At 38.7% G+C, this 72,089-nt stretch overlaps 2 protein-coding genes across 2 annotated transcripts; one reads left to right on the forward strand and one right to left on the reverse strand.

The window, feature by feature from the left end:
* Positions 1 to 6,121: 6,121 nt before the first annotated feature.
* Positions 6,122 to 57,149, reverse strand: LOC110885024 (auxin-induced protein PCNT115). The gene is given in 9 exon segments (XM_022132722.2): positions 6,122 to 6,437; positions 6,440 to 6,467; positions 6,581 to 6,683; positions 6,846 to 6,993; positions 54,117 to 54,444; positions 54,958 to 55,060; positions 55,188 to 55,360; positions 56,597 to 56,797; positions 56,887 to 57,149. Coding segments are annotated over 9 exon segments (1,605 nt in total). The 5' UTR covers positions 57,106 to 57,149; the 3' UTR covers positions 6,122 to 6,135.
* On the forward strand, positions 13,653 to 35,378 carry LOC110885026. Its single transcript, XM_022132723.1, has 2 exons — positions 13,653 to 14,004; positions 35,210 to 35,378. Exons 1-2 carry the CDS (start codon positions 13,659 to 13,661, stop codon positions 35,215 to 35,217), a joined length of 354 nt encoding a protein of 117 aa, XP_021988415.1. The 5' UTR covers positions 13,653 to 13,658; the 3' UTR covers positions 35,218 to 35,378.
* Positions 57,150 to 72,089: the final 14,940 nt, after the last annotated feature.

Here is a 72,089-nt window from a genome sequence, read left to right on the forward strand (position 1 = left end):
GCAAGACTCAACACTATAGGTGATGTGATTTATGTTTATATTGCCTACTTGCTAGATTACTTTTGCGTGATGTGCTATTCATGGTATGCTTAGTTAGGGTAGTAGCATGTTGCCTATTGGCCCTAATACGTTCTTTTTGACACCCAACTGATTTCTCGAAACTTGACGTGTGGTGATCAAATTATTTTCCTGTTTTCTCCTCACCCCAATACGACAACTGTTTTATGCATTATATTCATCCATACAACTGTCTCGACATGACGTCGTCGTTACAGCTAGCATTCAGATCTGACCCTCCCTACATTCGGTTTGCACGTCGACATTCGCGTAGACCGGAACCGGCCCAAACGAACTCGGGTTTTGGAGAACTATACCCACGCATCCATGTTGACGAACCTTATCACCTTCGCCTGTCATCGTCACAAGAAACGAAGCAACCACAGTTACACGCATTCGTTGTTTTGCAACTCGCTACCTTACCCACCAAACTCTGTTTTGGACAAATGATACACTCGCGCGACCGCGATGTGACGAACTTCCCTGTTGTGCCATGCCGCCATGCACCACTACTGGAAATTATGTCTAGACAATAGATTAGCTGGTCGAATCCTTCGGTTATTAATGGACCCCTGTTTTCGCTCGATTCTTCGTACGAACCTCATTAATTCCCTGTTTCTTTGATTGGCAACTGATATAACGAAACGCTAACAACCATACCATGATTTCCACCGATCCAAAGGATTAGCCCCCCCCCCCCCAAGCGTTGTAAGGTATCTATAGATCGAGTTCGTCGGAACTCACTTCAAGCTATTGTTTTAGAACAATTTTCGGGACGAAAATTCTTTCAAGTAGGGGATGATGTGACACCCCGCGAAAACGCTCAACAAAACTAGCTTCCTTAGTGACTACGTACTAAATTTCGGGACGAAATTTCTTTCAACTTGGGGATGATGTGACAACCCGTAACTTCAAGGTGCAAACCATCTGTTTCTATTTGTTTCGCTTTTATAAATCGAATCCGGTATTTCTTTTATTTGACGGATTAATTATATTTACCCATGTCGCATTAAATTGACTTGAGCTGTTATGCCCCGTTAGTCGACCCAACCTACTCGCGCAACCCGAAACCTTCGAGGGTCAAAACATGGCGTGGATACTATGCACGACATTGCTAATTCATTGCATATTTATAATTGTTGGATTAGTTGTTGATAATAATAAAATTAATAATAATAATAATAATAATAATGATGATAACACTAAAAATTTAAATAAATGAATATATTATAATGGTAATAGGTATTGTTGTACTGTGAATGCAAAGAAAAAAAAATGGATTTATATGGTTGTGGGAACTGTACGAAACCCAAACCCCCCAGCCCACCCAGCCTTATCTCGGCCCACACCTACGACTTCCTTCACCGACTCTTCTTTGCTCAGCGATTATTCTGCATGGTTTGCATATATATACACATAATGATCTCTACCCTCTCACAAGAACACAAACCCTACCTGTCGCTTCGCATAATCCGCTCCCTCTCACCCGAAACTCCACGAAAACCACTGCCACCTTCTTCTCCGGCGAGTTCAAAACCCCGGCGACACCGGTGCTTTCTGTTCTACCTCCGACAACTTGCAACTCGGAACTCCGTCTCTTTTACTCCGCGCAGACGATTCCGACACCGGACTCAGGTTAGCAAAGTATTATATTAAGTATGGTGATTCGTGAGTGCTACATGGTTTATGTTATACATGATAATGATCCATGTGGATGCTGTTATTTGTTAGTTATCTCTTTCAATGTACAATTTCATATGCTCAGATTACAACCTGGTTTTCATGTTATAAGTGCTTGATTTTAGACGTAACAGTGATGTGAAGATAGGTGTGTTATATGTATGTAAGGATAAATGCTACATGAAATCGAATGTAGATGTGATTATGTTAATGAAGCCGTGTGTGTGAGTGTATGACACCAGATTCTGTTCACGCGACCCAAACGTATGCATGAGTATTGAATGTGAATCGTACATGTTGAGTTGTATGTGAAAAGTTTATGTGTTAGATAGACCATCCGTGTATATATCGCGTAGATGAACCATAGGTGTGAATAAACGTGGGAAAACTGTTACGTACGAACCAGGTGGGATGTTATACGTAAATAGGGTACGATCGGCTTCGTCGAGACCGGGGGTATGTATGCGTAATCAGTGAACTTGTTTAAGTTTATGAAACTGTGCGTGATCATATGTCGTGATTAAACGGTTAACTGGAAAGACTTATATGCTTCTGTTCATGTTTGATTGATACTAAAACTATGAAATAATGGGAAGATGATGATTGTGAGTTGAATCATGTTAATGTTTTGATTGCTGAATTCTCTTTTGAGTGTATAACAATATGTGCCAAGTTTACAACCAGGTTATGCATATTTAAAAGGTTTAAAAATATATATATACATAGAGGGGATTCCTTGCTTGTGTTGGATGATATCGTGGATTTGGATGCAACTAGATGGTGAAGTGAACATGGATGATTATGCTAAAGGAAATTTAAAACATTAGTTGGGTTTGTGTATTAAAACCGTGGGCCTGTAACTCACACATATAACTGGGCCGGAGGGAACATCAAGGGGTACGAATGGGCTGGGTATATTAGAAGTGAAGTTGGATTGGGCCGCTACCTTAGGTAAATGCATTTTTGGGCCACAAATATAAGGACTAGACTACATTATTTCCTTTTATTTTTGCATCAGGCCTTATTTGTTAAGCGGGTTGCACAAGTCTTGGGTAGGTTATGAACCTAATTGTTGTGTGTAAACTTGTATTAACGAGCAAAGTGTTATGTGTAGCTTGTACATGATGAAACCATATTGTAAAATTAGTGTAAACAGAACTCATGCTAAGAGACTAATTATTGTTGTCGACATGCTAACTGTTACCACTTGAACTGTATGTGAGTCAATTATGCAACAAATTATGTAATATGTGATATGTATGCGACTCGAATATTCGTTATGTGACTACGTGTTAATTGGTGCAAATTGTTACCTGTGTGGTTTGATACGTGAGTTAATAGAATGTAATTCTAACTGTTAGTGGTAATCACAATAGGAACTAATTGACCAACTTGGAATACGTGCTTTAATCTTGCCGAGCAAACCAAGGTGAGTTCACACAGCCAAGGCATGGGGTTCCCAGGGTGGGAATGGGATTGGATTACTTTACTGTACATACTTAGATGATAGAACCTACTGCTAGACTAGTAACACTTATTGAACGATCTTCGCACACCTGCCAAGGGTTGGCCGCGATATTATGACTGACTTCGCACACCTGCCTTTGGAAGGCCGCGAACTGTACTATGCTAATCTTCGCACACCTGCCTGGTAGGCCGCGATACAAGCAAACCTAGTCTAGAATACTTGGGATGAACATCCCCTAATATCTTCGCATACCTGCCTGGGAGGCCGCGATGGAAGCTAATACGATACAGGACGTAACGAACGAACATATTACTACTCACACTATACTATTACTGAACTGTTAACTGTGAACTCGCTCAACTAGTTGTTGATCCTCTGTTACATGCCTTGCAGGACCTTAGGTACATATGGAGCTTGCATAGGGAGGAGCAGGTCGTTGTGGGACATGGATCGTGGATGCCATGTTAACATTTAAACCTTGAACTTATGATTTACATTGGATTTACATACTTATGCTTCCGCTACTCAAATTATGTTATGTTTGGTTTGAACATCAATTGTATTGAAATGGGTTTTAGAACTACTTTAATTATTATACACTATGTTCAATATGATTGATGGCTTGATCCTGGTCATGTCACGCCTCCAAGCGGTGGTACTCCGCGTGTGGATTTTTGGGGGTGTGACAACTATGTACTCGTTTATCAACTGTTCAAACACGTCCTAGAATTGTTACCGATAACGATCAGTTTTACACACACATGGGCCACATACTGTACATACAATTAATTCACATTTTCATTGTTCACATAAAGCACATTATTGATCAGATGACACACATATATAGTTTTATTCACAAACACTACAGGCTCAATATTTACACATGTTCGGTCCAACTTAAATAGACCCGATGACCTTGTGGGGCGGCCCGCTGTCATGCTGGCCCACTTACAGTAGGTTTCAACATCACTCGGCCCTATTCCAAAAGCCCATATGCTCAAACACTTAAATTCATATAGTCCACCTAAATTGTATTGGCTAGTCTAGTACGGCCCGAACAAGATATAGCCCAATTATGTAGACAGGCCCGAGTAAGACGAATCCCACCCCTTCTAAACCGGCCCAAAGCTGATTACGTAAATATATACATATTCCGGCCCAACTGTTGTATATAACCCGTCCCCCTTCCCTGAATGCAATCAATTGGACTCGTGGCCCAGATTTAATGAAGCGGCCCACTTTAAAGTCAATTGTGTGGGGCCCAATCCCAACCCCCTGTTAACCCTTACCGAATCATAATCACAAGTGTAACATCTACCCCTTTTGTTCGAGATTTATATTCCAACCAAGTCATATAACGTACCCTTCATCGATCCTAATTTATGTCACTATTACCATGTCGCGTTTATTAGTTACATCACACACTTTTCCTCTAAAACTTTCTCATCAAAACCATACTCGCAACAATTTAATCATCAAGATAGTTCCTATCGTCTAGTGATGATTCTATGAACTTCTAAAACCATGATCAAAACACGCACATAAGTTAACAATATTGCAACTTGAAAACAGGCTAATATATAACACTAATCAACAAGCATGTCTTCGGCCAGATGGGTCAAACAACAACTCAAAGTAACAGGTAATTAAAGTACACTAATTCGATTATTTTGTACAAGATCACAAGTAATCACAAACAAATATAGTTGCTAAGCAAACCGTTCACATATGCATGCAATTCCTATACACTAGACAATTAACCACCATATAATTATCATCACAAAATCTAGCATTAGTGACCATCATTCATTCTTGTCGAACAGTTAACAATTAGCACTAGACATTTCTAACAGTTAACAATTTTAAAACCGGGGCGTAAATTTTTTTTAAACCCAGCGTAAAAAAGTTTAAATCCGACCAGAGCGTAAAAGAAGTTTAAAACCGGGGCGTAAAAAAAGTTTTTAAATCGGGGCATAAAAAAAGTTTAAAACCGGAGCGTAAAAAAAGTTTAAAACCGGGGTGTAAAAGAAGTTTTCAAATCGGGGCGTAAAAAAAGTTTAAAACCAGGGCGTAAAAAAGGTTAAAAAATGGGGCATAAAAAGGTTTAAAACCGGGGCGTAAAAATCTGCTTTGTAAAAAAATCTATAAAAAAAATTGTTTTTTTGGTTAAAAAATCTGATTTGTAAAATATTAATAACCAAATAAGACAAAAATAGCAAATTTACTAAACTACCCTTATGACAATAAAATATTAAAAACATAATAAGACAAAAAGAATTAAATATATGTTTTCATTACTTTTAATCTCAACTATCAATCTCAAAAGATCAATGGTGAAAAAATGGTTCCTACGGCTTTCACAACTGGGGGTGGTTTTCATTTTAACCCATCTATATCTATATATATATATATATATATATATATATATATATATATATATATATATATATATATATATATATATATATAGGGGGGCTATATAGAAAACCCTATATATATAGAAAACCCTAGAAAACCCAACCTCCCGACATTTTTTTTTTAAAAAAATAACACATGTAATAACCTGCCTCTCTTTCTCTCTCTCTCTCTCTCTCTCTCTATATATATATATATATATATATATATATATATATATATATATATATATATTTCGAACGGCTTCTTAGGCTAGTTATATGAATGACTTAATTAAAGCTTAGCACTTGTTGCTAGCAAACCAAATGATTATTTCTAGTGTTGTATATAAATAGAAATTTTAGTTCTTCGGAACACTACCGAGAACACATTCACAAATATGATGTACTAAACATATTCCGAAACAATTTTATTACTAGAAACACACAAGATATACAACAACATGAATGTTTCATGACATTTATTCACTATTTGACTTCGGAATAAAGCGGAGTACATATATGCAAAAGAGTGAGTTATCTCCATGATGACAAAGGCATGGTCTCAACGTTTGAAAGAGCCAAGATTGTGGGATGTAATCTACTACCCTTAAAAGCATCAACTGAAGCTATAGATTCAAGCTCAACCATGTCATGCGACGAGAGTTTAATGGACAAAGCTCCAATGTTCTCGTTAAAGTTCTCCATTTTTGAGGTGCCTGGGATGGGACTCAGGTCATCCCCTTGGTGCAGGACCCATGCTAATGCCAATTGAGAAGAGATGCACTTCTTCTTTTGTGCAATTTCATGAATCTTATCAAACAAGATCTGGTTGTGTTTAAATTCTCCCCTTGTAATTTTGGAATGGTCTACAAAGATACATCAGAGAAAATCAGAATCCAAACTTAATATGAGTCACAAAGTACTTGCTAAATTATTAGTTAAAACTGTGTTAGTTTAATACATGTTGAATAGCACAAACCTTCCTAAAATCTTCATCTGGCATGCCCTCAACCAACTTGGGACCAGCAGCTAAAAACCCGCTTCCGAGAGGACCATACGGAACAATTCCAATGCCTAACTCACTGAAAATCGTACATCAATAAAAATGATTACATGTATTATCTCCTATAGATGGCTTCTTAGAAAAACACAAAGTTTCAACCAAAAAAAGATATACTAACACTCACAACCATTATCTTTCGAGACTTGGTTGTATACAATACCGGTCATGATTCATGATTTACCTGCAAGTTGGAATTACTTCCTCTTTATGAACTCTAGTGCAAAGTGACCACTCTAATTGCACAGTTGTAATGGGATGAATAGCATGGGCTCTTCTAATAGTGGAAGGTGAAGCCTCTGATAGACCTATATACTTGATTTTACCCTCTTCAACCAGTTTCTTGAGCTCTACCATCTGCCAAAAAAAATATATAACATTTTACTTCCTCCATGATACTTATTGGAACGACATGTCATCCCTAAACATTTAAAACAATTTATTTTTATTTTAAATCTTGGACGACAAGTCGTCCCTAAAAGTTGGTTTATTGGGACAACATCTATAAGGACGACCTAGGCCACCTGTAGGAACAAAAGTTGTGGATACCACATGTCGTCCCTAGAGGGTTAAAAGACCTATTGGAACGACGTGTCGTCCCTACAAGGTAAAAAAATTGGTTTCCACAGATGTTTTTTTTCTTGTAGTAGCTTCTAGTTTTGGAAGCCAATGGCTATTGATTTTCAAACAACTCATGTCTTGAATGTTTGTTGTTGCAAACTCTTTATGTTTTTTTACCACTCACATAGTCACATAGCATATATATATATATATATATATATATATTTGTAAGTATTATGTTCAATGAGATAGATTCATGGTGCTGTTTAATTAAATTAATGTATATACATTTTCCCTATTTTTTATTGTAGTTTAGCTTGCAAATTTTGTGATGATTTTATTGTCGAGTTCATCTGACTTTTCGGTTCGAATGTCAATGATCATCAGTTTCATTTTCATTGAAATTGATTTAATTTGTTTTTGTTGGTCTTCAACCACACTTGCAGCAGAGAAACATGGCATCGAAGATTCGATAGTCATGATGATCAAATGAATGAATATACAGAGATGATATTGAATAAGAAAACAGAAATGAAAGGAATGGACAATTCGAATAATGGCAAACTGTCTAGGTGCCGGAATACATTGCCGGACCATACATATATATAAGTGATGATTTTGGCGGTTTCATATTGGCGGGAATAACTATCTTTGGCAGTTTAAATACACCCGCTTATCATCATCACCATCACCTATCATAACTACCGAGTTCATAAGTTATAAGTCAATATATACATAACAAACATAATTAAGTTTAATTATCGGTTCTAATACTTTCCCCTAAACTTGATTGTGTTTTACTGCGTACATAAGCACACTCCGATTTGCTTCATCAACGGCCTTCATCGCCTGCTTGAAGTCAAATCTCCTTCGTTTCTTTTGCATCCTCCAAGCTCCTTCCCAATCATTCCCTGCATACAGGGTATAATGATCCATGGCAGCTTCATCTTTAACAGCATCAACACTCGAACTCCTTTCATTGCAGTCGGCCGATCAGGATTCCCCTTCCTTCATCATCTCTTTGTCAATCACCTTTTCTTGAACGCTTTTAAACCTGTAATAGTATACCAAGACATCGAGATACATAGCATAAATTATTCTCATGAACTCGCCATCATGGTATTCGTATCCCATATCTTTCGCAATCACCGACCACATATTGTTGTCAGTAACACTCCGGTATCCACCGTCTCTTTCCACTATCATGTACAGGCCCAACAGATCCATCTTCTTGTTATCAGCCGTATGTGGAGGAATTGGCCTTGTTGTGATTCCCAGTTTGACAGTAATGAAACACATCAACATCTCTTCAAATTTCCTTTCCAATTCGTGTTTGTATTTAAACACGAACTTGCTATCTTCCATCATCTCCAGTAATGATTTACAATCAGTGAAATCGTGAAACTTCATTGCCCTTATGATCATCACACTCTAGTCGGGCTCTTGAGAGGATAAGTTTAAATCCTCAAAATAGGAGTTTAAATAACTTTCTTTGTGTTCTTCATTCACATCGTTCAGATCCATTACCCTCTGTTTTTCTTTAAACCCAATTCCTCCTCTTTTGACAATCCATTTATTTCATTAACTGTGTTCACTACCGGCGCCGAGAACATCGGAAAGATCTTGCAAGTGTCTCCGGTTATATTAACCGTGTATCCTTGCATGGTTAATTGATTCATGCTCAAAACATTCCGATCCAGTTCCGACGTATAGAAAACGCTTTGAATCCTTAAACGTTCATTGTTTGATTTTATTTCAACTGCCCCTATGCCCCGAATGAACAGAAAATCACTTTCCCCAGACTTGGTTTCAACCCCAACTAAATGTTTTATACGTTTAATACATTTAAGTTTCCGGCATAATGATGAGAAAATGCAGAACTAACATACCATATATCGCCCCACTGGCCGCCCTCTGTGCCGATGACAATCATTTCGTCACGGCAAACTGCATCACTCCCTTGATTCTAAATTCCGACATTAAGCGCTTGATTTATCAGTTGAGTTGCTTCGTCATTTTCTTTTGATTTACATGAGTATATTTGATGTCCGGGCTGGTGGCAATAATAACATAGTCTCACTCGGTGAACCCTTCTTTCTTTATCGTTATGTTCGTCAATGTAGTGTTGACAGGGTAACGTTGTTGACGTGGATCTGATTTTTGCACTCTTTCCCGATGTGACTCTGATACCACATTGTTGGTCTTCAACCACACTTGCAACGGAGAAACATGGCATCGAAGATTCGATAGTCATGATGATCAAATGAATGAATATACAGAGATGATATTGAATAAGGTTGAATAAGAAAACTAAAATGAAAGGAATGGACAATTCGAATAATGGCAAACTGTCTTGGTGCCGGAATACATTGCCGGACCATACATATATATAGGTGATGATTTTGGCGGTTTCATATTGGCGGGAATAACTGTCTTTGGCAGTTTAAATACACCCGCTTATCATCATCACCATCACTTATCATAACTACCGAGTTCATAAGTTATAAGTCAATATATACATAACAAACATAATTAAGTTTAATTATCGGTTCTAATAGTTTTTCCATACCCGTGTTCTAATTCGAGTTTTTTTATCTTGCTATGCGAAGGATTGATATGTTTTTGTTATGTGGAAATCCTTTGCTGTAATTCAGTATTCATTGCTAATGGATTGAATATTTGATTGATATTTCCACTTTAGTTTTGAACAAAATAATAAGTATCTGAACAAAAATTTTCAAATGTCATGTAGTTTAAGTAATTACACTAGAAGTGGTGATGATGATGTGGATTAATATAAAAATACACTTTGGCTAGATTGTAATGGTGGATGATGGTAGTTGTGGTGGTGGAGGTGGATGGGGCGGTAGTTAGAGAGAGGAGCGGCTACGGTGGTGTTGTGGAGGTGATATGGTAATGAACAACGGTGGTGGTGATGATGATGATGGTGGTGGTGGCGGAGGTGGTGATGATGGTGGATGATGATGGTAGTGGTGGTGGTGGTGGTGGTGAATGATTGTAGGAATAATAAAATCAGAGGGCCGCATACCCTATTAGAAAAAGGGTATAATAGTCATTTACTTGCTTTTTGGATGGTCAAATAAACGGCTATCTGACAAAGGAAGGCAATATGTGATGAAATGTAGGCACGGTGAGTCAAAGAGCGAAAACAGGAAGATAGGGTGTTATTATGCAACCGTCCCCAAACCACAGGGAGTCAAATTGTAGTTTACTCTATAAGAAATAATCAAGTACAAGTTAGAATATGTAGTGCAATCTAAGAGAAACATCTTGAAATAGTAAAATACTAACCGTGATCTCGATTGGAACACGAGAGTCGACGCGATGGACATAATACAAATCAATGTAATCAACATCAAGGCGTTTTAAACTAGCTTCACAACAAGCTCTAACATACTCCGGGTCACCACGTACATGTACATCACAGCCTCCCTCAACCGATTTCATCCCAAATTTCATCGCCAATTGCACACTTCCTCTTTCCAATCCCTTCAACGCCTAAATCAACAAATAAAATGAGAAAAGAAATCAACAACAAATAATCAACAAATAAAATGAGAAAAGAAATCATCATATCAACCATGCCGATGAGGATTTCATTTGTATTAGGTCCGTAGAAGTCAGAGGTATCGAGATGAGTGACACCTGAGTTGACCGCATAGTGGATGAGTTTGATCGTCTCTGTTGGATTTATATGTACGGGTTCGATAAGTCAACGCTGCTGACCGAGCTATGACCCGTAAGAGTTACACCATGGGCAACGAATATTAAATCCACTTAACTTGGTTAACTGAGGACCACGAACAATTAACGGAACGAAATATATATAATTATCTAGAATAATTATATATCCACGAGAAACGGGATTTATTATTAATACATGTTATAAATAATTTAACGTTTAATTACTTATTTAATTAAACTTTGTTTTTAAGGCTTCGTATCGCGTCTGGGCTTGAACTTATTTTATTAGGCTTTAGGGCCTAAGAGATAATTAGGGATGTTAACCTAAATATATTACTATATATATTTATGTCTATTATCTCTTTATCTCTTTAGATGAGTCTGCCGCAAGAGATCACAAAAGAAAAAAAGTAATTCATTTTGTGAGACAATTGTAAAACTACAACCGTCAAAAAGGAAAAAACAAAGAAAGCCACCACTTTTGCAGTGCTGCCATTTTTTGTTGTCTTGATAATTTTGATCGGCAAGCAAAAGGCACCGCCGCTCGGTTCGTGTTTGTGTTCTAGCACTCGTTCGTTGTACCTCGGTGTCTCACACGGTTAATTATTAACCACAAGGGTATAATTTTTCTCATCGGTAGATTAATTATTTTATGTACCGTATATGCATGTTTGTAACCATGATCCTGTTCGGTTCACTTTTGGTGTCGATTTTTATTTTTGTTCCGCTGCGTATATTATTAATTATATATTTAGTTAGTAAAATATATCAAACCCGTTTTGATAAAAGTGAAATTGACACCACTGAATCCCAACAGTGGTATTAGAGCCACGCTTACAACATGCAAATCGAAACCGGTCCTTTTAACCGGTTATAGATCTCAAACTTTAACTTGTTTAAAGTTTTAGATCTAAATATTTCTTGGGCAAGAAGTTATTTGGTCAAAAGTTTTATTTATTTTTATTTGACCAAAAGATTGCCCACTTTAATATGATTGTGCTGAATATGTAAATCTGGCCGACCTTGTACTTGTATTTTGTTCTTGTTTTGTTTTTTTGGTTTATGGTTTTTTGGCCCACTTTGTGGCTCAAAGTTGTAATAGATTAGGGTTTCAATTTTATTATATTTTTATTATAATGTTGAAGACCCGAAGACAAAACTGAAGACTTTACAGGAATCAAGAAGGTGCTAAAGACAACTAGATGCACTAGGTCCATCCTTGTGGTTGTTTGTTACCCCGTGACCCAGTTTGGTCTTGCTATTTGGCTCTAGCAAGATCAAACAAAATGGCCTAAAGATTTACACATTTATTTTTGCTATTATGGTTGCTTTTATCATATAAGTTGTTATATTACAACCAACCTAATACCAAACTTTTAAAAGATGTTTTAAAATGTTCACAATCAATTATAACAAGTTCTAAATCGATTTTTACAACTTGTAAATATTTGTTATAAAACAAATAGCTTATTTTAAAATAAATAATAGCCATTAGAGTTTTTAAAATTTAACAAGTTTTAACTTTCTAAAACTCATAACTTAATAGTTTTAAAACTATTAACTTTTATATGGTTATACAAGTCGCGACAAACTTAGTTTTAATAGGTTATTTAAAATTAAGTGTCCTGAGAGATGACAGGGTTCATCAAGATGTCACGACTAAATATGTACTAAAATTGGCTCTTACGACCCTATTTGGTAAATATTAAATTAACCCATAATTAAAATCAATAGTCTATGCCATCCTATCACAAGCTACACTTGGAACGTAAAAGCGAACCATCAGTTTTTGGAGCCACAACACCACACTTGATGTCTAGCATATCCTTCCAAGGTGCAAGGGTTCGTTGACACATTCGGCCCTTCCACAAGTACCTCTTTTAGGACGACTATTACTTTTTCTTCTCTCACCACATGCTCCAGCTGTCTCGAAAGTAAAAAGTCGGCATAGATGAGGTTAAACGTATCAATGCATAGACAAGAGTTGCCTTAGCGGCCTCATACTCGAGAGTTGTGCAATTCTCACAATTGACACTCGTTGTCAGTCTGCCTAGTCACTTACTAAAGTGCATATACGCCACAGCTGCCTTTACTACTGACATAGCTAGATTCTCATTCCTTGTTCTAATTACTGTAATGGGTCATTAATTAAATAAGGAAGTATAGATCGAAAATACTAATTAAAATCTCTTTGCTTATGTAACAGATGTCTAATGAAAACAACTCCTTCGTTCTCAAGTCTATACTTGAAAAGGAAAAACTAAATAACACCAACTTTCTCGAATAGCACCGCAATCTGAGAATAGTTCTCAAGATGGCGAAAAAGCTATATATCTTAGATGGCCCAGTCCCTACCGAGCCTGAAAGTAACACTACTGCTGCTCGTAAGGCACTAGAAAAACATAACGAGGATGCCGTTGAGGTAGTCTGCCTTATGCAAGCCACCATGTCTCCTGAACTTCAGAAGAACATGGAAGATAAAGATAAAGATGCTTATGACATGATCCAGCAACTGAAAGGCATGTTTCAGAAACAAGCCCGACAGGAGCGATATGACACCATGAAGCAGCTCATAAGCTGTAAAATGAAAGAAGGATCATGTGTTAGTACTCATGTGCTTAAGATGAAAGGGTACATTGACCAGATGAACAAACTTGGTTATCCCCTGCAAGATGAAATGGCAGCGGACTTCATCTTGAACTCTCTCCCTAGCTCGTATGACCAGTTCAATATGAACTATAATATGAATGCTTGGGTGAAGACTGTGCCTGAGCTACATGGTATGCTCAAAACGGCCGAGATGAACATTCTACATAAAACCAACCAAGTTTTGATGGTCAAGTCTGGTGGTGTTAAGAAGCCCAACAACAAGAAAAGGGCTCATAACAGCAAAGGCAAGAAAATGGCTGTTGTTGCTGCCAAATCTACAACCAACAACAAGCAGGTTGCTAAACCACCCCCTCCCCAGGAGCGTCAGTGCTTTGAATGCAACCAAATGGGGCACTGGAAAAGGAACTGCCCACAGTATCTAGCCAAGCTGAAGGCGAACAAGGCCAATAACATTGGCACTTCTTCAGGTATTCTCATTTATGTTATTGAACTTTTTACTATCTCCAGCAACACATGGGTATTTGATGTAGGAACTAGGTTCACTTTTTATTAAAATATTAACAAAATAAATAATAACGAGACTCTCGTTATTTTTGGGAAATTCTTCAAGTACAATACTGGTTACAAAAACTAAATAAACGAATATAAATACAATATAATTGTACCAATCTTGATTCAAGCCAGCGTCTTTGGAAGAACTTCAACCGCACCATCTTGTACGAACCTTCGCTGCAAGAATGAACAAACTGTCGTTGACGGTTTTGGTTGAGGATCGTGTTAGACACGGGGCCCTTAAAACAGATTCCGCACCTCCTCTCAGACGGTCTGTTTCCAGGATACAACAACCGAAGCAGTAGTTGTACTGCCGGAGATGACACTCGCGCCCGAGATTACACCGGGTATAAATTGGTGTTCATAAAAATTGGAACAATGTGAAGTTGTGTAAAATTGAGAGTACTCCTCTCAATGAAACATTGAGACTAAAGAGAAAGTCAATTTCCTTATGTCTCTAGTATGAACCACCAAGTTCATATTTATAGACCCATAGTTTTAATCTAATTAAAACTAGTAATAAAATAGACATTAATCTTGTCATAATTATAACATTAATCTTGTAATAAACAAGATAATGAATATGACATTAATCTCTAATAAATGGACTTAAGTGGTTAGTCAAAAACGGTCATGTACATCATGACACGCATTAAACGGGGTGTAACAGCTAGCTTTGACCAGGTCCTGCCAGTTGCTCTGTTACCGTTGCAGACATGTACGCGCGCCTGAAGTGGCTCTTCAGTCTGTGCGCCACATTGTATGGAACCCGCGCATGCACATGGTGTGCAGACCAGTGCCCCTAGTTACTACTGTAACCTGCGCGCGTGCCATAACTGATCCGCAAACCCATGCAACACACTACATGGACCTTACGCCTGGCCATATGGACCCGCGCGCCACACATATGCCATTGTGCATACCAGGATGCCACCTGGTCATGCGCCATCTATACTTGCGCGCCACACGGATGCTACTACACATACCAAGACGCTACCTGGTCATGCGCCATCCAAACTCATGTGCCATTTGCAGTCTTCGCCATGGCATCCGCCTACGCCACCCAAGGGTGCGCCATAAGCGGACCCGCCATGTATCTGACCACGCGCTCATGGACAAAAATACAAAAGCAGTGTGCGAAGTTCAAAGCGCACTACATAGGGCTTATAGCCCACGGCACGCGCGCATATGTGCACGAGTAAAGGTGCTCCGCACCCTTTAGGGTCCCCACTGGTGTTTGTCTTCAAGGAGTGCTCCTCCTTATATACCACTTTAAGTTTTGTCATTCCACGTATGTGGGACAAGATGACAAATCTCAATCCATTTTTCTCATATTTGTTTTTCCAAACATACAACTTCAAGCTTCGATATCTCATTCATCTCAGCTCTATTTGGACATAGTTTGAACACAAACCATAAATAATTATTTATACAACACATATATAAATATTATTGATGTCCAAAATATTTAGTGAAAACTCATTTTCACTAAAATTTCCAACAAACCCCCACATGAATGGAGATCGATTAAAACACACAAAATTCCCCGATGAAAACTCGACAGTCGAGTATTGCAGGATAGGTAGGTGTAGCCTTTGAACCTTCCTTTGTGAAGCATACTTAGCCTACTAGGGTTTTGTAGACGTGATGTCCTTGAACAACCCCCCATTTGTGTAAATGACAATATACATTCACACAATACTTTCCCTAGCCGGGCCATCTCCTCATGTATGTCTCCAATAATGGTCATGGAGCACTTTCCTGGTTCTGCGGGAGCTCTAGGAATTATGCCCTAATTCCATTCGAACCGACCACACTTCTCTCCAACATAGGTGATTTCCCTTTAAATCATTAAAAGCATTATGGTTTACTATGATTTACACAATCATAAAACCACATATTATGCTTAACCTCACAACAATGTCACTGGATATTATAGGAATGGACTAGGTCGTATTTAAACACCCTTTTATAGTTTTAGAGGGATATATGTGTAACACCTCGAAAATTTGTGTTCAATAAATAAACGACACGTGTCACATACGACAAAAGCATTATAAACCCGGATTTAGTTAAAGATGTATGGCAGGATTTTTAAACACATCGACATGTTAATTTATACCTCTGAACGACTTTATTATAAAATCCCAAGACCCTAACATGATTAATAAACATCTAGTATACCTTTAATCCGGTGATTACTAATAATAAAGGATGTCCAAATTTGCAAGTATGGATCCTATGAAATAATGCTCAATAAAAACTTTTGTGTATAATTTCCATCATAATGCAAACCGATGATACATTGAGATAGGTAGACACAACTGATCAAGCATGGGTAAAAAGAGCCTCATACTGACATTTCCCTGGCTCAAAATAATGCTTTACAAGTTGCCTGTTCAATACATGAAAGGTTAATTTTTTTTGCTTCTGGCAAGGGCTTACGGACCGTAAAGGTCCTGCCTTACGGTCCGTAATACGTGAAAGGTTAATTTTTGCCTTCTGTCAAAAGCTTACAGACCCTAAAGGTCCTGCCTTACGGTCTATAAGGGGTGCCCAGCGACAGCAACTTGGCTGTTGGTTGTTATAAACGTTTAACCTACTTTGTAAGATATTTTCAGCTACATGGGCGACCCCTAACAGTTCCTAGGCACTAGGAAACACTTGTAAATGATCTAGGATCCATGATAGACCTAGTTGTCATGATCTCAATGGATTAAGAACACTATATAAAGCCACATTGTTGCAACATTGTGTTCATTCCTTCCTTCTGCATTTGTGGAGCTTTCTGGAGCACAAGTGTCTTCTCTAAGCCTTCCTAATCGTGCATAGGACTTCAGTAAGTATGCTTAACCTTTCTTAGTTAAGTTTTTGCTTAGTTTTAGCTTAAAAGTCAAACCATCGTAATTAGCGGTTGACTTAGCGATTAATCACTAATGGTCGGGTGATTAGTCGAATCAAAGGTAGTTATATGTTGGTAATTATATGGGCATTAAACCCTTAAAAGGGCACCCTCTGGTTCCCACTCTAACTAGTTCAAATGTCGGGTCAAAGTTACTTAGAAAAAGTCAACAGAATGCTAATTTTCAATTTAACGCATAATTAACAATGTAGAAGGCTTGTAACCTATTTTATCACTCATATAACTTGATAATAAGTATAAGAACTGGTCTAAGCTTGTTTGATCCGACCATTTTCTGTTTTGACCCGGTTCGGAACCGAAAGTCGCAAACTTTGACTTTTGCTTTGACTTCAGTTCTGACCCATTTAGTAGAATCTAGAAATGCCTTAGGACTCCCTTAGGACCATGTTACAAGATGGTATGACCCCCTGTGACTGGTTCGTTGTTTGACCGAGTCGTTTGCACATTTCCGTCATATGCTTAAAGGTTGACCATAATGCCCTTTTGACCTTAAAACGAGAATTTTGGATATGTAAAAGGACAATAACCTTAGTTATTTATTTCTAAACATGTCCCTAAAATTTCATGTCAATTAAAGGTCTAGAATAGGAGTTATGCTATATAGCACAATTAAGAAAACTTTTGTTAATTACACGGCGCACTTAGCATAAAGGCTATCTAAACCCAAATTTCGACACCAAACCTTTTACACACTGATGTAATATAATATTTTTTTGAGATTTTTAAAGATTTTTAATTATTTTTAACCTGCTCATAACCTAAGGTTATGACCTTGATTCGGTAAATACCGAATATACCCTTTTCGGACATAAAATGAGTTCTACATAGTATTTTGACGCCAATCCAATTGCTGCTGATTTTAAATAATAAATAAAGTATTTTGAACTTTGTAACTTTACCAGAAAACTCAGATTTCCTGTATAACCCGTAAATCGCTTAAAACGACTATATACGCGTATTAAACGCATAGTTTCGGTTTAAAACCATTTTTGTCATAAAGACTTATCACCTACTGATGCGACTTGTTAAAATAAGTGGTTTTACTGATTTCTTCAGACCCGAACATCAGAAGTATAAATAATCTCTTTTATAATCTTTAAAATGACCAAAATACCCCTACGGGGTGTATTATGTGATTAAACTCGTTATGGGCATAATGGAAGGTATCCTACTGATATCACAACATATTTAGAGCATATTGACTTAGGAAACCTGTATAGGACTGTTACGGTTACCCGTTACGCCATTTACGTGTTCGGTTCTGTTTATGTAACTAGTTTACATAAATTAGCCGAAACGGGTCAAACGTTGTCGTTTTTATCTCAAAATCCAGAATGTGGTTGGATTACCCATATTATACAAGCCTTCAAACTTGTCGGGTCTAAATCACATTCTATCTCGGTCTTCGCTTAATCGTGCGTTCGAACCGTATCTTTCGTTAAAACTAACCGGTCTAAGTTTAGGCTTATTTAAAGACCCGTTAGGATTCTAATAGGTTATTATAAACCTTCGTTCCAGAATAGGAGACCCGGTAAAAGCTACTTGCAATTGCTGTTTGTGAAATATACTGTGCAAAGGTAAATACTTTTAACTTATTTTCCCTTATACGGGCTTGGGGTACGGTATATAGAATACCGCTTGGTCCGGCATTGAATCTTTAATCGAATAGAGATTAAATCATTGATATGATTTGTTTTGAAATGTTTTGTTTGCTTAAAGCCTTTGGGGGGTTAATAACCATGTCCCGGATATCCTTGGCATCATCTTACGAGATGGCCACGACCTGAGCACGGGGTGTAGGCGTACACCCGTTAGTGCATAAATGAATAAATAATGTGGTGTGTCTATTGATCTTTAACCCGGTATACGGATCGCGCTACTGAACGCATAAGAAACATGTAATTCGTTTATAAGTATTATATTAAAATAATTATCCCAAGTTATAAAAGTTTGTGCCACACGCATTCAAATCAATATTATTAAACCTTTTCAAAAGTGTCGGTTGAATGTATTTACCAGTGTAAACTGACGTATTTTCCCAAAAAGGTTAAGTGCAGGTACTATGCGAACTAGGTTGGCTATCTCCTAGCATCCACAATAAGTCTCGCAAGCTTGGATGTCAACTGTTGAACAATATTTCCTATTTATTTTTGATCCCCCTGTGGATTGTTTTCAACTGTTTGTGATACATGATATTACAATAACATTCGGTTGAAATATATCTATCTTTTGCTTCCGCTGTGCATTTAAATATTGTGTTGTTTGACTGTAATGTTACCAACTACGTCAAGATAATCCCCCACCGGGCCCACCGGTGAAACGTGTGGAAAACGGGGTGTGACAGGTTGGTATCAGAGCCAACGTTGAGTGAATTAAACACTATCCTTATGTGTTTAATCTCAATGACACAATTGCACATACTCGAGTCTAGACAAGAACTTAGGACGAATTCGAATTGTTGCTCTAGTTTGTCCTTTATTGCCTGTTATTTTATTTCATTTGTGTAAGCAGGAAATATGCCACCGGCAATCAGAAGAGGAGGAAGAGGCAAAGGGCCAATCACTACCCACAACGATCACGAGGCCCCGGGCCTTCACACATGCGAGCTCCTGCCAGCACAATGAGTGCCGATCCTCAGAGAAACAGAAGGAACCTTTTTGAGCCCGCTAGACGGTCTATCTCGCACAGTTCAACACCTTCTTACCGTCACTCTTTTGGGCCGAACTCGGAAAACGAGCCCGATAACCCTCAACCTTCATTCATACCTCTCCAGAGTTACGTTTCGCACCGTTCTTTTGGCGACCCTACTCCTGTCTTTCAGGGCCGGTTCAACCCGGCAAACTTTATCCAAGAATCAGTGGGTTTTAACCCATTGGGACCAGAGGACCATTTCTCAGAAGACAATGCAATGGACATGGACGAGGACACGGATCCCGTCGAACCTGCAAGAGGCACCCCCAACCATCCAATCGAGATCTCTGATGGATCATCCTTCCATGGAACACCCTATCAGGGTCCAGACAATTATCAAGCGAGGTTCAACCAGTGTGAGTGGTACTTTACACCCTCTCACCATTTATCGCCTCATGAGCAACAACAACAGCAGCAGCAGGATCCCTCCGAGGATTCGCGTTTCGTGGCAGTCACGCCACCGCCTCCACCGCCGCCAGTTCATCAAGCACCTCCGGATCCTCCAAGACGTAGGAGAACAAGCACGCGGATATCCACACGAAGAGGGGATTTTCATTTTAGCACCCCTCGACACTCCAGTGGCAGTCATTATCCGCCATTGCATGAAGACCCACAAATGGGTGGACCTTCGAACCCACCTGCAGAGGTGAATTCTGCACCAGTTGCACCACCTCCGCCACCATTTGGTTATGATAACCCGATACCTACATACGACGGTTCCACAGCGTACAACCCGTTTGAGCAGCCAGCTCACACTCACTACAACTATATTGGTGTCGACCCATACATAGAAGCGGCGGTAAACTACCACGCCCTTCATCCTGAAGTACCTTATGAAACACCTTGGGGAATGGGATACTCAACTCATGGGTATCCAATACCTGCTAGACCTCCAGCTCAGCACTTATTGCAACAGCCACGTTTTTCCCCACCGGAAGAGGAAGAAATCCTCCACCGTCTAAACAGGGTGGAGCGAGATTTTGAGCAAGAACGTAAGAACAACCGTGGATTCCCCAAAGGCCTAGTAAATCTGTTAAAAGGAAAGAAGAAGCTAGATCATTAGTCTCTATATGTACTATTGTATTTCTTATTTCAATCAAGTCCCTGCGTGGACATTTATTTGTGTATTTAAGTCCCTGTGTGGACATTTATCTGTCTTTCAGTCCTTGGGTGGACTTGTCTTTCAGTCCCTGCGTGGACTTATCTTTCAGTCCCTGTGTGGACTTGCCTTTTCAGTCCATGCGAGGACACCTATCATAGTAATTGGTCCCTACGAGGACTTGTTTTTCTGTTTAACCTCTGCGTAGGTACTTTGTCTGTTTAAAAGTCCCGTTTAGGGCAGTGTGTAATCCTTTTATTATGTATTGGAATGCTAAGTTTATAAATTTCATTTTGTCATTATATGCATAAATATATGAAATAGATAAATCAAAATCATTCCTTTTAAAAAATAATCTGCCTATCATATAAAGAATCTTAACGGTATAACCTAGCCTTCGTGTCATTATAAGACCCGGCCAAGATGGTAAGACCTGATTAAAAGATTCAAATTCCTGTTAACCTCTGTAAACATGTTAACACTCCTGGCAGACGTGATTCGTTAAAATCACACGCGTCATTCTTATATAAGGACCCTTCAAGGGATTCCAAACCCTAACTTAATGATCTATAAATCATGGGTTTAAATCATCAAGTAAGATGATCACATAACAATCATCCATTAGTGATGTAGTGCCTACGGGCCATATTCATTGTCATATAAGGCAAAAGACAGTAGTAGTCTATGACTCCCTATCAGAAAAGGTAAGAGAACTATGTTCAAACCTCCATGCCTTTATTCTCTGAAATCATGGCTTATAATATAAAAAACGTCCCTGTGACTAGGATTTTGTGCCACTAACAATATTGTTCATAATTAGGATAAGTTATCTTAAAATCCTAAATAAATGTGAGTGACAAATTAACCAAATATGGCCTATGTTACCATGGTTAATGAATTGCCAAAAAGGGCAATTCCATAATAAACTCCCAAATAAATTTTTGCCATTTTCTTATGTAGCAGTTCAAGATAAAATGGCTGACTCGGATGAAGTAAATAGTCATCCAAAGGAGAATGAGAATAATGTTCGTATTAATATAGCGGGTGCTGAACTGTAAGCGTTGATTGACAATGTTGTTACAAAAGCCTTGGATAGGCAGTACAGTGAGTCGAGCGGGACTCGGAGTAGGACCCGATCCGCACCGCATTCGAAGCCCAAGACTCATTCCGAGGCACATAGCAAGCCTCCCTCCAAGAAGGAAGAACCAAAGAAAGATGATGACGATCGTCACTCTTCAAACCATCATAGTGTCCCGTCTCAAAAAGTTGTGCTGAATCAAGGACCCCGTGATAAGGGTTGCTCCTAGAAGTACTTCGTTTCATGCAAGCCCCGGGATTTTACGGGGGAGAAATGAGCAATAGACTGCATGACATGGTTGGATGAGATGGACGCGGTGGTTGATATCAGCGGGTGCGCTGAAAAGGATGTAGTGAAGTTTGTATCACAATCGTTCAAGGGTGAGGCCTTGGCCTGGTGGAGATCATTGATTCAGGCTACTGGGAAGGTTCCACTGTACAATATGTCATGGGAACAATTTGTTGCCCTCATTCGAGAGAACTACTGCCCTCATCATGAGGTTGAGAAGATTGAGTTGGATTTTCTGTCGTTAGTGATGAAGAATTTGGATTGCCAAGCTTACCTTACGAGCTTTAACACGATGTCAAGGTTGGTTCCTTATCTGGTGACCCCGGAACCCAAAAGAATAGTTCATTTCATAGGGGGCTTAGCTCTGGAGATTAAGGCAAGTGTAAGAGCCTCTCGGCCAGCTACATTCAGGTCAGTAGCTGATATATCCCTATCCCTCACACCGGACGCGGTCAGGCAGAGATCGCTGAGGAACAAGGATACCGAGAAAAGGAAGCATGATGATGATGAAAACTCGCGTCGGTCAAATTAGAAGCACCGAGGGAACAATGACCACAAGAAGGGATCTTGTTCAAGGAAAGATGGGCATCAGTCTGGAGATAAGCCCAAGTGTAAGACTTGTCAGAAATACCATTTTGGGAAATGCAGACTTGACACAAAATCCCAATCTCAGACAAGGCCTTGTGGGATTTGCAAATCCACGGAACATAAAAACCCTCGAGTGCAAGAAACTGAAAAACGCGACATGCTATAGTTGCAACGAGAAGGGGCACATTAAGACAAACTGCCCAAAGTATGCAAAGAAGGCTGATGAAGGGAAGAAGACCAATGCTAGAGTCTTCAGAATGGATGCAAAGGAAGCTGTGCAGGACGACAATGTGATCACAGGTACCTTCCTTATAAATGATGTCAATGCACGAGTACTATTTGATTCAGGAGCTGATAAATCGTTTGTAGACAATAAGTTTTGCAAATTGCTGAATATACCTATCAAAACTTTAAGTGTGAAGTATGAGGTGGAACTAGCTGATGGCACCTTAGAAACCGCCTCAACCATATTAGAGGGATGTATTATATTCATTAAGGACCACTCTTTTCCATTGTCCCTACTTCCTTTGAAGTTAGCCGGTTTCGACATAGTTTTAGGCATGGACTGATTGTCTTCAATAAGAAGCAAGTGGTGATCAAGACTCCGTCTGGTGAACCACTTACCATTCAGGGAGATACCCAGTATGGACTGCCTGAGCATGTGACTATGCTCAAGGCCTCAAAGTGTTTGAGAAAGGGTTGCGTCATCTACATGGCACAAGTGACTATTGATGAGCCGAAGCCCAAGATTGAAGATATCCCTGTCATTTCTGAATACCCTGAAGTTTTTCCCGAAGAACTACCTGGTTTACCCCCAGATAGGCAAGTGGAGTTCAGGATTGACATTATCCCTGGGGCAACACCTGTTGCTAGAGCACCCTACAGATTGGCACCAACAGAGATGAAGGAATTGAGAAAACAACTGGATGAATTGCTAGCAAAAGGTTTCATTAGACCTAGTTCGTCTCCTTGGGGAGCACCAATCTTATTTGTCAAGAAGAAGGATGGATCGATGCGTCTGTGCGTCGATTACCGTGAGCTTAACAAGGTCACTATCAAGAATAGGTATCCATTACCCAGGATCGACGATCTGTTCGATCAACTTCAAGGGGCAAGCTACTTCTCTAAGATCGATCTGAGGTCAGGTTATCACCAACTGAAGGTTAGAGATGAAGACGTACACAGGACTGCATTTAGGACTCGTTATGGTCATTACGAGTTCCTAGTGATGCCTTTTGGGCTCACTAATGCACCAGCGGCATCCATGGACCTCATGAACCGTGTCTGTAAACCATACTTGGACAAATTTGTTATCGTCTTCATTGACGACATTCTAATTTATTCAAAGAACCAAGCTGATCATGAGAAGCATCTCCGATGCATTCTTTCACTACTTCAATAGGAAAAGCTTTATGCCAAATTTTCGAAATGTGAATTCTGGCTTTGAGAAGTCCAATTCCTTGGACATATGGTTAGTGAGCGTGGTATCCAAGTGGATCCCGCTAAGGTGGAAGCTGTCATGAATTGGCAAGAGCCTAAAACGCCCACAGAAATTCGCAGCTTCTTGGGATTGGCAGGTTATTATAGGCGCTTTATTGAAAATTTTTCAAGGATTGCTGCACCCCTAACTTCTTTAACTAGAAAGAATGTTTAGTTTAACTGGGGTCCTAAGCAGCAGGAGTCCTTTGATATCCTTAAACAGAAGCTGAGCAATGCACCTGTGTTGACATTGCCTGATGGAATAGAGGAGTTTGTGGTATATTGCGATGCATCACACACCGGGATGGGATGTGTGCTTATGCAGAAAGGCAAGGTTATTGCCTATGCTTTAGTCAGTTAAAGGTACATGAAAAGAATTACACCACCCATGACTTGGAGTTGGGTGCCGTTGTATTCGCACTGAAGCTATGGAGGAACTATTTGTATGGCATCAAGTGTGTGATCTATTCTGATCACAGAGCCTCCAGCATCTATTTAACCAAAAGGATTTGAACATGAGGCAGCAGCGATGGATGGAGACTTTGAATGATTATGATTGCGAGATAAGATACCATCCTGGCAAGGCGAATGTAGTCGCCGATGCCTTGAGTCAGAAGGAAAGAGTAAAGCCTATTAGAATCAATGCCAAGAGCATTGAGATAAAGAATAGTTTAAATGAAAGGTTGTTAGCTGCACAGAAGGAAGTTGTGCTGGAAGCTAACTATCCTAATGAAAAGCTAGGAGTGACTGAAGAACAGTTATCCTATAGAATGGACGGAATTCTGAGGTTAATTGGACGAATATGGGTTCCAGTTTATGGGGGACTACGAGAGGTTATCCTCCAGGAAGCCCACAGTTCCAGATACTCCGTTCATCCTGGAGCTGACAAGATATACCAGGATTTGAAAGCAAACTTCTGGTGGATAGGCTTGAATAGCCACCTATGTTGCTAAATGTTTGACTTGTGCGCAAGTCAAAGCTGAACATCAAAAGCCGTCAGGTTTGCTACAACAACCTGAACTTCCCGAGTGGAAGTGGGAAATGGTGACGATGGATTTCATCACTAAGCTCCCAAAGACAAGGAAAGGAAACGATACGATATGGGTAATAGTTGATAGACTGACTAAGTCAGCACATTTCCTGCCCATTAAGGAGACTTATAGCTCCAACATGTTAGCCCAATTGTACGTAGATAAGATTGTACCTCTGCATGGCGTGCATGTGTCTATTATCTCTGACAGAGATACTAGGTACACATCTCATTTTTGGAAAAGTTTCCAACAATCTTTGGGCACGCGCTTAAACTTCAATACGGCTTACCATCCTCAGACGGACGGGCAGAGTGAGCGTACAATCCAAACTTTGGAAGACATGCTTCGTGCATGTGTGATTGATTTAGGTGGTAACTGGGATAACCACCTGCCATTAATCGAATTCTCGTACAACAATAGCTACCATACCAGCATTAAGGCTGCGCCTTTCGAGGCCTTGTACAGTAGGAAGTGCAGGACGCCTGGGTGTTGGGCGGAAGTTGGAGATGTCCAGTTGACAGGACCTGAAATAATCTTTGAAACGACGGACAAGATTGTCCAGATTCGTGACCGTCTGAAAGCTGCCCGAGATAGGAAGAAAAGCTACGCAGACTTGAAGCGTAAACCTTTTAACTTCGAGGTAGGTGACAAGGTATTGCTTAAAGTATCACCCTGGAAGGGAGTGATGCGATTTGGTAAGAAAGGCAAGTTAAGCCCGAGATACATAGGACCCTTCGAGATCATCGAACGTGTCGGATTAGTTTCCTATAAGTTAAACTTACCCAAAGAGCTCAGTGGTATTCACAATGTATTCCACATCTGTAATCTGAAGAAGTGTGTCGCTGATGATTCACTAGTTATACCACACTCAGATGTGCACATAGAAGAGAGCTTGAAGTTTGTTGAAAAACCTGTGTCGATCAAGGATCGACAGGTTAAGAAGCTTCGAAGGAAGCATGTACCGATTGTAAAGGTTAAATGGGATGCTCGTAGAGGTCCCGAGTACACGTGGGAGGTAGAGTCCACAATGAAAGAAAAATACCCTCATTTGTTTCAGTAAATCTCGAGGTCGAGATTTCTTTTAAGGGGGTGAGGATGTAACACCTCGAAAATTTGTGTTCAATAAATAAACGACACGTGTCACATACGACAAAAGCATTATAAACCCGGATTTAGTTAAAGATGTATGGCAGGATTTTTAAACACGTCAACATGTTAATTTATACCTCTGAACGACTTTATTATAAAATCCCAAGACCCTAACATGATTAATAAACATCTAGTATACCTTTAATCCGGTGATTACTAATAATAAAGGATGTCCAAATTTGCAAGTATGGATCCTATGAAATAATGCTCAATAAAAACTTTTGTGTATAATTTCCATCATAATGCAAACCAATGATACATTGAGATAGGTAGGCACAACTGATCAAGCATGGGTAAAAAGAGCCTCATACTGACATTTCCCTGGCTCAAAATAATGCTTTACAAGTTGCTTGTTCAATACATGAAAGGTTAATTTTTTTTGCTTCTGGCAAGGGCTTACGGACCGTAAAGGTCCTGCCTTACGGTCCGTAATACGTGAAAGGTTAATTTTTGCCTTCTGTCAAAAGCTTACGGACCGTAAAGGTCCTGCCTTACGGTCTGTAAGGAGTGCCCAGCGACAGCAGCTTGGCTGTTGGCTGTTATAAACGTTTAACCTACTTTGTAAGATATTTTCAGCAACATGGGCGACCCCTAACAGTTCCTAGGCACTAGGAAACACTTGTAAATGATCTGGGATCAATGATAGACCTAGGTGTCATGATCTCAATGGATTAAGAACACTATATAAAGCCACATTGTTGCAACATTGTGTTCATTCCTTCCTTCTGCATTTGTGGAGCTTTCTGGAGCACAAGTGTCTTCTCTAAGCCTTCCTAATCATGCATAGGACTTCAGTAAGTATGCTTAACCTTTCTTAGTTAAGTTTTTGCTTAGTTTTAGCTTAAAAGTCAAACCGTCGTAATTAGCGGTTGACTTAGTGATTAATCACTAAAGGTCCAGTGATTAGTCGAATCAAAGGTAGTTATATGTTGGTAATTATGTGGGCATTAAACCCTTAAAAGGGCGCCCTCTGGTTCCCACTCTAACTAGTTCAAATGTCGGGTCAAAGTTGCTTTGAAAAAGTCAACAGAATGCTAATTTTCGATTTAACGCATAATTAACAATGTAGAAGGCTTGTAACCTATTTTATCACTCATATAACTTGATAATAAGTATAAGAACTGGTCTAAGCTTGTTTGATCCGACCATTTTCTGTTTTGACCCGGTTCGGAACCGAAAGTCGCAAAATTTTGACTTTTGCTTTGACTTCAGTTCTGACCCGTTTTAGTAGAATCTAGAAATGCCTTGGGACTCCCTTAGGACAATGTTACAAGTTGGTATGACCCTCTGTGACTGGTTCGTTGTTTGACCGAGTCGTTTGCACATTTCCGTCATATGCTTAAAGGTTGACCATAATGCCCTTTTGACCTTAAAACGAGAATTTTGGATATGTAAAAGGACAATAACCTTAGTTATTGATTTCTAAACATGTCCCTAAAATTTCATGTCAATTCAAGGTCTAGAATAGGAGTTATGTTAAATAGCGCAATTAAGAAAACTTTTGTTAATTAAACGGCGCACTTAGCATAAAGCCTATCTAAACCCAAATTTCGACACCAAACCTTTTACACACTAATGTAATATAATATTTTTTTGGGATTTTTAAAGATTTTTAATTATTTTTAACCTGCTCATAGCCTAAGGTTATGACCTTGATTCGGTAAATACCGAATATACCCTTTTCGGACATAAAATGAGTTCTACATAGTATTTTGACGCCAATCCAATTGCTGCTGATTTTAGATAATAAATAAAGTATTTTGAACTTTATAACCTGATCAGAAAACTCAGATTTCCTGTATAACTCGGAAATCGCTTAAAACGGCTATATGCGCGTATTAAACGCATAGTTTGGGTTTAAAACCATTTTTGTTATAAAGACTTATCACCTACTAATGCGACTTGTTAAAATAAGTGGTTTTACTGATTTCTTCAGACCCGAACATCAGAAGTATAAATAATCTCTTTTATAATCTTTAAAATGACCAAAATGCCCCTACGGGGTGTATTATGTGATTAAACTCGTTATGGGCATAATGGAAGGTATCCTACTGATATCACAACATATTTAGAGCATATTGACTTAGGAAACCTGTATAGGACTGTTACGGTTACCCGTTACGCCATTTACGCGTTCGGTTCTGTTTATGTAACTAGTTTACATAAATTAGCCGAAACGGGTCAAACCTTGTCGTTTTTATCTCAAAATCCAGAATGTGGTTGGATTACCCATATTATACAAGCCTTCAAACTTGTCGGGTCTAAATTACATTCTATCCCGGTCTTCGCTTAATCGTGCGTTCGAACCGTATCTTTCGTTAAAACTAACCGGTCTAAGTTTAGGCTTAATTAAAGACCCGTTTGGATTCTAATAGGTTATTATAAACCTTCGTTCCAGAATAGGAGACCCGGTAAAAGCTACTTGAAATTGCTGTTTGTGAAATATACTGTGCAAAGGTAAATACTTTTAACTTATTTTCCCTTATACGGGCTTGGGGTACGGTATATAGAATACCGCTTGGTCCGACATTGAATCTTTAATCGAATAGAGATTAAATCATTGACATGCTTTGTTTTGAAATGTTTTGTTTGCTTAAAGCTTTTGGGGGGTTAATGACCATGTCCCGGATATCCTTGGCATCATCTTACGAGATGGCCACGACCTGAGCACGGGGTGTAGGCGTACACCCGTCAGTGCATAAATGAATAAATAATGTGGTGTGTCTATTGATCTTTAACCCGGTCTACGGATCGGGCTACTGAACGCATAAGAAACATGTAATTCGTTTACAAGTATTATATTAAAATAATTATCCCAAGTTATAAAAGTTTGTGCCACGCGCATTCAAATCAATTTTATTAAACCTTTTCAAAAGTGTCGGTTGAATGTATTTACCAGTGTAAACTGACGTATTTTCCCAAAAAGGTTAAGTGCAGGTACTATGCGAACTAGGCTGGCTTTCTCCTAGCATCCACAATAAGTCTCGCAAGCTTGGATGTCAACTATTGAACAATATTTCCTATTTATTTTTGATCCCCCTGTGGATTGTTTTCAACTGTTTGTGATACATGATATTACAATAACATTCGGTTGAAATCAGTGTTGTAAAAGTCGCTAGGCGGTCCCTAGTCGGCCGACTGGGGAGTTGGAAGTAATCGGAGTACTCGGAGAGTACTCGGGGAGTACGCGGACATGGTAAATATAAAGAAAATTAATTGTTATATATTATTTATATGTTAAAATAAGCATAATTCATGTCAACTGAGTATAATTTAAAATGAAACATGTTTAAAGTTCAAATATTCTGAATACAAGTCCGACTAGTCTGAGTACAAGGCCGAGTAGTCCGAGTACAAGGCCGAGTATGCCGATTTTGACCGAGTTTGACCGATTAAAAGTCAACAAACCATGTTGACCGCCTAGACCGACTAGGCCGACTACGTCTGACTAGGCGCCGACTAGGCCGACTAGGCACCGAGTACTCCCGAGTAATCCCGAGGCCGACTAATTGAGACCGCCTAGGAGGAAGTTGCCTCGGAGGGGGTCCGAGGACCGAGTACTTGCCGAGTACTCGGCCGATTAATCCGACTTTTACAACACTGGTTGAAATATATCTATCTTTTGCTATCGATGTGCATTTAAATATTGTGTTGCTTGACTGGAATGTTACCAACTACGTCACGATAATCCCCCACCGGGCCCACCGGTGAAACGTGTGGATTTTAACGGGGTGTGACAATATGAAACATATAAACTAGCTTATATATAAACATATATATTAGCTACACCCCCACAGTGACTACCCTTCGGTTCATGATTAAGTTGGCCTATTGAACCTAGATCTTGGGATCTCCAGTCAACTAGGTTAGGTTTCTCTCATGTCCCTTTTTTCATGGCTTTAGTCCCATTCCACAACCTGATCTCTTATCAACCCACTGGGTTGTTGGATCCAAAATTATCTTTGACTTTGCTAAGTCACCAATGACAATTTAAATTGAGATCAATTGTTCTAACGTGTTTCTTGACTCGCTAGTCACTTTTGCCTTTTAGTCGATTCATAAGACTTATAACTCGTGATCTCAAGCTGGATCCAGTTATGTACCTTGTCTTTAGAATGACATGAAACTCAATTCATGGCTAGACACGTTTTCACCATGCCTTTGGTGTGTCATGACTGACATCTTACTAACCAATTGGCATTCGAGTCCAATCTACTAGATTGACTCCATATAACCATTGTGTACTCCACTTGGCCATGCGTTTGCAATGTATGCAAGTCACCCCCCACATGGGGCGATGAAAGGTTCTCCCTTTCATTTCGAGTTTGAGAAAACTTCTCAACTACCATATTCACATTCAAATGCAAGTCACCCCCACATTTAAGTGTAATTGGATAACATCCAAATGGAGTGATGAAAGGTTCTCCCTTTCATTTCGAGTTTGAGAAAACTTCTCAACTACCATTTCCACATACCCTAAAGGGTTTATTTCTTAAATGGCCTCCTCCCCCCACATTGCTTGCATTTTAATGAAGTTATATTTATAGTTTTGTTTACCACAAAATTCGTTCTTGTGTCATCACATATTTTGAATGTTTAAAGTTAATTTAATCTCCGTCGAGCATATAAATTAACAAGTATTAGTCTAGCATGCTTTAGACCACAATACTCTGGGAGGTGAACAGAAGATGCATCATTCTGATTCTTCACAGCCTTAAGAGATAACGCACTATCTCTTCCGAACATTCGTTTCTTAATTTAGACACAAGAATGAAATTTTATTTCACCATTCCAAAACCATCGGTTTTAGGAAGGCCTCAAAACCATAGTTAACTTATCTATTAGGATCATAACTCGTTTGCCTTTTATCTCCAAGGCTTGATCATTGACTCCCTAAAGACTTAAACATAAGTCTTAATCCAAGTCACTTTGATGAAATTCTTTGTATAAAATCACTTAAGTCTTGAGATATAGCCAATTAGATTGACTCTCAACAACAAAGCATTCACGTATGCCTATAGTGATATATACATTTACATTGTTGTTTCATTAATACCATGTATTGGGATACTCTCCCAAATTGAGGACCAAGCCTGCACATAGTTTAAACAACATTGATGGTGGTAGAAGCATCTACAAGTCCATTACTATTGTAAATTTCCATTAATAAATTTTCTAAATTTATTAAAACATTTACAATAATAACATATATTTCTTTCATATGTTATCTTCTTTGAAAACTTACATGTGCATTTCCATGTTGATGCTCTCAACATTAGATGACATATCTCGTTTTCGTGTATTCCATCTCAAACCATACACTACGTTTCTCACGACGCCGTTATGCATTTGATGTTTGATTTGTGACTTATTACATAAGTCATGATCACAACTCGCTCGTTGTGTTTGTGTAAATTACTTTTTACACTTTGTATCAAAATGTGTATCCTTTTGACAACTTATTAGTAGTCCAAAATAACGGGTACACCAATGATATCTAAACATCAAAAGCCAAAGTGTTATTATCTTCAACACTTTTTACCGAAATAAACGCAATTATTTCGTTCGGTGTCATGTTTTGAGGTACTCCCTCATCTTGGAACTCTAAACTTGAATAATCACAAGTTGTCCAAAGTATAAAGTTGTTTACAATTGACTACTCGCAAGTAGTTAAGAAACTTATTATGTCTATAAAAACATCGAGTTATTTCTAACCGCTGTTAGATAATAACAATTATCAATCATTAAAATGAGTGGTTTGTATGAAAACCAATTCTAATATGCTAATTGGAATTTTAATGTTTATCAAACATTCAAAATATTCAGTTTTATAAAGTAAACTGCTTCTAACGCGCTCGTTAGAAATAAAACGAATACATTTATTCACTTTTGGTTTACTTAAATGAACGTTTTCTAACACGCTCGTTAGAAATGAACACATATCTTTTCTAACACGCTCGTTAGAAAATATATAAAACGATTACAAATCATCTTAAATAGTTTATCATAGTTAACCTGGTTCTAACCCGCTCGTTAGAAATTAACGATTGCAAATCGTTAAAATAGTTGGTTATAAGATAAACTAATTCTAATACGCCCATTAGAAAATTAGACGATTATTTATTTCCATAAGCCGTTTTTTGTTTATATAAAATAAACGTTTTCTAACCCGCTTGTTAGAAATAAACTATTGACAAAGTCGTTTCTAACATGCTCATTAGAAAATAAACAACTATCAAACTCTTTAAATCGTTTCTAACACGCTCGTTAGAAATAGTCGATTACAAAATTTGTTTCGAAGTTTATATAAAAAAAATATAAACTATTTCTAATACGCTCATTAGAAATAAACAAATAAAAATCGTTTAAACGTATGTGGAAAAAATCCGTTTCTAACTCGCTCGTTAGAAATTTAATAGTTTAGACGAAACCGTTACAAGGTTTATTATCCAAAATAATTGTCTCCAACACGCTCGTCGGTAATTATTTGAAATAATAATATTTTCTAACACGTTCGTTAGAAAATCTAAACGTATATTTTCTAGCACGATCGTTAGAAAATCTAATTGTCTTTTAACAAGTTAGTTTTACACAATCATCGTATCTAACACGCTCATTAGATATAAAAGATGATATTAAAAACTTATCATTCTATACAATTCTAACACACTCGTTAGAGATATAAAAAGTTTTAATGTCGTTATTATTTCAACAACGTTTCTAACACGCTCGTTAGAAAATATTAAAACTAGTTATTTTATAAAATAATTACTTTCTAAAATGCTCATTAGAAAATAAATATATTTCAAGACTTTTAAAACCAACATTAATATCAATTATGGTTACTAAAAGCTTATTAAAAATATATTAAACGTTACAAACACTTTTCTAAGGGGTTACAAAATAAAATTTTCTAATACGCTCATTAGAAAATTTAGTATTTCAAAACATATTGAAATACATTTTATTTTGTATATGGTTCGGTTTATCAAAACACGAACACAAGCCACGAAACTCCAAAACTTGAATCAAAAAGACGTTTTACAACCCGGTATTCGGATTAAAGATTGTACCCCAATCATAAAATTAATTCGACTCATTGTACTAAATAAATATTTCCCAAAAAATATTTTCAAGATTTTAACAAAAATCTCATTAAATATTTTAACTTTCGTGAACCTAAATCCTCGTAGAGAAGGGATTTAAGATTGTAGCAACAATCTTCACGAAAGTCTGTTTTAAGATTTTAGGAACTAGGTTCACTTTTTTTAAAATATTAATAAAATAGATAATAACGAGACTCTCGTTATTTGTGGGAAATTCTTCTAGTACCTTACTGGTAACAAAAACTAAATAAACGAATATAAATACAATATAATTGTACCAATCTTGATTCAAGCTAGCGTCTTTGGAAGAACTTCAACCGCACCATCTTGTACGAACCTCCGCTGCAAGAATGAACAAACTGCCGTTGACGGTTTTGGTTGAGGATCGTGTTAGACACGGGGCCCTTAAAACAGATTCTGCGCCTCCTCTCAGACGGTCTGTTTCCAGGATACTGCCGGAGATGACACTCGCGCCCGAGATTACACCGGGTATAAATTGGTGTTCATAAAAATTGGAACAATGTGAAGTTGTGTAAAATTGAGAGTACTCCTCTCAATGAAACATTGAGAGTAAAGAGAAAGTCTATTTCCTTGTGTCTCTAGTATGAACCACCAAGTTCATATTTATAGACCCATAGTTTTAATGTACTTAAAACTAGTAATAAAATAGACATTAATCTTGTCATAATTATAACATTAATCTTGTAATAAACAAGATAATGAATATGACATTAATCTCTAATAAATGGACTTAAGTGGTTAGTCAAAAACGGTCATATACATCATGACACGCATTAAACGGGTTGTAACAGCTAGCTTTGACTAGGTCCTGCCAGTTGCTCTGCTACCGTTGCAGACATGTACGCGCGCCTGAAGTGGCTCTTCAGTCTGTGCGCCACATTGTATGGAACCCGCGCATGCGCATGGTGTGCAGACCAGTGCTCCCAGTTACTACTGTAACCTGCGCGCGTGCCATAACTGATCCGTAAACCCATGCAACACACTACATGGACCTTACGCCTGGCCATATGGACCCGCGCGCCACACATATGCCATTGTGCATACCAGGACGCCACCTGGTCATGCGCCATCTATACTTGCGCGCCACACGGATGCTACTACACATACCAGGACGCCACCTGGTCATGCACCATCCAAACTCATGTGCCATTTGTAGTCTTCGCCATGGCATCCGCCTACGCCACCCAAGGGTACGCCATAAGCGGACCTGCCATGTATCTGACCACGCGCTCATGGACAAAAATACAAAGGCGGTGTGCGAAGTACAAAGTGCACTACATAGGGCTTATAGGCAACGGCACGCGCGCATATGTGCATGAGTAAGGGTGCTCCGCACCCATTAGGGTCCCCACTGGTGTTTGTCTTCAAGGAGTGCTCCTCCTTATATACCACTTTAAGTTTTGTCATTCCACCTATGTGGGACAAGATGACAAATCTCAATCCATTTTTCTCATCTTTGTTTTTCCAAACATACAACTTCAAGCTTCGATATCTCATTCATCTCAGCTCTATTTGGACATAGTTTGAACACAAACCATAAATAATTATTTATACAACACATATATAAATATTATTGATGTCCAAAATATTTAGTGAAAAACTTATTTGCACTAAAATTTCCGACATTTGATACCGGGTGTGGTTACCACATCACTAATGTTTTGCAGGAGCCTGAAAAGTGGAGGAAGCTGAAACAAGGCGACATGGAACTCATCGTTGGTGATGGGAAAAGAGTGCCCGTTCTTGCAACCGGCACATTTCATTTTTCATGTCCTTCTGGCCTTGTAGTTAATTTAAACAATTGTTTGTTTGCACCTGGTATAACCAGAAACATTATTTCGGCTTCCCTTTTGTTTGAACAAGGTTTCAAGTACGTTTTTTAATGGTATTTCTATTTCTGCCTACTTGAATGATATCTTTTATCTTGGGGCTAAACCTCGAAATGGTATTTATGAGATTGATGTTCAAACATGTAATAACATATATCATCTTTCTAAGCGTAACAAAGCTGATATGAATGAAACCTTTCTATGGCATTGTAGACTTGGCCACATAAAATGGCTCCAATCCGAGGGGATTCTTGAATCCACTAGACAGGACTCCTTTAATGATTGCGAATCTTGCTTAGCTGGAAAACTCACAAAGCGTCCCTTCACTGGCGTTGGTGAACGGGCCAATGGTCTGCTAGGACTCATTCACACTGATATATGTGGCCCTTTCAGAACCATGACAAGGAACCATGAAAGATACTTCGTTACATTCATCGACGATTATAGTCGATAAGCATGAAACTTTTGAAAAGTGGAGTTTCAAAACGAAGTAGAAAACCAACTTACTAGAAAGATAAAAATACTTTGATCAGAACGAGGTGGCGAATACCTCAGCTTAGAGTTCCTCAATCATCTCAAAGAGTGTGGAATAATTTCAGAACCCACTCCACCTGGCACACCCCAACTTAATGGCGTGAGCGAGAGGAGAAATCGAACTCTACTTAATATGGTTCGATCGATGATGTGTAGAACTAACTTGCCTCACTCCTTTTGGGGTCATGCTCTTATGACTGTCGCCCGCATTGTCAATCTGGCTCCGACTAAAAAGGTAAACAAAACCCCATATGAGATATGGCATGGGCGTAAACCCGATTTGGAATACCTAAAAGTATGGGGATGTGATGCATACATCACAAGTGATGCTGGTGATAAGCTCGATCCTCGAGGTGAAAAGGTTCTTTTCGTCGGATACTATAAAAGAAGCGGATATTATTTCTACCATCCTGATGCAAATGTTATTTCCATCAAAAGGAAGGGGCACTTTCTCGAGGAAGAATTTCTTAATCGAGGAACTGGAAATAATGTGGTTGATCTTGAAGAAATTCGAGAACCAACAACAACCGCTGATGAAGTCGGAACGTCTGAACAACAAGAAATTGTTGCTGATGAATTAGTCATGAACACAGGCGTTCGCAGAAGTAGCAGGACTCGTAAAGAACCTGACAGATACCTTGGCATCTCGAAGGTGCTGAAGTCTTGGTAGTAGATGAGTCTAATGACGAACCTACTAACTACAAATCTGCTATCTCAGATCCTGAATCTGCGAAATGGTTGGAAGCCATGAACGCTGAGATGTAATCTATGTGTGATAATCAAGTCTGGGACTTGGTTGAGCTACTCCCCGAATCTCGGGCAGTAGGGAGCAAATGGGTTTTCAAGAGAAAAACCGATATGAATGGAAATGTACACACCTATAAAGCACAGCTAGTTGCGAAGGGTTTCACTCAAACTCAGGGTATTGTCTATGATGAAACCTTCTCGCCCGTTGCTATGATCAAATCGATCAGGATATTGCTTGCCATAGCCGCGTACTATGACTACGAGATATGGCAAATGGATGTCAAAACCGCTTTTCTTAATGGGCATCTCTCTGAAGATGTCTATGGGGCTGTTTGGTAGCCTCTTAATGACCATTCAGATGCTACCTCTTAATGGTTTAAAACCTCTGAATGAATAAGAGGTAACCTCAAGTCTGAATGGTTAAGAGGTAACCTCTGAATGGTAAATCATCACATGTCACATTCTTCTACCTTCTCATTAGTAAAATTCTTAATGGTTCCATTAAGAGGTAGCCTCTTAATGACCATTTAGAGGCTACCAAACAGCCCCTATATGGTTCAGCCAGACGGTTTTGTTGATCCAAAATATCCTAATAGGGTGTGCAAGCTGAATAAGTCCATTTATGGACTCAAGCAGGCGTCTCGTAGCTGGAATCTTCGTTTTGACCAAAAGATCAAAGAGTTTGGTTTTGTCAAAAATGAAGATGAGCCTTGTGTTTACAGAAAGGCTAGTGGGAGCACTATATCATTCCTCATCCTGTATGTGGATGATGTACTGATTATTGGAAACAGCGTCCCTATGCTTAACGAAGTTAAACACTATTTGGGAACTTGTTTTGCAATGAAAGATCTTGGAGAAGCAGCTTATATTCTAGGAATCAAGATCTATAGGGATAGATCTAAGCGACTTCTTGGGCTAAGTCAAAGTACATACATAGACAAAATAATGACACACTTTAAGATGGAAAACTCCAAGAAAGGAGGTGTTCCTATGACTAAAGGGACTGTGTTGAACAAATCGCAATCTCCTTCAACGGACATTGAAATTAAGCGAATGGAAGCAGTTCAATATGCTTCAGCGATTGGTTCTATCATGTATGCTATGTTATGTACTAGACCTGACGTCTCGCATGCTTTAAGCATGACTAGTCGTTATCAGCAAACTCCTGGCATTGCCCATTGGACTGCGGTTAAGAACATTCTGAAGTATCTGAGAAGAACTAAAGATATGTTCTTAGTATTTGGAGGAGTAGAAGAAGAGCTCACTGTAAGATGCTACACTGATGCCAGTTTTCAAACTGACCGAGATGATTCTCGCTCACAATCAGGTTTTGTATTCACTCTAAATGGAGGAGCTATCTCATGGAAGAGCTCCAAGCAGAGTATGGTGGCGGATTCAACCACCGAATCTGAATATATAGCCGCATCAGATGCTGCAAAAGAGGCTGCTTGGATGAAGAAATTCATAACCGACCTCTATGTGGTTCCAAGCATTAAGAAACCCATCGAGATATTCTGTGATAACACAGGTGATATTGCTCAAGCCAAAAAGCCCAGGTCTCATCACAGGGCCAAGCACATTCTAAGAAAGTTCCACTACATATGGGAAATTGTGGAACGTGGAGACATCGTGATAAGCAAAGTGGACACAGATCAAAACCTAGCAGACCCGTTTACTAAGCCCATGACTCAGGACAAGCATGATCAGCACATGGGTGCTATCGGGCTTAGATTACCTAACAGTATGTTTTGATTTAGTATTTGGATGTACGAACTTTTTACATTTGTACTTTTGAATTCAATTTTGATTTACTAGTTAAATGCAATTTTGAATCTTATAACTGTGTTCGATTTTAATACGTTTAATCCATGAATCTTGCATTCTAAACTATCTGTAGTCGGTCAGACTCGTGGGAACGATTCTTAACTAAGACTATTCTGACTTTGGACTCAAGGAGTTGACTTCCAAATTCACAGACCTCATTGAGAATGACGTTGGATGTAACTCGCATCAAATCATCTTCATGGATCTTAGTCATAAGATGCTTTGATATTGGTATACTCATTTAGTATCCTTTGACCTGAGATACATATTAGAACTTCCGTTTACCAAGGACTATTCTCTGATTACTGTCAACCGCTGTCACGTAACTGCCAGTGATAAAGGCTTTAATTGGGAATAGTTCTGAAGTTCAGTGGGAGTTGTATGTAGTCGATATGGGATTCTATACTCTTACATGATAGGTAACAGTTAGACATTGTGGCGCCCTCGTTGATTCAAACTGGTAAAGTGTAAGGCCTTACCCAAACTTACTGTGTGTTTGTTCGGACCACTTTGACTCTTGATCGAGAACAATAATAATTGAACACCATATGAGAATGAATTTAATCCATGTCTCATTGATTCAATTTATGTCTTTTACAGAAAGGATGAATGACAACAATTACCATAAGTCTATTGTCTTGCAATAGTAAGTTGTTACTAATGGCAAGGTGTTTTGGTTAATGACTTTAAAGTGTCATACCTTGTTGGGGGCAGCCACGTGCAGCTAGAGCGCCGCTGACTGTCTGCGTTGAGGATTTTATCGAAGGCCGTCCAAGTGGGAGATCGTTGGATTTATATGTACGGGTTCGATAAGTCACCGCTGCTGACCGAGCTATGACCCGTAAGAGTTACACCTTGGGCAACGAATATTAAATCCACTTAACTTGGTTAACTGGTGACCACGAACAATTAACGGAACGAAATATATATAATTATCTAGAATAATTATATATCCACGAGAAACGGGATTTATTATTTATACACGTTATAAATAATTTAACGTTTAATTACTTATTTAATTAAACTTTGTTTTTCGGGCTTCGTATCGCGTCTGGGCTTGAACTTATTTTATTGGGCTTTGGGGCCTAAGAGATAATTAGGGATGTTAAACCTAAATATATTACTATATATATTTATGTCTATCATCTCTTTAGATGAGTCTGCCGCAAGAGATCACAAAAGAAAAAAAGTAATTCATTTTGTGAGACAATTGTAAAACTACAACCGTCAAAAAGGAAAAAACAAAGAAAGCCACCACTTTTGCAGTGCTGCCATTTTTTTGTTGTTTTGATAATTACGACCGGCAAGCAAAAGGCACCGTCGCTCGGTTCGTGTTTGTGTTCTAGCACTCGTTCGTTGTATCTCGGTGTCTCACACGGTTAAATATTAACCACAAGGGTATAATTTTTCTCATCGGTAGATTAATTATTTTATGTACCGTATTTGCATGTTTGTAACCATGATCCTATTCGGTTCACTTTTGGTGTCGATTTTTATTTTTGTTCCGCTACGTATTTTATTAATTATATATTTAGTTAGTAAAATATATCAACCCCGTTTGGTAAAAGTGAAATTGACACTACTGAATCCCAACAATCTCTTCCTCAGACTTGCCATGTCCATACATACTCTCGGTCATGGTCATGCATCCTAAACCGAGAGATGATACCTCCATACCTTGTGATCCAAGCTTAATCCTTCTCACCTCACCTGCCATATCAAGAGTACTAATTTTATATTTCAAAGTAGATTTTATAGAAGCAAGATAACCTTCATAGGAACTCATTCATATATAAGTAAGACTATCTCCAATGTTACGTATGTCTTTAGACGCTCTTAGCTGCCACGTCATGTGTCACGTCATATCCTTACAAATTCTTAAAACCCCTTATTTCATCTCCAACCCTACAAATATCCTTACCCTTCTTAATTTCCACCTCATTACTTACCCACTACACACAATATTAAAATAAAACATTTTGTTTTTTTACTTTGGGTCCACTCACTTACATAAACAAAGCCCTTGTGAAAGGGCTTAGATGTAAAGGGCATCTATGGATAAAATCTCACAATCCTAAGGGCTTGTAAGGGCCTTCAAGAGCATCCTTTCAATGGATACATTAAAGATAGTCTAACTGAACTCAGTCAATATCGTCCATATCTTGTTAATTTATCGCTTTGTTTTCTTATGTGTTTTGTTGAGATTGTAACTGTACGGGGCTACGGGCCAAGGATGGGGACTGGGCATTCCTTCAACAAAATCACGTGTATACAGTATATATCTAATGTTTCTACATCAGTACAATAAAATTATATAACAGTACAATAAGGACATCAATTTTTTTTTGTCTTTTTTTTATCTTTACCTTTTAATTTTCAGCATTGACACTTATAACTCCTCAATTTTGTAATCGAGTTCTACGTCCTTATTTTTATTATGTATCAGAATAAATTCAAGTTAGTTTACGTTTCGATGTAAGTTTTTTAGAAATCAGTCGGGTCAAATATAATACGTTTTCTTGCTTATTTTTTTATGTACGTTTTCGGTTTGTCTACATTTTGAAATAAATTTTGTTCGAAAACGAGTCATGTCAACTATGATACGTTTTCATTAGGCGGTATAAATTAAGGTTACTTTACGTTTCGACGCCGCCGTAACACGACATACGATTCTTTAACCATAAAAAAACATTATATTCTTGTGTACTTTTTTTTATGTATGTGTCGGTGTAAATTCAAGTTGGTTTACGTTTCTGCGTAAGTTTCTTTCGAAAATAAGTAGGGTCAAATATAATACGTTTTTGTACTTATTTTTACATACTTTTTCAGTTGGTCTACATTTTAACATAATTTTGTTCGAAAACAAGTCGGGTCAAATAATACGTTTTCATTAGACAATATAAATTCGAGTTACTTCACGTTTCGATGCCACGACAACACACCAAGAAATTTACCGGTTACAAAACATGCTCATGCATTCAGTGCCTGCCACCTAAATACTTTTAAAGAGTAAATTACAAAAATTCTCTATGTTTACAAACTCTTGCAAGTTATATTCTTTGACCCTAACTCGGTTATTCATAGTTAAGTCCCACCAAATGGACCCCGCTCGAAGGTATTTTGGTCATTCTACTCTAACTATTAAAATAAATAAATAATCATGAAAAATAATAAATACATTAATTATGGAGTTAAATGCCCGGATAGTCCCTGTGGTTTGCCTTTTCTTCACCTTTAGTCCCTAACTTTCTAAAATTACCTCTAAGTCCCCAACTTTTCAATTTTTGTTCCCAGATAGTCCTTGGCGCGGATGAGAGTTTGTTTTTGGTGTTAGGTTGGGACGAAATGACTAAAACACCCTTACTAATAAAAAAATATTATTAATTATCTAATTAGTTAATTATATAATATTAAAAGAAAGTGGGCCCACCCCACCCCCATCCCCTTTTTCTCTTCTTCTTCTTCTTCTTCTTCTTCTTCTTCTTCTTCTTCTTCTTCTTTGTAACTCCCCTTCCACCACCACCATTACACCTCCACAGCACCTAGCCACCACCACCATAACACCACCCTGTCATCTTCATCACCCCAACCCCCCACCCCAATGCTGGCCGCACACCGTCACCACCCCAAAAACTCCTGCCACCACCTCCTTCTGCCTCATCCAACCTCCACTGTCACCATCTCTGTTAATTTCGAGCAATAAAAAACAATACATAAAAAATTACATTTCAACTAATTCATTGAATTCAGCTTTAAATTCGGGTCTGAAACGGTTTCCGGCGAACCTGTAACTCACTCCAATGAACCTGACTATCTGGAAGGAGATCTGACAGGGTGAGTCTAACCTGGGTTCACTTCATTCAACAATCAACAATGGCGGAAATAGATCTGACGGTGGCAGACCTCACCGGTACCCTTGAATCACCATGACAAGCGCTGGATTCCTTGAATCAAGATTCTCCATTAACTATCTTTGAGATCAGCCAATATATTATTTATGCAAAGTCAGCTAGCGAAGATAAAATCTCAACTTGAAACAAGTTTTGATACGTTACTAAATAAACTAAATTACCCAAAATTAAGACTCAAGTAATAAAAATCTAGACTCTTTAACCTGACTAAACTACTCACCGGCAAGTGTACCGGTCGACTCTAGCACAGAAAAGTAAGTCCGGATGTCGAACCCACAAGGACTCTACGAATTACATTAACGACTCAACTTAGACTAGACACTGACACGACTAAACGAATATTGTGTTTGGGGGGGGGGGTTTACTAAAATCCTAAAATTACGATTAAATTGAAATTAACTAAAACACAAACGAAAACTAGGGTTTTGATTCAGATGAGATTAAGGGCTACCTAGACTTGAATCCATTTTGACTACGAATGGACTTCTAACGGTTTTATTGTTGTATGGAGCCGGGATCGTTAAATACTAAACCTTAAGGTATTTCAATGCTAAGACTTCCCGACCCTTCTCAGGAAGAAACCTAGGAAACCTTACAAGGCTGTTATGATTACCGACTGTTAGATTTCCTCTCAGTCCTCTAACGACTCTAAAAGTGCCCTAATATGACTATCTACCTCTCAGCGCGATAATCTAAGGCAATTCTAGGTTCTGACTTGGTTTACTAGACACAACTGCAATTAGGGAACTAACTTCGACTTCTCTCAAAATCTAAATTAGCTATATACTGCACCGCGACCTAATAACTAACTCGAGCCTCTCAGCGACAAGTTAAGCAGAATATTCACTTCTAATTATATTTTAATTACTGTTCCTAAGGCTATCGCCGATTTACCCAAAGATCACCCGAATCCGCAAGGATGCAAATAATCAACACAGACCTATTTTGTGATAAAGACCGTCACTAAGATCTATGTGAAACAGCAAATAATCCACAATCAGAAGTAAATACGCATGTGCACCAAATCAGAAAATCTAGAACACGTTACTTTCAAAATCAATCCATAGTCTAGCAATAAAAACCGTTAAAAGATCCAAAACGTAAATCAAACCATCATCTAGTCTAGGTAGTATCTAGGGTTTAGCCAAGAAACATAGTGTCTAACAAGAACAAATCAAATCCAAAACAAGAATTCATAATCAAAGTATCAAAAACGAGAAAATAATGAAAACCGGGAGATAAGACCCGAATAATCTTCTTTCCTACGCTCCGTGCTTCAACCTGATGATTCTTGCAAGCTAAATCGCCTCGAAAAACTCCAAAATCTGCTCTCAAATTCGCCTAGGGTTTCTTGGTTCGTGTGTTATGTTCTAATGATGATTAATTTCCTTTTTATACCAAACCCTAGCCGATCAGCAATCAGGCGCGTCATTCAAGCCAGTCGCGTAGCGCGACTGGTCTCATCTTCACGCTAGCGCTACGCTAGCGCCTCAAGGTCAGCAAAAATCAACTCCTTCTCAGTCGCGCTACGCGACTGATCCTCTTGTTACCCTAGCGCTACGCGAGTGGGTATTTTTCACAGAATGTTGACTCCTAAACTCAGCTCCAACTTCCAAAATCTTCCAAATTATTCTAACACTTTTGTATATTGGATCCGGAACTTGACATTTGACACTTTAGCTCGGTTTTGCTCCAATTTCCACATTTTATGTATCACGACCTGGAAAACGCAATGTAGATCAATAGCACGCAATTCCAAACTAAACTAAGCTAAAAATAACGATAAAACGTACAAACTATACACGATAAAAGTATGTATTTTGCAATACATCAAATATCCCCACACTTACTCTTTTTTCGTCCCCGAAAAAGAATTATGCAACGGAATCAGAAACAAACAATTACTCAGGTAAAAAATATAGGTATAATTAATTAAAACCAAAGCTTGCGTTAGCTGCGATTGCGAATATACTTTATCCACTCTAAACCCGAATCCAATCCCAAACCCTTATCATGTGAATTTAATTTAAGTGTGGTCAATCCACCTAGGGTCTCACACTAGAATCAACAGTCCACCTACTCCCAATTCAAGCTTATAGGACTAAAAGAACGATCATTTGACCAATTCCTAACCGTTTTATACCAAGATAAAGAGAGTTTGAAATCAAATCTATATATTTTTTTTTCATTTTTTTCTTTTTCAGCTTGCTTTTTTTTTATATTCGTGAGACTAGACGATGCTTTCCCTAACCCAGCGGTATTCCGACTGTAGAGTCGCTATCCCCAATCACAGATTACATAGGTTTCGGTACTTCTATTCGGCAAGTCGATTTCACACATCCCAGAGGCATTCCGGCTGTAGAGTTGCTAGCCCCAACCACAGATTACATAGGCCTGTGTTACTTTCATTTAGTTTCTAGCTCACTTTTATTCTATTTTTTTTTCCATTTTCAGCGAGATATGATAAAAAACTCTAACTATCTTAGCTTATAACGGCATCCCTTATACTATTTTTGCCAGTTTTAGTTTCCCATATTTGCCAGGCGAGAACCCACTAGCAGACCGACAATTAAGGTATATTAACTCAAAGGGACTTAGAACCAAAACCCGGGCCTACCCACATATCCCTAACTAGACGCAAGCTCGATTTATTATAAACTCATATTATTATTATTATTCAAACCCGAGCAAAAATTTGTTTTTTCTATCATTTTCCGTTCAAAACTGCAAACTTCTTTATTTCGAAAGACATTTTCTGATTTTTCAATTTTTTTTGTATTTTTTTAATTTTTTAATTTTTTTGGATTTTATAATTAAGACTCGATTATTTACATGTATTCCCATCCCCACACTTAGGGATTGCATTGTCCCTAATGCAAGAACGAAAACACGACTCGACACTACCTAACAACTACTAAAAACGAAAAAAAAATAAAATAAAATAAAATAAAACTACAGAGAGAGAGTTGGAAAAAAACTTAGCTGGTTAGGACAAAAGTCAGTGCCAGCTGAACGAGTCTTGAATCCAACTAACGATCGTATAGCATTTCCTTCGCGATCGTTGCCTAGTCTGCTTGGGTTTATCAATACGGCAGTTTCGAATTCACCCGAATGGAGATTGAGTACGGGTGGTACAATCCAAACCTGCACAAACACAGCAAAACAAAACCCAAAGCAATACCAATTCTAAAAACAAACTGACTCGAAAACTACTACTTCTAAGCAATAAAGTTACTCACAAGCGAGAAATTACAGAAATCATACCTTGGATACGGAATTGGCAAGAAAAAGGAAGCCTTGAACTTTCGGTGCACGAATTTGTCCAAAAACGCGAGAATAGAGCACGAATTCGGGACTTAAGGGTTGGAGATGTGAAAAGGTCCAAGTTAAAATGATTTAAAACGGTTCGGCATGGCGTCGCGTGACGCGTAGGGTCCAGGGGAGGGCCTCGCGTTGCGCGGCGGGGTCGTTTTTAATTAATTTTGAACCTTTAGCCCTCGCGTGACGCGAAGGGCCTAGGCGTCGCGCGAGGGGTCGTTTTTCACAGGAGGTTTCGTTAAAATTCTTGTCCCATGCCTTAGAAAAATTTTGAAACTTTTCCCAAACCATCCAAAACCCTCAAAAATTGTTCTAAGTGTCCAAGACACTTACCTGGGACCTCTTTTCTCATGCTTTCTCCGTTCCGTATCGGTGATGAAACCTGCAAAATTCTCAACGACACAACACAAACACCGAAAAACTACGAAAAAGACTCAAAATCTACAAACTCTACAAATGTGCTATCAACTTTTCTAACACTCACGGAGGATCATATAGACGCAGCTCACATCCATACCAAACCTCACGGGCTGTAGCACCATCATACCTACTATTATCCGAATCTATCTGAACACCCGCATGCCTATCACAATCTCTCAAACCATCATCGGGCGGTTTAAACTTATACATTTCAAACCTAATTTTGTCCCCACACTGAGCCTTGCTCAGTGCTTCTATCTTAGATTCTAAGCACTTTACCCTTTTTTCAAGATCATATACTCTCCTATCGGGTGGATCCCCACACTTGGGTCCTATCGCTTCCTCCAAACTAGGACCGCTTACCACCTCTTTCTCACTTCTCTCATATTCCTCCAACAACCTACCCTTCTCTCCCTCCTCTAACTTAGACGAAATAATGACGGGAAGATCAGAGCCCTCACCTATGAAAGCGTACTCTAAGTGGGATGGAAGAACTTTGAGTTCTAATGGGGCGGGTTTCTCTAATGGTGTACTCTCAACCTCACTTTTCACTTCACTCAACTCTAGCACTTCGGGGACCCACTCGTTCTCTTCTACTTCCTCACTCTCATTTACAACCTCCTTTACCTTATCAACTACCTCATCTGACTTACTCTTAACTAAATCGGCTCCACTAATAAAGTCAAAGCAATGGTCGACACATGATAAGAAAGACTCTATGAAATAGACCGAATGACAAGGACTACTAAGATCATCAGAACCACTAGGGTGGTCCATAGAGCGTGCTATCTCGAAACTAACTCTCTCCTCGCCGACTTGGAGTGTGATTTTCCCGTCAAAGACATCAATGATAGCCTTGGCGGTACACAAGAATGGGCGTCCTAGAATGATAGGAACCTTCTCGTCGGCTTCCATATCAAGAACAACAAAGTCTACGGGGAAGACGAACTTATCCACTTTGACTAGAAGGTTTTCAATTATACCACGTGGATACTTAACGGATCTATCGGCTAGCGACAAAGACATGCGTGTAGGTGACAACTCTCCTAGACCTAACCTCTCATACAAAGAATATGGCATTAAGTTTACACTCGCTCCTAGGTCGGCTAGGGCCCTACACTCGGTATCACTCCCAAACAAGCACGGGATGGTAAAAAGGCCCGGATCCGTCAATTTTTCCGGAACCTTGTTCAACACTACGGCTGAACATCCTCCACTAAGGGGGATGTTAGAAACCTCTCCTAACCTATCCTTGCGTTTTAGAAGGTCTTTTAGGAATTTTGCATATTTCGGCATTGATTGAAGAGCTTCTATAAAAGGAAGGTTGATCCTAAGCTGCTTAAAGATATCTAAAAATTTCCCGTACTCTTTGGAATAGGTTTGATTTTTAAGGCGGGAAGGAAATGGGGCACGGGAAATATCAACATTCGATGAAGGGACGACTTGGACGGGTTTCTTTCCTACACTCTTCTCACTCGAAGGACCCCCGGTGTGTGCGGTACTTTCTGGGATTAACCTAGGTTGCACTTTACCGGGCGCCTCCATTTCAATCTCCTCATCTACGGGGTCCTCATCTTCTATCTCAACACTCTCGGGTCTCACTACCTCTCCTAAGGTCCTACCACTACGGGTCGAAATTGCCTTCACACTACCAGATGGGTTTGGCTTTGTGTTGCCCGAAAATTGACCGGGAGGTCGTTCTTGCAACTGGCGTGCAATATCCCCAACTTGCCTTTGAAGGTCTAAGAAATTTGAATGATTATTCTTTAAAAGCGTAGCATGGTCCTCTAAGGTACGTTGGGTAGCCTGATCCCTAACCAATAATTGGGAAAGAAGGTCCTCTATCCTAGACAAACTACCATTTGACCCCTCATTCCTCGGTTGAACCTCTTGGTGTGACCCCTCACCTCTGAACTGCCCCCCTGAACCTGAACTAGTAAATTGACCTGTTTGACCCGACCCCCCACTAGAATAAAAACCTGGCCCCCTACTTTGGTATTGACCTGACGGAAAACCAGGGGGGTTACCTGAGGAGCGATAATTATTAGCACGCCAATTAGAGTTACTATTGTTGAACGGGTTAGTTGGACCCCTATTTTGACCTGCTAAATACTCGACCTGCTCTAGGGTGATGGTTGGGCAATCTATGGTGTCATGTCCCCCTCTACAAACCTCGCATCTATCTACCTTCTTCTTAATTTCTAGCAACTCTTTGGTGATATAGTCAAGCTGAGATATTACCTTTGAGTCTGAAACGACTTGATTCACTCCTCGGGAGGATGAGGAGGTAATCACAGGATTGGAATTCCTGCCGGTAGCACTATGATCTATATCAGCATGAGCGAAGCTCTCAAAGAGGTCATTGCAGTCAGCCACAGTTTTCTTTCCCATTAGGTGGCCTCCTGCGGATGTGTCGAATCGGGCCTTGCACTCAGGGGTAAGACCATTATATAATTTTTCTACTAAGGCCCAATCCGACAGTCCATGTTGGGAACAACGCGAGAGCAATGTTTGAAACCTCTCCCATGCTAAGTGATAAGGTTCGTCAGGCTCCATTCTGAAGGAATGGATCTGATCTCGAAGGCGGGAGGCCTTCGCAGGTGGGAAATACTTAGCAAGGAAGGCATCTCTAAGTCCAGCCTAAGTGGTGTAAGTACCTGCCGGCTGCGAATCAAGCCAGGTGGCTGCGCGGCCAGCAAGCGAAAAGGGGAAGACTTGGAGATAGCGGGCATCAAGATTCACACCTTCGATGCCGAAGGTGCTACACAGACGGGTGAGACGGTTGATATGTGCTGGCGCGTCTTCATCATCACGACCGTGAAACTGACAAGAGTTGTTAATGGCAGTCATGATGTATGAAGGAATTTGCCAAGACTTATCATTGGTGATTTCAGGGAGGGTGATGGGTGAGTTTGCGGTAAAACCCGCGGTGGAACGCTGGTGGACAGTTTGGTTTTCGGCCATTTGGTGAACTGGTGGTGGACTTGGGTGACGGGAGGGTGGTGGGGAATTGTGGGGTGATGACTTAGGGGTAAAGTCGAAGTTCGGTGGTTTAGATGGAAGTGTAGAGTCAGAAGGGGCTGAAGATGAAGTTGAAGATTTGTTTACCTGCAAACTGGGTGTGGAGAAGGAAGACTTGTCAATTGGTGGCTTTACTGGTCCTTGCGAACGCGTGTGGGGCATGAACTACAAAATCAAGAACAAACAAGTAAAACGACTCCAACAAAAGACTTGAAAAAAAAAACGAAAAAGACACTAAAATTATTTAGACTCCTACGACACACAAACACACAAAAGCACGTAACGATATCAGTTGAAATCCAAATTAAGCAGTTAACGCAATTGCCAAGAGTCCCCGGCAACGGCGCCAAAAACTTGATGTGGAAAAAGTAGTTCAACTAAATAAACTAAATTACCCTAAATTAAGACTCAAGTAATAAAAATCTAGACTCTTTAACCTGACTAAACTACTCACCGGCAAGTGTACCGGTTGACTCTAGCACAGAAAAGTAAGTCCGGATGTCGAACCCACAAGGACTCTACGAATTACGTTAACGACTCAACTTAGACTAGACACTGACACGACTAAACGAATATTGTGTTTGGGGGGGGGGGGGTTTACTAAAATCCTAAAATTACGATTAAATTGAAATTAACTAAAACACAAACGAAAACTAGGGTTTTGATTCAGATGAGATTAAGGGCTACCTAGACTTGAATCTATTTTGACTACGAATGGACTTCTAACGGTTTTATTGTTGTATGGAGCCGGGATCGTTAAATACTAAACCTTAAGGTATTTCAATGCTAAGACTTCCCGACCCTTCTCAGGAAGAAACCTAGGAAACCCTACAAGGCTGTTATGATTACCGACTGTTAGATTTCCTCTCAGTCCTCTAACAACTCTAAAAGTGCCCTAATATGACTATCTACCTCTCAGCGCGATAATCTAAGGCAATTCTAGGTTCTGACTTGGTTTACTAGACACAACTGCAATTAGGGAACTAACTTCGACTTCTCTCAAAATCTAAATTAGCTATATACTGCACCGCGACCTAATAACTAACTCGAGCCTCTCAGCGACAAGTTAAGCAGAATATTCACTTCTAATTATATTTTAATTACTGTTCCTAAGGCTATCGATCGATTTACCCAAAGATCACCCGAACCCGCAAGGATGCAAATAATCAACACAGACCTATTTTGTGATAAAGACCGTCACTAAGATCTATGTGAAACAACAAATAATCCACAATCAAAAGTAAATACGCATGTGCACTAAATCAGAAAATCTAGAACACGTTACTTTCAAAATCAATCCATAGTCTAGCAATAAAAACCGTTAAAAGATCCAAAACGTAAATCAAACCATCATCTAGTCTAGGTAGTATCTAGGGTTTAGCCAAGAAACATAGTGTCTAACAAGAACAAATCAAATCCAAAACAAGAATTCATAATCAAAGTATCAAAAACGAGAAAATAATGAAAACCGGGAGATAAGACCCGAATAATCTTCTTTCCTACGCTCCGTGCTTCAACCTGATGATTCTTGCAAGCTAAATCGCCTCGAAAAACTCCAAAATCTGCTCTCAAAGTCGCCTAGGGTTTCTTGGTTCGTGTGTTATGTTCTAATGATGATTAATTTCCTTTTTATACCAAACCCTAGCCGATCAGCAATCAGGCGCGTCATTCAAGCCAGTCGCGTAGCGCGACTGGTCTCATCTTCACGCTAGCGCTACGCTAGCGCCTCAAGGTCAGCAAAAATCAACTCCTTCTCAGTCGCGTAGCGCGACTGATCCTCTTGTTACCCTAGCGCTACGCGAGTGGGTATTTTTCACAGAATGTTGACTCCTAAACTCAGCTCCAACTTCCAGAATCTTCCAAATTATTCTAACACTTTTGTATATTGGATCCGGAACTTGACATTTGACACTTTAGCTCGGTTTTGCTCCAATTTCCACATTTTATGTATCACGACCTGGAAAACGCAATGTAGATCAATAGCACGCAATTCCAAACTAAACTAAGCTAAAAATAACGATAAAACGTACAAACTATACACGATAAAAGTATGTATTTTGCAATACATCAATGACACTGGACAACATTAAATAAGGATTCTAGTGATTTACCTTGTTCCATCTTGGAGAAAAAAATTCATTCACAGCAAGGCCTATTTCACCATATGACAGTGGGCAAAACCAGAATCCCCATTTTAACCAAGCTGGCATTGAATCAAGATCCGCCATTAAATATCTTCGAGATCAGCTTCCGTGGGTCCGATGTGAACCATTATATTCCGGTACAACTTCTATGTCTCTGATTTGAAAATTTTCAAACCAGAAAATTTTCTGCTACTAGCTACCAGCTTAAAGCCACCCGCCACCAGCTACTTTTGCCAAACATACCGAAAACTCCCTCCAAACAATAACAATTTGACACATCATACATATACAAATAAAATCAAAAGGGTATTTTGGTAATTTAATCTCCCTCTTACATCTATTCTCTCTCCTTTCCTTATAATTTAGATCCTTCTTTTAAAATTGTACGTAAGAATCAATTAAACCCTTTTAGAACTTGGTAAAGGGTACGTAGAGTTCCCAGGTGAACTCTGCGCCGCGTTTGCCTTCCCAGCGAACCTTCACAATGGGAATGCGTGAGCGCCTGAGCTTCTTGGTTTCTCGGTCCATGATCTCGACAAGCTTAAAGCTCCTTCAACCAAACAAGCCTTTTTATTGAGTAGGAGTTTTTTCTTAAAAGATTAAAGCTAGAAGCTCCTAAAAGCTCCATGCTAAACATACCCTTCAGGTTCTCTCTGGTTGTGGGTTTCTTTTGATCTGAATCATATATATATATATATATATATATATATATATATATATATATATATATATATATATATATATGGGTAGAATCAAATAAAAAGTTGATTTTACTTAACTTGAGGAAAAAGAAATCTTAAACTTTCATTTTTCAAATCAATGACTAAGATGGAAGTGTAAGAAAGAAAGGAGGTGCAAGGGGTATTTTTGGAATAAGCTATTTGTGGACTTTCTCTTTCCACATGCAAGACACATGCATATCCCCCATCATTTTAAACGCTAATAACTTTTTATACGAAATTTTTTTTTAAATTGCACCGTAAAATCGAGCAACTTTTTATATTTAATTTGAGTACCCTATTGCTATATAAAATATGATAACTTAAAAAACCTCAAAAATTGTGTTGTATTTCTATGTTGTATACTTCTAAAATTTTTTGTACTAAATTTTTGTGCTAAATTCTTTGTACTTGATTTTTTGTGTTTTGTTGTTTTGTGTTGTATTTTGAGAAAACAAAAGGGGTGTGAGCTTGTGTTTTAGGACCAAAATACTATTTCATCCTATTTAGAGTGAATTTCAATGATTATCCTTTATCTTTATACCCATTCTCAGGCGTTATCCTTTATGTTCAAAATTGATGAGTTTTGTACTTTATATTTTAAAATCCATCACGTTTTGTTCTTTCGGCATAACCCAGTTTGTTTTTTCAGTTAAATGTGACAATGTGCAGGTCACGTGAGGGTAGATATGTCATTTAATGTCTCTTTTATTACCCACCTACCATCATTTCCCCCTAATATAAAACTCTAAGATTCTAATTTGCCCCCATTTCCAATGTTTTCAGAACCGAACCGGACCGGACGTCGAACCGGTATGATTACTGGTACACTGGTCCGACCAGTTCAACTGGTCCGACCGGATGTAAGAACCGGCAGGTGTCTTAAAATTCTTAGGGTGAAATTTGAAAAAAAAAATGCCGAAACCCGGTTCAATTCCTTAATAACCCGGTTCAACCGGCCGGTTTTCCGGTCCGACCACCGGTTCACCGGTTCAACCCCGGTTCGATGTAAATCCGGTCCCATATATTGAACCGGACCGGTCAGACCTTCGGTTCCCGGTCCGACCGGATTCTTGTAATTTAATGTCAAAATCTCTAGTGCGGGTTTCGTGTAGCGTTTCATACTCTGTATGTTTTGCCCTTGCTTCATCTAGTTGTTCCTCAACTAACTTAAGCATGTTGATGACTTTCGCTTCTCTGATTCCAGAAGCTTCTAGATCACCATGATGGTTTCCACCTTCTGCTGAGAGACTTTCCGTTCGTTTCTTAATACTTCCAGAAGGTTTTCTGCTTCCACAAGTTGCTCTGATGATTTCTTAAAGACATCATCTAACTACTTTTTCTCAGTTGTTGCTAAATCTAAAGATTCAATTAATTCTTGCTCCTTTTTAACGGTGGTTTCCATTGCACCCTCGAGAACTGTTGCTTTTGATCTCAATGCTTCAATTTCTGCTTCGAGTTCAGATACTTTTTGTGAATAGCTTCTGAAACGATCCTCCTTTTGATCTCAATGGTTCAATTTCTGAGACGATCCTCCTTTTGTGCTAATTCACTTTTTGATTCTACCAAAATTAGGGGAAATTAGAAGTTTAGGGTTTTATAATAGGGGAAATGATTTGCATGTGGTAGGTGGGTAATAAAAGACATTAAATGACATATCTACCCTCACATGACCTGCACATGGTCACATTTAACTGAAAAAATAAACTGGGTTATGCCTAAAGGACAAAACGTGATGGATTTTAAAACATAAAGTAGAAAACTCATCAATTTTGAACATAAAGGACATCGCCTGAAAATAGGTATAAAAACAAAGGACAATCCTTGAAATTCGCTCTCCTATATGAATGATTTAATTAAAGCTTATCACTTGTTGCTAGGAAACCAAATGATTATTTCTAGTGTTGTGTATAAATAGAAATTTTAGTTCTTCAGAACAGTACCGAGAACGCATTCACAAATAAAATGTACTAAACATATTCCAAAACAATTTTATTACTAGAAACACACAAGATATACAACAACATGAATGTTTCATGACATTTATTCACTATTTGACTTAGGAATAAAGCGGAGTACATGTATGCAAAAGAGTTTGAGAGTTATCTCCATGATGACAAAGGCATGGTCTCAACGTTTGAAAGAGCCAAGATTGTGGGAGGTAATCTACTACCCTTAAAAGCATCAACTGAAGCTATAGATTCAAGCTCAACCATGTCATGCGACGAGAGTTTAACGGACAAAGCTCCAATGTTCTCGTTAAAGTTCTCCATTTTTGAGGTGCCTGGGATGGGACTCAGGTCATCCCCTTGGTGTAGGACCCACGCTAATGCCAATTGAGATAAGGTGCACTTTTTCTTCTGTGCAATTTCATGAATCTTATCAAACAAGATCTGGTTGTGTTTATAATTCTCCCCTTGTAATCTTGGAAAGGTCTACAAAGATACATCAGAAAAATTCAGAATCAAAACTGAATATCAGTCACAAACTACTTGTTAAATTACGTTATGGACTAATACCAATGCAAGGTATGGGACTTGTCCCACATCGGTTGTATGGGCAACTGATGTGGGGTTTATATACCAAATGGGTTCTCTCACCCACCAGACTAGTCTTTTAGGTTGTGTTCTCCTGTTTGGTATGTAACATTGGTATCAGAGCCAGAACTCGGAGTGGTGGCCCACGAAGTGGTGGCCTGGAGAGAGCCAGCCGTGACCAACGTGGCCGCGACCAACGAGGCTCGGAGTGGTGGCCTGGAAAGAGCCAGCCGTGACCAACGAGGACGTTGGCCCTTAAGGAGGGTCGATTGTTATGGACTAATACCATTGCAAGGTATGGGATTTCTCTCACCCACCAGACTAGCCTTTTGGGTTGTGTTCTCCTGTTTGGTATGTAATGAATTATTAGTTAAAACTGTGTTAGTTTAATACATGTTGAGTAACACAAACCTTCCTAAAATCTTCATCTGGCATGCCCTCAAACAACTTGGGACCAGCAGCTAAAAACCCGCTTCCGAGTGGACCATACGGAACAATTCCAATGCCTAACTCTCTGAAAATCGTACATCAATAGATGGCTTCTTAAAAAACCACAAAGTTTCAACCAAAAAAAGATATACTAAAACTCACAACCATTATCTTTCGAGACTTGGTTGTATACAATACCGGTCATGATTTACCTGCAAGTTGGAATTACTTCCTCTTCATGAACTCTAGTCCAAAGTGACCACTCTAATTGTACAGCTGTAATGGGATGAATAGCATGGGCTCTTCTTATACTGGAAGGTGAGGCCTCTGATAGACCTATATACTTGATTTTACCCTCTTCAACTAGTTTCTTGAGCTCTCCCATCTGCCAAAAAAAAAAAAAAAAAAAAAAAAAAAAAAAAAAAAAAAAAAAAAACATTTTACTTCCTCTATGGTGCTTATTGGAATAACATGTCGTCGCTAAATATTTAAAACATTTTTTTAATTTTAAATCTAGAACGACAAGTCGTCCCTAAAAGTTGGTTTATTGGGACAACATCTATAAGGACGACCTAGGCAACCTGTAGGAACAAAAGTTGTGGATACCACATGTCGTCCCAATAGGGTTAAAAAACCTATAGGAACGACGTGTCGTCCCCACAAGGTAAAAAAGTTTGGTTTCCACATAAGTTTTTTCTTGTAGTAGCTTCTAATTTTGGAAGCCAATGGCTGTTGATTTTCAAACAACTCATGTACTGAATATTTGTTGTTGCAAACTTTTTATGTTTTTTTACCACTCACACAGTCACATAGCATATGATGATTTTATCATCGAGTTCATCTGACTTTTCGGTTCGAATGTCAATGATCATCAGTTTCATTTTCATTTTCATTGATTTAATTTGTTTTTCCATACCCGTGTTCTAACTCGAGTTTTTTATCTTGCTATGCGAATGAATGATATGTTTCTGTTATGTGGAAATCCTTTGCTGTAATTCAGTATTGATTGCTAATGGATTGAACATTTGATTGATCATTCGACTTTAGTTTTGAACAAAATAATAAGCATCTGAACAAAAATTTTCAAATGTCATGTAGTTTGATTAACTACACTAGAAGTGGTGATGATGTTGTGGGTTAATACAAAAATATGCTTTGGGTATATTGTAGTGGTGGTGGTGGAGGTGGATGGGGCGGCAGTTAGAGAGAGGATTGGCTATGATGGTGTTGTGGGTGGTAGTTAAAGAGAGGAGGGGCTACGGTGGTGTTGTGGAGGTGATATGGTGATGATGGTGGTGGCGGAGGTGGTGAGTGGTGGTGGGGATGATGCTGGTGGTGGTGGATGATTGTAGTAATAATAAAACCGCAGGGCCGCATACCCTGATAGAAAAAGGGTATAATAGTCATTTACTTGCTTTTTGGATGGTCAAATAAACGGCCATCTGATGGAGGAAGGCACGGTAAGTCAAAGAGCAAAAACTGAAATATAGGGTGTTCTTATGCAACCGTCCCCAAACCACAGGGAGGAAAATTATAGTTTACTCTATAAAAAATAAGCAAGTACAAGTTATCATATGCAGTGCAATTTAAGAGAAACATCTTGAAATAGTAAAATACTAACCGTGATCTTGATTGGAACACGAGAGTCGACGCGATGGACATAATACAAATCAATGTAATCAACATCAAGTCGTTTTAAACTAGCTTCACAACAAGCCCTAACATACTCTGGATCACCACGTATATCGCAGTCTCCCTCCAACGACTTGATCCCAAATTTCGTTGCCAATTGCACATTTCCTCTTTCCAATCCCTTCAACGCCTAAATCACCAAAGAAAATGATAAAAGAAAACAACACGAAAACAACGTATATAAATACTAGTGATTGATCGAATGAACATAATATAAACCTTGCCAATCAAGATTTCGTTAGTTTGACGCCCGTAGTAGTCAGAGGTATCGAGATGAGTGATGCCTGAGTTGACCGCATGGTGGATGAGTTTGATCATGTCTTCCTCGGGCTTGGCCGGTCCATAGCTACTATTGGTCATACTCATGCATCCTAATCCGAGAGCTGATACCTCCATGCCTTGTGATCCAAGTTTAATCCTTCTCACACCACCTGCCATTTTATGTCTGATGGATTGAAACTTGAAAGCGTAATCAAGACTACTGATTGTTACTAAAAGTGATTCTATAGAAGGAATATATATGGCCTCCATAGCATTAACAATACATATAAGTCAAAAAAGGATTGGTAATAAATTAATAAACCCATGCATATCATTCATGTCTTATTTGTTGAAATGTGTTTGTTTTTGTGACAAGGGATTGGTAATAAATTAATAAACCCACGCATCATCATTCATGTCATATTTCTTATTTGTTGAAATGTGTATGTCTTATTTGTTGAAATGTGTATTTTTTCCCTGAAATTGTAATGATACATGTCACATATGGGGACTGGGTCCTATAAGAAAACCGGCCCTCCTGGTCATTTTCTTTCAATAAATATATACACTCGGCCGGTTTGCATATGAAGAAGTTTTATAGATTTGGTTATATCTTATTATACACTTGGCCGGTTTGCATATGGAGAATAAATGTATTAATTATTAGGAATATATTCTGTGATTTCTAATATTTATAATGGGGGTGGGGGTGGTCATCACTCATCACTCACAACACCCAATCAAGTTCTGCCATGTCATCTGTGACAACCCAAACTTTCGAGGTCAGTTCCTTTACTCGCGTGATCTTGTTCTCTAATCATTTCTCTTTACATCCCTTTCGATAATAAAAATTGTTAAAGTGTGTGACTGTTATAAGCTTGTTAAATGAAAGATCGCGTGTTTAGTGGGTTAGTTGAAGTGTCTAAGAGTTATGTTGGGCCAAAGTCTTTAATGAACTACTTTAACCCGGTTCCAAATAGTATTGGGCCACTAATGTATATAAGCAAGTTAGTAGCCCAATTCATCGCTGGTGATTCAACACTCAGCTCAACGTGTATTGCTCAGCCCAACATGTATTTATTTTGCTAAAAGCCCACAACCTCTATTATTTAGTGTAGGTAATATTATTATGTGGTGACTTACACACAAAAACTCAAACCAAAGAAACCCTACTTCTCCTCAATTTGTACGTGCGGCAGACCCCCCCCCCCCCCTCATCGTTCTTGGAGTCAACGACAGACCCCACTCTTTCTCGAAACCCTCTTCAGTTTCATTTTGACGGTTAGTGCATGAATGGTATTAATTAATTTAACACTTTATTGCAATGGGTGATATGTGCTCTATTGAATTGTGTGAAGGAATATTATTATCTGTTAGTGGTGGAATATGAATGCATGATTTATGAGTAAATGTTGCTGTGTATCCATAGGATCCTAGGAATTGTTGTAGTTTGTGAATTCTAGACATAATAATTGTGTCTACTGATTGTTTTTCTTTGAAGTTACCAAACAAATCGGTCCAGTAGTGATATTGAATGTGCAGCCACTATAAATAGTTGGTCCAATAATAGCATGAAAACAATGATAAGTGGCTGGCCATTAATTGCTAGTTTTGTTAATGCCTAATGGTATGCTAGCCTATTGGATAAGGACCCCCCCCCATGATTTGTCGGCCATTGTGTTATATTAGCATGTGATTGATATATGTTATAGTAATGAAACGGTCCACTATATAAATACTATATAAATCGGTCCAATAACATCTTGAAGTGCTAGCAATTGTCGGCCATGATTGATTATTTTGATAATACTAATGATGATGTGAGTAGTATAATAATTGGGACCCATAAGAGGTCTTGACTTTTGAGGGATAATTCATGTGAATATTAGTTTGATAGTGATGGTGTAGCATAAATAGATGAGTTTGTCTGCATGTTGTAATGATGATATTGATGAAAGGAACCTGTGAATAATGATTAGGGTTCTTGGAACCGAAACATAACTGTTGTTGTCGAAACATAGCTGTGTGTGTCGAAAGATCATCGGGTGTGTCGAAAGATAGCTGATATGTCGATTGATAACGGTGAACCGAAAGATAGTGTGCCGAAGGATAACAAATGTGTCGAATGTTAAGTGGGAACCGAAAGATAGTGAGGTGTTGTAAACATACTTCGAACAATGGAATTGTGCTTGACTAATTGGTATACCATGCTTAGTGGTGAATGTTAACATTTGTGCTCGTGTTCAATAGCTGTTGATTAAATGTAAAATGATACGTGTTGTGCTGGTATGCAAACTGACTGTTATGTGTAACTATTATAGGGCTTGGTAAATCACTGTTGTTAAACGAGTAATTAATTCTACCGAGCAAACCAAGGTGAGTTCACTACATTCGAGCATGCGTCCCAGTGGTTGGGGACAGTCAGTGGGTATTCCACGGGGGGAATGAGTCTTTGGGTAAAAACGAGTATATTGGTTAATGATCTCACCTATCATCATTTGTAAGTCCCTCATCGGGTATTAGTTAGTAGCGCTACTTAGGTTTGGCACCCTCACCCCGTGCCTGTAGAGGACGGAGGTGAACTAATGACCCAGTCTGGCCCAGTACTAGATAGGAGTACGTGGGAAGGGCAGTCATGTATTTCAGGAGCCGTCCGTGTTTGGAAATGAGATATTAACAATATTACTTGCAGTGGTTATTGAACGGTTTTACATACAACGGGTAACAAACATTTTCTAAAACTGTGAACTCGCCAGCTTTGTCTGATACACGTGTTACATGCTCGCAGGTCGTTAGGTATCTTGGAACTGGGAAGCTTGCTATCTGGGAGTGCTGGAGTGGTCATGGATCGAGCCCTTTTGGATTAAATTACATGTGATACATAGATTTTAAGCATTATTATGAAACGATTGCTAAACAACTTATTACACGCTTCCGCTACACAACTTTTGAGAATTAATAGTATGTTGACAACTTATGTTGGTAAAATAATGTCATGATTTATTTAAATGTTTAACATTGGTTCAATGTGATTGGTGGCTCGAACTCTGATGCGTAACACGCCTCGCGGGGTTTCCGCAGGTGGAATTTTGGGGGTGTTACAGTTGGTATCAGAGCCACTGGTTATAGTGAACTAGGTTTTAAAACGTTTTATAAAACCAGGCTATAACCGAACAACTTCGAAAATCGATCATGACACTCAGCTCCAGATTGCAAGGTTCGTTTCCCTCTCATTTATACATTACTTGTTTAACAGTCACACACTCACAATGTATATGAGCTGAAACAATTAGCACCATAGTGACTTGATAGCGTGACCCCACACATCGACTCATGTGAGCCATAGACCTGTGATATCATCTGTTGTGTTGTTTGAACGGGGGGAAACCTTAAGCGCGAGCTAAGAAGCACTGAGATAAGCATGCAAATTGCCTTATTATTATGGGTGCACACTTAATAATAACGCGGGGTGCATGCAAGTCCCAGTGAGACTTATCGAGTGTGAGGAGGGTTCTGCCCTACTATGTGTGAACTTGGTAGTACGTAAATATCAGTATGATACTTGACTCTCATCTCGTTTCGACCTCTAAATCGGTTTATTCCCAACTATAGAAACATGAGTGGGCGAGGACACGGACGTGGCAACATCACCACGACTCAGGCTGAGTTGACCGACCTAATCAACACCCGCGTGGCTGAGGCTTTAGCAGCCTATCAAGATAGTACGGAATGTACCAAGCATCCTTACCCCCGTATTGTGTACACGGCTTTTCACTTCTATTATTTGATTAATGTGACACACAACAGCCTATAGGAGGCATAGCAGTGAGTGACTCTTACATGAACACAAGCTTTTTGAAACACGAACTTTTCACCTCTCATCACACTTTTACGAACCTTGATGTTAACAAACATTGCCTGAACACTCATCAGAACGCCTAGCAAATTGTGTAGAATGTTAGGTGCTTGTACGAACATCCCTGAGATTGGATGTGGTAACGTCGAATGAATGGTTATTACCTTCCTCGCTTATCTTCATTTGTTTGAACTTAACATACTAACGCCCTCAATCTCGAAGTGCGATCACTCTTGCAAACACTCTTGAAACACACTGGGAATAATTCGAATCACTTGCTGGAATGATGGACAAAAGGATGAGTGTGGTATCCTACCGACTTTAGTATTTGGACGACCCCGATTACCAGCAACGGACACCAGCGAACTGACTTCAATCTAAAACTTAACTCTGGTCAGCGATTCGTGGGAGTCAACTGTTACAAACCAATCTGGACTTTAGAAGTGATAACAGATTTTAGTGTGGAATGTGTAACTTCCAGCACCACAAGTAGCACCTTGGAACTCGGCACAAAGCGTGAAGAGAGGGACATGGTGGTGAAAGAACGTGGCGTTCAGCTTCTAGCACCAACATTAGAGCAACAGTATTCGTGACACCCAGGTACTTGTAATAGTAGCCTACTGTAAGGGAAATGAAGGTGCCTTCGGCATGCATTGGACGTGGGTAATTCAAAACGACCACAACCAAGAGAGCGATGACGGTACGGGAAGAATCCGCGTGATTGTAACAATTACACCGGTAGTGGTGCTCATGGAAGGGAAGTTAGGATTGATGTGGGCAACGATAGGACAATAACAACATGGTGGTTTGGATGGGTAGTAAATCGCTTCGCCCTAATTCTGTTTAACCCTGATGATTCGCAAAACCAAACATGTTATGGAACCGGCTGATGGCGAGTCAACTGCGACCGCACATGTTAGTTAGGACACAAACTCGACCTTACGGGAGACAGGCATTCGACACCGGTCTTACTTCTACTATCCTTGGTGGTTATGATACAGTAGTCAGTAATGGTTCATTAACTAGACAAATCACTCAGACGCACCCTGTGAGAAGAGATTTAGTGTCACCTTATGCATTGAAGTACCAGAGTGGTGAGAAGATTTGCATCATGTCGGTAATGACAGCCCAGAAAGCGTCTATGAAAGGATGACCTCACTGTAGTAGCAACTAACTCTAATAATCAGATAAAGGACGATAGGAACGAGAATCTACCAATTGTTGTGACTAATCTCAATGTGCAACTCGAAGAACTTTCAGGCATATCACCACAACTATTAGTCAGAAACTCGTTGATCTCATGATCAGAGGAAGCTCCGAATACTCGTACTCTTACCGTCTTGCATCAGAAGGGGTGCAAGAGCAGTATAAGCCACTATGAGAACTGTTCGGCAAGAAGGTTGTCAGACCTAGCTTTCGCTTTGGAAAGCCCCAGATATATCCGGGAGGATGAGCCCTTTTTGGTGTGTGTACTGATTAACGGGAACTCATCAAGGCGACAGTCAAGGAACTGTTTTCTATAACCGTGTATTGACGACCCAACGACTAGTTGCAAGGAACGAGCTTTATCAGATGAAAGTCCAGGGGGAAAAGATTACTAAAGCGACACATCAGACGCAATTCAGCCATGCGACTCTGTACCCATGACCTTGGGAGTGGTCATCACACCCGCAGCTTTACGTATCATGTGAACCAACCATGTTATTCGATGACGTTTCGAATCTTTCCCAAGAGAAAGGAATATCACAAACATTCTTGCATTTTATTAGAAGAGCCCTAAGGGAGGAGCCATACCGTACGAAGTCTCGATAAATGTAACTTCTGGATTCGAGAGGTGTCTTTGGTAGGTCATATAATCAACGAAACAGGGATGCACATGGATCTTGCTAAGACTCGTTTCGGTTGGAAACTGATCGACACTGAAGAATTCCCCAAGGCTACAGCGATTACATGGTTCCGCTTGATATTACCGCAGATTAATCGCAAGGATTCCGGAAGTCACAAAACTTGGACCTCTCTAGTACAACCGAGTGGTGTGATTGCGAAAGGCAGAACAAGAGGACGCCTTTCCAACTTTCGAATCTTAACTCTGCAAGGCGCTGAGCATCGTTTTACCAGAAGGTGTGGGTAATACAGTGGTATATCATCATGTTTGAATTGGAGTCCCGGTTACACGCCGACGCAACACAAGAGAGTGACGACTTACGTAATGGAGTTACAAAGAAGAACAGCACGACACACACAACCAGTGGTAGAAATCGCGGCCTTTGGATTCACTCGGAGGCATTACTTGGGCGGTACCGAACGCGTTACTTAGACCGACCACAAGGGCCTCCCGTGTACCCTGGCAACGAAAGAAGCTTTGTCAGTTGATGAGAACGCTGGATGGAACTTTTGGATGATTACGACCGTGAGACCTGAACGTGCATGACCTTGCAGTTCGCTATCCACCCTAACCCACCTGACCAGACTCACCTTGTTCGAAGTGAAAACCTGATGGAGGAGAATTCACAAGCTGGGTTCATGCAGGCCATGGAGAAGCAACTTTTGACAAGGCGGACGATATTCGTTAGCTCATGAAACAGATGTGGATTCCACTATACAGCAACCATATGGAACTCATACTGAGCGAAGTACACCAACTCCGATGTTCCAGTAGTTTGGGCTTGATAGCAGATGTTAGGATTCTAAGCCTCGTATGAATGACCGGGCAGGAAAGCCCCATAGCACTACATATGAACGATGTTGGACATGTGCGAAGGTCAAGGTGGAACACCGGAAACCTACTTGTTTGAGCAGTAACCAGAAACACCCATGCGGAAACGAGAACAAACATCATGAATTTGTCATTGGTTTACTTAGAACTCAGAACGGAACCGATATCACCTAGGGACCGTTGATTGTCTCACGAAACCAGCACACTCTTTTACAATCAAGAAAACTAGTGGGTCTTCACAAACGGTGGATGTTCACCTGAGAGAGGCGGTCTCAGGCATGAGATGCCAACTTTTGTTACTTCTGATATTGGAGCTATACCTGATTTATGACAGGCAATACACGATACCCTCGGCTTACGTCTAGGCATGGACATTTCGTATCACCGTGGGGCAAACGAGCAGAGTAAACGAACCATCCTTGCACACGAAGACATGCTGTGAGCATGCGTTTGGTTAACTTTAGTAGAACTGGAAGGACGCTTATCTTTGGGTGAGTTCTACAGCAGCTGTTACCATATTAGTATGCATATAACCTTGTTTGAGGCATCGTATGGACAGTAACGCTAATCTCCTTGTTGAATTAAGGTGAGTGATAACCAAATCGCAGAACCAGGATTTGAGCTCAAAACTTTTGTAGATTGGTAGATCGGAAATTGTTTGATGGCAACGCGTAACTGCTGGGAAAACTCGGGGAGTCCGTTGTGGACGAAAGTGTCATAATCGAAAGTGTCACCCTAGAGGGGTGCGGTACGCTATAGTAAACATGGTAATCTTAGTTTTCGACGCGTGGGAACATTCGAATTTCTAGAACGAAACGGTGACATGGCTCACAAACTCGGGCTAATTGATGGAGTGGGATAACTGTCGTAATGGTATGTATGCCATGGATGTGAGACTGTGTTGCCCGATGAAAAACCCTTACGATACCCTGGTCGAAATATGAAGTCATCGGAACAGTTGTATTTATCAGGGAACCTATCGAAAACACGGACTAAGGAGTCAAGGTTCGCTAGCATAAGTTGTAGGACAATCGTGGGGATTTGTTAAACCTCAATACGTGGACTGGAGTTTACATAGGAATGTAAGGACTTGCCGAAACTTTAATATCCTCAATGGTTCAAGAGGGTGAACCAACCATGATTATCACTGGTGAATTTCGGGACGAAATTCCTCTTCAAGTTGGGGATGATGTGACAACCCAAACTTTCGAGGTCAGTTCCTTTACTCGCGTGATCTTGTTCTCTAATCATTTCTCTTTACATCCCTTTCGATAATAAAAATTGTTAAAGTGTGTGACTGTTATAAGCTTGTTAAATGAAAGATCGCGTGTTTAGTGGGTTAGTTGAAGTGTCTAAGAGTTATGTTGGGCCAAAGTCTTTAATGAACTACTTTAACCCGGTTCCAAATAGTATTGGGCCACTAATGTATATAAGCAAGTTAGTAGCCCAATTCATCGCTGGTGATTCAACACTCAGCTCAACGTGTATTGCTCAGCCCAACATGTATTTATTTTGCTAAAAGCCCACAACCTCTATTATTTAGTGTAGGTAATATTATTATGTGGTGACTTACACACAAAAACTCAAACCAAAGAAACCCTACTTCTCCTCAATTTGTACGTGCGGCAGACCCCACCCCCCCCCCTCATCGTTCTTGGAGTCAACGACAGACCCCACTCTTTCTCGAAACCCTCTTCAGTTTCATTTTGACGGTTAGTGCATGAATGGTATTAATTAATTTAACACTTTATTGCAATGGGTGATATGTGCTCTATTGAATTGTGTGAAGGAATATTATTATCTGTTAGTGGTGGAATATGAATGCATGATTTATGAGTAAATGTTGCTGTGTATCCATAGGATCCTAGGAATTGTTGTAGTTTGTGAATTCTAGACATAATAATTGTGTCTACTGATTGTTTTTCTTTGAAGTTACCAAACAAATCGGTCCAGTAGTGATATTGAATGTGCAGCCACTATAAATAGTTGGTCCAATAATAGCATGAAAACAATGATAAGTGGCTGGCCATTAATTGCTAGTTTTGTTAATGCCTAATGGTATGCTAGCCTATTGGATAAGGACCCCCCCCCCATGATTTGTCGGCCATTGTGTTATATTAGCATGTGATTGATATATGTTATAGTAATGAAACGGTCCACTATATAAATACTATATAAATCGGTCCAATAACATCTTGAAGTGCTAGCAATTGTCGGCCATGATTGATTATTTTGATAATACTAATGATGATGTGAGTAGTATAATAATTGGGACCCATAAGAGGTCTTGACTTTTGAGGGATAATTCATGTGAATATTAGTTTGATAGTGATGGTGTAGCATAAATAGATGAGTTTGTCTGCATGTTGTAATGATGATATTGATGAAAGGAACCTGTGAATAATGATTAGGGTTCTTGGAACCGAAACATAACTGTTGTTGTCGAAACATAGCTGTGTGTGTCGAAAGATCATCGGGTGTGTCGAAAGATAGCTGATATGTCGATTGATAACGGTGAACCGAAAGATAGTGTGCCGAAGGATAACAAATGTGTCGAATGTTAAGTGGGAACCGAAAGATAGTGAGGTGTTGTAAACATACTTCGAACAATGGAATTGTGCTTGACTAATTGGTATACCATGCTTAGTGGTGAATGTTAACATTTGTGCTCGTGTTCAATAGCTGTTGATTAAATGTAAAATGATACGTGTTGTGCTGGTATGCAAACTGACTGTTATGTGTAACTATTATAGGGCTTGGTAAATCACTGTTGTTAAACGAGTAATTAATTCTACCGAGCAAACCAAGGTGAGTTCACTACATTCGAGCATGCGTCCCAGTGGTTGGGGACAGTCAGTGGGTATTCCACGGGGGGAATGAGTCTTTGGGTAAAAACGAGTATATTGGTTAATGATCTCACCTATCATCATTTGTAAGTCCCTCATCGGGTATTAGTTAGTAGCGCTACTTAGGTTTGGCACCCTCACCCCGTGCCTGTAGAGGACGGAGGTGAACTAATGACCCAGTCTGGCCCAGTACTAGATAGGAGTACGTGGGAAGGGCAGTCATGTATTTCAGGAGCCGTCCGTGTTTGGAAATGAGATATTAACAATATTACTTGCAGTGGTTATTGAACGGTTTTACATACAACGGGTAACAAACATTTTCTAAAACTGTGAACTCGCCAGCTTTGTCTGATACACGTGTTACATGCTCGCAGGTCGTTAGGTATCTTGGAACTGGGAAGCTTGCTATCTGGGAGTGCTGGAGTGGTCATGGATCGAGCCCTTTTGGATTAAATTACATGTGATACATAGATTTTAAGCATTATTATGAAACGATTGCTAAACAACTTATTACACGCTTCCGCTACACAACTTTTGAGAATTAATAGTATGTTGACAACTTATGTTGGTAAAATAATGTCATGATTTATTTAAATGTTTAACATTGGTTCAATGTGATTGGTGGCTCGAACTCTGATGCGTAACACGCCTCGCGGGGTTTCCGCAGGTGGAATTTTGGGGGTGTTACATCATCAACCTTTTTTCCATCACTCACAACCTTTTTAGTGGCAATAGTCATCACTCATTACTCACATCACCCAACAATAAACCCTCACACCCCCTCAGATCTATTTATCACTCAAACCTTATCACGCGTTAACATTATCACGGAATCTATACCATCACTCGTTAACTTTGTGGTGGCGGTGGAAAAAATACAATATCATGCGTGGAACTTTGTCCCATCACGGAACAAAAGTCACCGCGCCCAGTCCCCTTAGTTGGTTAGAATTGTATTTTAAAGTTTTGAGTTCGCACAATAATTTATGTGTCAGATGGAATAATTCCTTGATGTTTGTTTACACAAATCAATCCATATAAATACACGAGAGATAAGAGTAATTCTAGGTTCTATCTATGGAGAAAATACAATTCGAACCAACTAATAAATATTGGAAATCACAGAAAATATTACTAATAATATACAGAGATATTATTAGCTAACACATACAAGGGATTTGTTGATGATCGGGGTAGTCATAGCTGCAACATGTTAGAACTTATATTCGAAACGAATTTTTGATAATCGACTCGAATTGAATCGAATTCGAATTCTTATAATCGAAACGAATTTTTGATAATCGAATCGAATTTAAACGAATTTCGAATTTTTCGAATTCGAAACGAATTCTGAACACCCCTAGTCATCACTCACAACACCCAACAATAAACTCTCACACCCCCTCACATCCATTTATCACTCAAACCTTATCACGCGTTAACATTATCCCGGAATCTATACCATCACTCGTTAACTTTGTGGTGGCGGTGGAAAAAATACAATATCATGCGTGGAACTTTGTCCCATCACGGAACAAAAGTCACCGCGCCCAGTCCCCTTAGTTGGTTAGAATTGTATTTTAAAGTTTTGAGTTCGCACAATAATTTATGTGTCAGATGGAATAATTCCTTGATGTTTGTTTACACAAATCAATCCATATAAATACACGAGAGATGAGAGTAATTCTAGGTTCTATCTATGGAGAAAATACAATTCGAACCAACTAATAAATATTGGAAATCACAGAATATATTCCTAATAATATACAGAGATATTATTAGCTAACACACACAAGGGATTTGTTGGTGATCGGGGTAGTCATAGCTGCAACATGTTAGAACTTATATTCGAAACGAATTTTTGATAATCGACTCGAATTGAATCGAATTCGAATTCTTATAATCGAAACGAATTTTTGATAATCGAATCGAATTTAAACGAATTTCGAATTTTTCGAATTCGAAACGAATTCTGAACACCCCTAGTCATCACTCACAACACCCAACAATAAACTCTCACACCCCTCACATCCATTTATCACTCAAACCTTATCACGCGTTAACATTATCCCGGAATCTATACCATCACTCGTTAACTTTGTTAACTTTGTGGTGGCGGTGGAAAAAATACAATATCATGCGTGGAACTTTGTCCCATCACGGAACAAAAGTCACCGCGCCCAGTCCCCTTAGTTGGTTAGAATTGTATTTTAAAGTTTTGAGTTCGCACAATAATTTATGTGTCAGATGGAATAATTCCTTGATGTTTGTTTACACAAATCAAACCATATAAATACACGAGAGATGAGAGTAATTCTAGGTTCTATCTATGGAGAAAATACAATTCTAACCAACTAATAAATATTGGAAATCACAGAATATATTCCTAATAATATACAGAGATATTATTAGCTAACACATACAAGGGATTTGTTGGTGATCGGGGTAGTCATGGCTGCAACATGTTAGAACTTATAATCGAAACGAATTTTTGATAATCGACTCGAATTGAATTGAATCGAATTCGAATTCTTATAATCGAAACAAATTTTTGATAATCGAATCGAATTTAAACGAATTTCGAATATTTCGAATTCGAAACAAATTCTGAACACCCCTAGTCATCACTCACAACACCCAACAATAAACGCTCACAACCCCTCACATCCATTTATCACTCAAACCTTATCACACGTTAACATTATTACGGAATCTATACCATCACTCGTTAACTTTGTGGTGGCGGTGGAAAAAAATACAATATCATGCGTGGAACTTTGTCCCATCACGGAACAAAAGTCACCGCGCCCAGTCCCCTTAGTTGGTTAGAATTGTATTTTAAAGTTTTGAGTTCGCACAATAATTTATGTGTCAGATGGAATAATTCCTTGATGTTTGTTTACACAAATCAATCCATATAAATACACGAGAGGTGAGAGTAATTCTAGGTTCTATCTATGGAGAAAATACAATTCTAACCAACTAATAAATATTGGAAATCACAGAATATATTCCTTATAATATACAGAGATATTATTAGCTAACACATACAAGGGATTTGTTGGTGATCGGGGTAGTCATGGCTGCAACATGTTAGAACTTATGATGGACAAGAAATGATTTCATATTCAAACAAAGAGCTCCTCAGTTGACGAAAATAATAAGTGACATTAAGGCGGATTCGTACTCTTGGGTGAAATCTCGAGCAGGGCACTCTCACATTGATTGGGAGAAATGGAGGGGATTCAAGTTCACCGATTTCCCCTCATGAATACATATTTTTCTCCTTGTAAGGGTCTTTTTTAAACTTTCGTTTATGTAACTCTTAAGTAGCTTGCTCCTCTTTTTAATGATATCTCGCCTTCTTTTAAAAAAAACATACAAAGGATTGAATAAAATCTAAGATAAAATTAATCACACATATTTTATTTTTAAGTGGTTTAGCTCCATATTTACTTTCCTTATTTAATAAAATATATCGTCTTACATATCATAATTTTTTGTTGTAGTGCCGGCCGAATTATTTTAAATTGGCCATGACCATGAATCATATTGCTTGTCTCTTTATTACTATTTTAATATATATATATATATATAGGTAGAGGATCCTGTAAAAAGTGCTCAAAGTGTGAGAAGTGTAAGAAGTGTATTATAACACTATATATAATACTATATAACACCATTTAAACACCGTATAACAATATGTAACACCATATAATACCATATAACACTATGTAACATTATATATCATTATATAACAAATATAACACTATACATCTATCATAGACATGCTATCAGACAACCTATAGTGTTATATTTGTTATACAATGATATATAGTGTTACATAGTGTTATATGGTATTATATGGTGTTACATATTGTTATACGGTGTTTATATGGTGTTATATAGTATTATATATAGTGTTATAATACACTTCTTACACTTCTCACACTTTGAGCACTTTTTACACTATCCTTACCCTATATATATATATATATATAGGGGGCCGCTAGAATGAGAACCACATCGAGTTGTAAGAACCGTGAGAACTACTTGATCCGGGGGGAGGTGGACCAAATTTTTTTTTTTCAAAAACGTAGATGCATGTATTATAAACACATTCGTAAAAAAAATTAAAAAAAAATGCAGTGCGTGTAGTTTTTGCCACCACAAGTTTGTGGTTTACGAGTTTCGTAAATTTATGAAACTCGTAAACCACAAACTTGTGGTGTAAAAAACTACACGCACGGCATTTTTTAAAATTTTTTTTTTACGAATGTGTTTATAATACATGCATCTACGTTTTTGAAAAAAAAAAATTGGTCCACCTCGCCCCGTACGGTGTGGTTCTCGCGGTTCTTACAACTCGAGGTGGTTCTCATTCTAGCAGCCCTATATATATATATATATATATATATATATATATATATATATATATATATATATATATATATATATATATATATATATATATATATATATAGGGATATATATATATATATAGGGGAGGGTTATCTTGAGAACGCTAAATATTGCGATAACCGTGAGAACGAATGAAAAAACCAATCAAAACCAATTTTTTTTTATACAAACCTCATTGTAATTAAGATACAACATCAAAACAAGAATTTATAACATCACATAATTCATTTCTCATTTCAAAGTCATTCTTTTTAGATTTTTTACACATGTGTAAATATAGCAGATTTACACATGTGTAAATGACAAACTTACACATGTGTAAATTTTCTTTATTTATGAATTCACGTAAATTTAAACGTGTAAATTGAATTTCTAACATTGTATTCGAATAATAATGATAAGTGTAGAAAAAAAATTTTGAATTTGAATTGTTTTTGACCAAGTTCTCATGGTTTTTTCATTTGTTCTCACGGTTCTCACAAATATTTAGCGTTCTCATTTAAACCCTCTCCTATATATATATATATATATATATATATATATATATATATATATATATATATATATATATATATATATATATATATATATATATATATATATAGGGAGAAGATCATGCGAGAACCACCTCTTATTGTGAGAACCACGAGAACCAATGTGAACACACCAAAAATGCCTAAAAATAGCTAAAAATCACACAAAAATTTTTTTTTTGAATTTTTTAATATTTTTAATAAAAAAATCGCTACTTTTCGAAGCCAAAAAAAAATTTTTTTTTGGCTTTTAAAAGTAGCGATTTTAACATAAAAAATATTAAAAAATTCAAAAAAAAATTTTAGATTTTTTTTTAGATTTTTTTTAGATTTTTTAGGTTTTTTGAGGGTTTAGTTTTTTAACATTTTAGCTTGTGGGGAGGGGGGGGAGGGGGGTTTAGGTTTTTTTTTTTTTTTTGAAGGGGGGGGGGGGGGTGGGCTTAGGTTTTTGGGGGAGGGGGGTGGGGGGGTTTAGGTTTTGGGGGGAAGGGGGTGGGGGTTAGGTTTTTTTAGGTTTTTTTTAGGTTTTTTTAGCTGTTTTAGGTTGTGTTCACATTGGTTCTCAAGGTTCTCACAATAAGGGTGGTTCTCGCATGAGCCCCTCCCCATATATATATATATATATATATATATATATATATATATATATATATATATATATATATATAGTGGAGGGTTCAAATCAGAAGAATTTTTTTGTAAGAAGAAAAAAGAAGAAGTTTCAACCAATAAGAATGCTTCATTTTACTTTATTTAATATTTGCATTTAATTTTAATATAAGGGTATA

The sequence above is a fragment of the Helianthus annuus genome, chromosome 14 (genome assembly GCF_002127325.2).
Source record: "Helianthus annuus cultivar XRQ/B chromosome 14, HanXRQr2.0-SUNRISE, whole genome shotgun sequence".
In the NCBI taxonomy this organism is placed as follows: domain Eukaryota; kingdom Viridiplantae; phylum Streptophyta; class Magnoliopsida; order Asterales; family Asteraceae; genus Helianthus; species Helianthus annuus.

Excerpts from the sequence above, each read along its gene's own strand:
- LOC110885026 (XM_022132723.1), top strand. The coding sequence starts at position 13,659 with ATGAACTATAATATGAATGCTTGGGTGAAGACTGTGCCTGAGCTACAT.